The sequence below is a fragment of the Neopsephotus bourkii genome, unplaced genomic scaffold, assembly GCF_033783945.1.
Source record: "Neopsephotus bourkii isolate Nb327-2 ecotype Australia unplaced genomic scaffold, CSIRO-AGI_Nbou_v1 NB_739, whole genome shotgun sequence".
Classification (NCBI taxonomy): domain Eukaryota; kingdom Metazoa; phylum Chordata; class Aves; order Psittaciformes; family Psittacidae; genus Neopsephotus; species Neopsephotus bourkii.
Window position 1 is genome coordinate 514596 of NW_026901237.1, and position 68067 is coordinate 582662.

The 68067-nt window shown below is 43.6% G+C and overlaps 5 protein-coding genes across 8 annotated transcripts in view; 3 read left to right on the forward strand and 2 right to left on the reverse strand.

The window, feature by feature from the left end:
• Positions 1 to 2191: 2191 nt before the first annotated feature.
• Positions 2192 to 3820, reverse strand: CEP19 (centrosomal protein 19). The gene is made up of 2 exons (XM_061354408.1): positions 3342 to 3820; positions 2192 to 3065 (listed from the first exon to the last, which is right to left on the reverse strand). The coding sequence occupies exons 1-2, from the start codon at positions 3529 to 3531 to the stop codon at positions 2704 to 2706; spliced, it is 552 nt and encodes a 183-aa protein (XP_061210392.1). The 5' UTR covers positions 3532 to 3820; the 3' UTR covers positions 2192 to 2703.
• A 1942-nt stretch (positions 3821 to 5762) lies between these two features.
• On the forward strand, positions 5763 to 10708 carry PIGX (phosphatidylinositol glycan anchor biosynthesis class X). 2 transcript variants are annotated; one of them, XM_061354409.1, is made up of 6 exons: positions 5763 to 5852; positions 6212 to 6275; positions 6741 to 6882; positions 7796 to 8009; positions 9265 to 9365; positions 10313 to 10708. In XM_061354409.1, the coding sequence occupies exons 1-6, from the start codon at positions 5780 to 5782 to the stop codon at positions 10469 to 10471; spliced, it is 753 nt and encodes a 250-aa protein (XP_061210393.1). In that variant the 5' UTR covers positions 5763 to 5779; the 3' UTR covers positions 10472 to 10708. The 2 variants fall into 2 exon arrangements, with proteins under 2 accessions (XP_061210393.1, XP_061210394.1); XM_061354410.1 differs by having other exon boundaries at positions 7796 to 8110; positions 10313 to 10435.
• Positions 10709 to 13487: 2779 nt separating this feature from the next.
• On the forward strand, positions 13488 to 56748 carry PAK2 (p21 (RAC1) activated kinase 2). 3 transcript variants are annotated; one of them, XM_061354412.1, is made up of 15 exons: positions 13488 to 13627; positions 33248 to 33458; positions 39440 to 39540; positions 40053 to 40203; positions 41094 to 41125; positions 41455 to 41559; positions 42514 to 42646; positions 43283 to 43346; positions 44250 to 44298; positions 45992 to 46104; positions 46626 to 46743; positions 48616 to 48715; positions 51231 to 51427; positions 51874 to 52011; positions 52827 to 56748. In XM_061354412.1, the coding sequence occupies exons 2-15, from the start codon at positions 33272 to 33274 to the stop codon at positions 52911 to 52913; spliced, it is 1575 nt and encodes a 524-aa protein (XP_061210396.1). In that variant the 5' UTR covers positions 13488 to 13627; positions 33248 to 33271; the 3' UTR covers positions 52914 to 56748. The 3 variants fall into 3 exon arrangements, with proteins under 3 accessions (XP_061210396.1, XP_061210398.1, XP_061210397.1); XM_061354414.1 differs by lacking the exon at positions 13488 to 13627 and adding an exon at positions 22488 to 22605; XM_061354413.1 differs by lacking the exon at positions 13488 to 13627 and adding an exon at positions 25386 to 25469.
• A 3706-nt stretch (positions 56749 to 60454) lies between these two features.
• Positions 60455 to 62817, forward strand: LOC133212717 (aquaporin-12-like). The gene is made up of 3 exons (XM_061354415.1): positions 60455 to 61244; positions 61658 to 61774; positions 62392 to 62817. The coding sequence occupies exons 1-3, from the start codon at positions 60503 to 60505 to the stop codon at positions 62571 to 62573; spliced, it is 1041 nt and encodes a 346-aa protein (XP_061210399.1). The 5' UTR covers positions 60455 to 60502; the 3' UTR covers positions 62574 to 62817.
• Positions 62818 to 64169: 1352 nt separating this feature from the next.
• The window catches only part of LOC133212775 (uncharacterized), a 5777-nt gene continuing 1879 nt past the window's right edge, over positions 64170 to 68067 (reverse strand). The window contains exons 3-4 of the mRNA XM_061354563.1: positions 66968 to 68045; positions 64170 to 66413 (exon numbers count right to left, since the gene is read on the reverse strand). Coding sequence (XP_061210547.1) covers positions 65556 to 66413; positions 66968 to 68045 — 1936 coding nt within the window. The 3' untranslated portion in view covers positions 64170 to 65555. The remainder of the gene's footprint in view (positions 66414 to 66967; positions 68046 to 68067) is intronic.

Consider the following 68067-nt stretch of genomic DNA (forward strand, 5'->3'; position numbering starts at 1 on the left):
ATGCTGCCTCTTCTGTGTTGTAGTGACAAACTGCAGTGGGAGGGAGATGTTGGGCTTTCCAGATGAGCCAGGACCATGTGGTTGACTTCAATGTATACGTAGTTTGTAGCCCCGTTAATCAAAAATCTGCAAAGATGATCTGAGGTGGTGTTCTAAAAAAGTCCAGGCCTGGTAACAGAGCTGAGCTCTTTAATGTCAGTTGCAGGATATTTACATATCTGTATGGAGCAGGCTGTTAGTTAAATATTGATTTAGCAGAGGAGCTGTATTCTCTTCCTGTTTGAGCTGACTGCAGACACCATGCTGCAGGTGGTAGGGACAGGCTTGTTGAGTTTTCCTTTAATTTAGAAGTAGTTTAGTATGAAGGGCAAGGAACAATATTTAAACTTCAAGAAACAAAATACTGTTTTTCAAACCAAGTGCTATCTGGTGGCACCAAACCTTGCTTAAATCTGACCAAATCTTCAAGCAAAGTGGTAAAAGTGTGTGATGGAAGAGATCCTGGATGTAGAAAAATTGAAGGGGCATATTTTCAACACTGCCTAAACCCAATTTGCAGTGTTTATTTCAGGATGCAGGATGCTCATGCTGCTCCTGTTTCATATTTGGCTTCACTGTTTCATCGTGATGAAGCAGAGCCCCGAGGCTGGTTATTGCTTGTCACCCAAAGATCCTCCCTGCCTGCAAATCCCCTTGTCTCAGCTGCGTTTTGCGCTTTAGTGTCTACTGTGACCATACGGACATTTGTTTGACAGGAGCCTGTGACCCTCAAACAGATTGGTGAGTCATGGAAAGAGTGAACTCACCCGTATAGAGTTTAATCTGTCCTCTGATAAAGCTGATTTCTGCTTGACAGGCTCTGCTCAGTTTCATGGTGTCTGACCTGGCTATTGAAACCAAGCGAACAGCAGAACACGGCTTGCAAAAGAGCCGTCTCTGAGAATGGAGGGGGAACATGAACATTCATGAGCTGTTACTCGTTTAGGCTGGTAAATACTAGAACTTCTGTATATCACTGTTCAATCTCTCTCAAGAATAATTGCCTTTTGACAGAGATGGGCATACTCAACAGCTACAGTGTGCTTGGTAAAGCTGACTGTTCTAAATAATGCTGATTTCTTTAAGGGAAGAATGTATTTTATTTGTTTTGATTTTCTGTTTGCAAGCATTTGCCTGGCTTAAGTAACAATCATTTTCTAATCAGATGATGGCAAGTAGAAGTGGTTCAATGTGCAAAGTTTGAAGGGTTTAGGAATAGTGTAGTCATATCTATGCTTCTGGTTCAGTAGCCCCTGAAATCTGTTATTTATAGTCTCCCCCTTAGTGTATCAACGTATGGATTCAGCAGAGATGCAAGGGGCTGCCCTATCATTTAAGTGAGGTAAGTAATAGAAGACCTTATAGCTTGGTGAATATTTATTGTGGTTACATTTAAAGGAACAGAACCAGGTTGCTGTTGTTAAGGGAGCACTGATGTTGACTGCATAAGCTGTAGCATTATATGATGCTTTTTGAGCATTGTGGCATTCTCTTTAGAACAGGTCCTCTTGTAGCAGTGATGGCCACCTCTATTCCCTGCTTTGACTACACATGCTATCTGGGGAAACAATTGTTTGTGTAAGTTATAGTGGTTAGAATAAAGCTGGCTAATGACGAAATCCTCTTTAGTGTAAAAAATACCTTTGTTCCTATGCTTTGTAAGTTGCAATGGCTCATTGATTTGTAGGAGCAATTCAGGGTCTGGTTTTGATCTTCAAACCCCTCAGGTTAGAGCAGAGCCTTTGCATGAGACATTTTTCCTTCCATCTCCTGTGTGACTGTGATTGCTGTGGTCACCTGAGGTACACATGTGCCTGCATGCCTCCCCTTCTCCCTTCAACAGCAGCTTGGGGACATGGGGCTCCAGAAGTCCTTAGGTGAGCATTCTTTGCTCTGAAGTGCTTTCTGAGCCCGTATCTCTACAGCAGGAAATGTTCTAGTTGTCTCACAGAAACCACAAACAAACAAACAAAAAAAAAAAAACAAACCAAAACCTCCAAATCAAAACAAACAAAAAATCCAACAAAACACCCCCCCCCAAAAGAAAACCCAACCAAAAAAACCACTTACTGTTTATCCTTCCATTTCTTAAATATAACGATTTATAATTGCATAAGCTGGAAATTTAAGCATTGCCCAGGAAATGCGAGAGTAATATTCTGAATGCAATGTTGACTTACCCAGAAAGACTAATACCCACTTAACACTCCAGCAGATAATAATAAATACCATACTTATACAATAAAGCTTTAACACTGCTTTCAAGACATAAGTATTTAACACTTCATTTTCAGCCAATGCAGAATAGAAATGGCAGCAAGGCAAGCTGGTGATGAGGTTTTCAGCCAAAGCTGACTGAAATATAAACAAGTGGAAGATTAAATAACTTAAAATTATTTTGGACATTTATACATAGGAAAAGATTAAAACCATCCAGTAAATTCAGCTGTCCAATTTCCATTTCATCAGGTCTGGCTTCTTAAACAAAGTTCACTTAAACCTGGAACTGCTATAGCTCCTTAGGGTTTGGGTTTTCCGTAGCCAGTGTCACCTGCATCAACTACATGAGCTGAAAACAATGTGACTGTGTACACTGACATCGTTCTCTGTTAGGACTCCAGGATTTGTCTCTGAGCTGTCCATCCAACACATCTTTGTCCAGAATCAGATTTCTTCACCTGACTCCATGTCCCAGCTACAGGATTCCAGCTGCTCATCCTTTGGAAACTCAACCTCAATGTTGTAGATGAAATCTGGGTCATCCTTCTTCTTTCTGTTCTTTTCAAAGAGCTCATCCATGATCCTCTTTCTTTTGTCTAGCTCCCTGTCGTCCAGTTTGTTCATATCCTCTTCTGGGTCAATGGGCTTTTCCTGTTGAAACTTTTCCAAGCTCTCAGCCAGGCTCTCTCCTCTCAAATGACCCTTCAGCAAACTGTACAGCTTCTGCAGCTGACACAGTGAGACTCCTTCCAGGTAAGCCTTGTGCCGAGAGTTATTCTTCAGCTGCTCAGCAGCCATGCTGCAGTCTAAAGAGAAAGCCACCGTTAAGACTTACAGGTATCCTCTTCTCCCAAACCCCCACGAGTGAGATGTCCAGACTTAGCAGAGCCATTACTGAGGTTAAGACATAGCCCTGGGCTTCTCAGGGGAGACAGCGTTACCCCAGACCAACCTCTCTTTGCACTCCCTGAACTCTGGTAAGAAGCTACCCATTGGCCACTAAAAATGCTATTACCAACTAGCTGTTGCTCTCACTGTGTCTGGAGGGGAAAAGGGGAATGCTACAAGTAAACACACCACACCTGAGAACATGGAGAAATTCCTGACGGGCATGATCCGCTGGCGAGTCTTATCCTTGCTGGCTTCTGTGTAGATCAAGATAATGGATGGAGGCTCAAAGCAGACGCCACACTTCTTTGCAACGTAAGTCATTCCAGTTCTTCCTGCTGGCTGAAGTGTGTTCAGTTTTATGAGAGATGTCCTCAGCAACATCCAAACTCACTGAAAAACAGGGAAAGAAAAAAGGGACAGAAAGTGTGACTGTCTCCTAGTACTGTTACTTTTATCAAGATCAGAGTGGTACAGATTCAGAAAAACAATGCAGCCAAGGTCTAAGTCTCCCCAGTTTCAGTGGAAGCTGAGCATGTCCCTGTGTGCTCTGTAGCCCAGTAGCAGGATGCAGAGTGATTCCCAACTGCTGGTTAAGACTTCTGTCACTGCTTGGCCAGGATTACCTTTTAGTCTAACAGCTAAGTAAAGTACTACACAATTGAATGTTAACTAAAATATGGTTGGGTTTTTTTTTTAATACTTATTCCTTTTTTTCAAGTGAAAAGTGTCATAAGATAGTAAATCAACATATTACAGTTTCTTCACAAGCAGTATTTGCTGCATGTTATATCCACTGCTCTGGAAAGCCAGGAATCGCTTACCTACCAAATCCTTTGCTGCTCTAACCACCAGGCTTTTAACTTTGCATTGCCTTGTAGTTCACATGGAAGCTCCATGTGTGACACAGGGAGAATCTGACTTTTCAGTGATGATATAACAATACAGTTTTGCTGTCAGGATATTTGAGCATGTTTGAAAAATATATCTTTAGAAAAATGCAGATAACACAAACATTGGAAATATCTTGGAACCCCACTGAAAGAGTTCCCACAAAACTAATCTGAATGTTGCAGGAGATGCAACAAAGGTAAAATCCTATGATACATACTTGTATTTGCTTTGAAAAGATACAAACTGACTGATATGTTTAAGTATCCTTTACGTGTCTTTGTCACAGACCTGGGGATATCATACTCCTTATTTCACATGGTAAGGGAGAACCTATCAGTGCATCGGTCATCTATAACATGAAGAAGGTTAGGAAGTTAATCCATAATCATCCTTTTTACTGTTATCTGAAGTATTCTGTCTTGCAGCAGGAGAGAGGAATGTTTGACTGGCAGCAGCAGCTTCTCTTTTTATGTCTTACTGCATTTTCCTGTACCCAAAATGCTCTTGAGAACAACTCGGCGTCAGCTCTGCTCTTGGCTTTATCCCCGTGTTGAGTCAGATAAAATGTTACAGAAGACTTAAGGATCTAAATTTGCTGCAGATCCTTCTTACCCAGTGTAGGGCACCAAATGTGTTATTTTTCTTTTGGTTTTAAATAAGTGAAAATATTCCAAATGTGAAGGTTATCTCCTCCGACTGCCCTACAGACTGCAGTAATAAGAAATTTTACCACCCCCCCCCAAATAATGTATGTCTCCACATCAAGAAAAATTGCATTATTCTTCAAAAGCTACTTCAAAGTTGAGTAATAACTCTTCTTTGTCAAAAAGAATATAAGAAAGAGTTCAATTTTGCAATAATGTTGTCAATACTGAAAATTTACTGCAGCTGCTTCAACCTTTTCAATTGTTCTGAGCCAGGCAGAAAAGCAGAATTCTCTCAAGAGCCACTTTTACCATCTGAAAATGAAAAATGATGCTTCAAACTGAGCTGAAACAGCTTTTTGAAGGGTCACTGGCAGTCATTAGAGTGGGCCTCCACCTCTGAAATGGGAAAGAAATCCTTAGACAAGAAGAAGCTGTTTGGATCCACGTAAAAGAGGAGAAAGAGGTTTCATATCACTAGGTAAGGCAAGCAGTATACCTCTGCTACCAGGCGTGAAACACTGGCTTCAGGAGCTCTGAAACACAGTCAGGTGAGTGGTTTTGACTTGCCAGTTTCTGTGCTGCGGAAAACTACATTTGCCGTTAAAACCCCACTTTTCTATCGCGTGTTTCTGCCAGGTAAGTAATCCCTCGCGGTGAAAGCCTAAACGTTGAGGGAGAGGAGCTAAGTGGGAAAAGATCGGGTTTGCCCTTCCCGCCTCTCGCCCCCTCCCCTCACCTCGGGCAGGAAAGCGTTCCGCAGGGGACGAGAAGCGGCGGCCAGGGCGGGCCTCATATCCACGGTCTACCCGCTGTGGTTGCCATGGTCACGGCTGCGCCGCCGGCCCCTGGCGCAGAAGGCCCCTTCTGGGCTGCCCTAGTAGCGCCTGCGGGACGGCTTGGGGCTCGGCTGGCCCCTACCGCTGCGAATCCCCGCACCAGGTGGGGACAGCGGCGGAACTGAACCGCCGCGGCAGTATTTAGCGGTGAGTCCCGCTGTCGCCGCGTAGCGAGGGGCAGATATGTCCTCCGGAGTCAGGCGGGCTCCGTGGGCGCTCGGAACGGGAGCCAGGCAGTGTGGAGCTGGCCCCGCAATGGCGGGCGGCCTGCGGTGGTGGGGAGAGGTGCTGCTCAGTGCCGGGCTGGCCGTGTTCCTCTGCGCCCTCCGTAAGAGCCGGCCTGGTTTGGGCGCGGGGCAGCAGCTCCCCGTTGTCCCGGCCGAGGGTCGGGGGTAAGGCGGGACCATGGCAAGCTCCTTCCTCTTCCTGCTGCTGCGGGTGCTGGGGCTGAGGCAGCCGGCCGGGCAGCCCCGGGCCAGTGCTGAAGTGGAGGAGGCCCGTCGAGCAGTGACCTAATAAACTTCGGCTGCTAGTCTCAGTGAATTGCAGTTGCCCTTCTCTGTGAGAGATTCTGCAGATAGTGTGCTCATAGTTTATATGTACATATATTTTGCTTGTTAAAGTTGTTTGTCCGTGTGATAATGATGTGTGCTTACGCTGCTATTTGTTCATTCTGTGCTCTTTCAGGTGTGCAGGCTGTTTGTGAGGGTGCCACTGTCATACAGGAGCTTTTGAAAGAGGGGTTTCACAGGTAAGGTGTGAAAGCTGCATCGGAATAATGTTCAGGGTAATTTTACCTGTGAAGAAGCTTCTCTTAATTCATGCATAGTTGTATCCATGAACTGAGGTGTTGATACGTAGGCATGGTTAGGCACTAGAATATATTAGCATGACCAAGTAACTGACAATTACAAGCTATAATGGAGGAGTAGGAGGCTCTTTTCTGAGAACTGTGTGGAAGCTTTTGGTAGTACTGAGACATTAACAAAGAAGCAAAACTTCATTTTGGTTATGGATGTGGAGTTAGGGTGAGCTACATCATCCTAACTAGAGAAGCACAGCATGGCTTGAGAGGGATCCATTTATTAATTGGTTGCACGTAGTAAGAGCTGCAGCTCATTTTTGCACATTTGAGAGTATGTCCCTTGTGCAGGGAAAGAGTTATCATCTTTTGAAGCATGGGTGTAAATGTTTTGCTTTTGTTGCTTGTTTTAAGGGACCTGCTATTGAAGGTAGAGCTTGGTGTATTGGGGAAGCATGCAGGAGGATGCACAGTGGCAGCTAGAACTCATCTTCCACCAGGAATCTACGTGGATCCCTATGAGCTGGCATCACTACAGCAGCACAATTTAACAAAGGTAACAACCCCAAAGCTAAGACATCTGGCAGGTACTCAGATAAGGATGTAATCTCTGGTCATCTGGCTTGTTGAAACAAGATCACGAACTCCTTTTCCTGGAAGGAGGTGCCACACAGTATCATCTTCATGACATCTCATTGTATCTCTTGGCTTGATCAGCATCACCTGGTGTGCGGGGTATTTTGTGTTGTGAGAAAACTCATGGGTTGAGATAAAGACAGTTTAACAGGTAAAGCAAAAGGCTAAACAAAGCAAAGCTAAACAAAGAATTCATTCGCTATTTCCCATGGTCAGGCAGGTGTTCAGCCATCTCCAGGACAGCAGGTCTCCATGACATGTAACTCACTTGGGAATACAAACACCATCACTCTGAATAGGGGACATTCAGTCCTCTTCTTTCTTCCCCAGTTTCATATGCTGAGCATGATACCATATGGTATGGAATATCCCTTCGGTCAGTTGGGGTCAGCTGTCCTGGCTGTGTCCGCTCCCAACTCCTTGTGCACCCTAGCCTGCTCGCTGGTGGGGTAGTGTGAGGAGCAGAAAAGGCCTTGACTCTGTGTAGGTGCTGCTCAGCAGTAATGAAATGTCCCCATGTTATCAACCAGTTTTCAGCACAAATCTAAAACATAGCCCCATACAGCTACTGTGAAGAAAATTAACTCTACCCCAGCCAAAATCAGCACAGGACAGAATTTTCTTCCTGACCATGAAATAAAGCCCAATGTTAGAAAATAGAATAAGGAACATACTTTTTCCTTCTGTCACTGCAAATAGGTCAGCACAGCAGACAGTGGTGTTTTAAATCCCCAAATCATGCACAAAATGTGCATATGTTATTTTTTTATCCCACATCACTCCCTTGCGTAGAGTCTGATCACCACCACATCTGTATCTTTCTTCACTTGCAGGCAGTGCTAATTCCTGATGTTGCTGACGTGGAGGCTCCTGAGTACTTAGCCACAGATCTTCTAGTTCTGCTGTACCTGGAACCCGACCCTTGGTGTTCTCACTGCTTTACAGCTACCTTGCCTGTGCATGGCCGGTACCACCGGCCGGCAGAAGACAGTGAGGAAGTGTTGGTTATTCTGAAGAGCCCAGAAGTACTGGTCTGCTGCTGTGACAGTGAGATTCTTACCTGTTCTATTGGGGAGAGAGGAGTAAAAGTGGGCAATACGGATGTTGGAATCTGGTTCTGTATTTGTCTTCTGCAGTTGGAGCTCTCTGTAGTCATGTGAACATGAAGGGAAGATAGTGGCCCTGATAAAAACCCCCATTCTTCCTCTTAGAATGCTGCTGCTGTCTGACCAAAGGCGGATTAATTGTTAATACACTTCTTGGTGGTGTGCTGCTGCTGTTGTACCATTGTGCTGTAGTGGGCGGCACTGGCAGTTGATCTCTTTGTCACAGTCCTTGGCTTGTAAGGAGTTGGGTGCTCATATGGCTTTTTCAGTGTTTCTCTTGGCAGCTGAAGCCATGCAGGGCATATTTAATATTCACTGTCACATATTTAGAGTAATCAGAGTATTCTGATGGTTTGTAACACTTCCTGCATTCCCTGCATGGTAAGGGGGGGTTGTAGAAAACTGTGCCTGAAGGTTAGAATGGTTGGAGTCTCAGACTCGTGTGAAACAAGAACCTGATAATCCAGTGACAGTATTTCAAATTACATGAATAATGAAATCCTAGGTATTTGCTACAAATTGTATTTCCTTTCACAAAATCATTCTTGCTTGCTTCCAAGTTAAATATGCTAATGATTCTCAGCTACTTTTATCATCATTTGCACATTATCTGAGCAATCATTTTCTAGGATAGACTTAAGGGCAGGGAAGACTGCCTGGTCAACTAAAAAGGGTATGAAGTCTTCCCATTTTTCTGCCACATTTACTACTTATGTAAATAGTAAATAATAAAAAATAAATAAACCATATTTATTTTTCATATGAAAGTGTTTGAAGTATTGGAGGAGAGTTCCTGCATGTACCAGCACGAGGCCAGCAAGAAATGAAAGAATGACTTCGTTTTGGGGGAAGAGAAATAATAACTGTACGGCTGAAGTTGAGGGGTCTACAGGCTAATGACGAATTCTTTGCCCTGTTCAGGATGGAAGGGCCAAGATACCACCCAAGTGAAATTGTTTCTTGGGTACCTACTGTACTGGAAAGAGTTACAAAGTACACGAAAAGGACTGCCCCGTACCACTTTGACTGTGCAGATTAGTTGGCACATTTCTGTCAGTGCTGTTTCACCTGGTGGCTTTCAGGGAGTAGATTCTGTCAAGCTGTTGTGGAGGAAGGATACCTCATTTGGAAAAGCCTTGCAGACTATATTGCTTCATCCCACGTGGATCCTGCTGATGCATTAACATCTTCCGCAGATCGCCTGCCAGCAGAGTGTTGGAAGCCTGCTAAAGTGGAAGCTGCCTGCTCAGGCAAAAATGCTGGCCCCTGTCAGTGGTACAGTGTAACACACAAGTCTGTGAGTTCTTATTTCTGTGGGAATTCTTTCTTCTCTTCTAACAATTGCTGCCTTTTCTTTTTTCTTGTGAATAACAACTTCCATAGCACAGGAACTAATCAGTAAAAGACTAGTTGTGCAATTGCCTCTTAAGGAAGCTCCTTTCTTCCTTTCTGATTGGCTTTTAGTGGGGGTTGTCCTGCCCTTCTGACATACTTGTAGTAACTGTGCTCTTCTGGTCTTTATGATGAGCACATCCTCACCTTTTTTTTTTTTTTTTTCCTTTTATTTTTTACTTGGAATTCTAGGGTACAAATTTACTTGGAATTCTAGGATATAATTTGCACTGGTCAAACTAAGAAAAGTCTTTACAACATAGGTGCTTGGGAAGAGTAGTGAAGTGGAAAACTACTTTATACCCAAACTAAAGGAGGAGTAAAACTGCAGAGATTGACAGAATAGCATCTTAAAAAAAAAATCACTTCTATTTGATTGGTTGTTATCTGATTGGCTGAGTATCTACGAAAACACATAGTCTCTTTATTCTAAGTCAAAACCAAGGAAAGTGGGATCTTTAGTGTTGTCAGCAACTGCGTTTGATACTCAAAAGGGTTGCAGTAGTGACGAGATTCAGAAATAAGACTCATTTGGCTCATAATAAATTTCTTGGTTTTGTAACAACACATCACACATCAAAAAGAGAAACCAAATAGTTATTCATCTTGGAGAAAATTGGCTTCTTGGTGATCAGTGAAATGCTCATAAATTGATTTTTGAGCAGGTAAATTTATTGTGCTTTGTACTGCAGGAGCAGCTGGGGCTCCATTTCCTGTAAACAGTTTTGATTTTGAGTCCAGGAAGAAGAAGCCTTAGCAAAGGGCTAATTAAACATATTTATTAATTATCTAAGTTCCAGTAAAAAATAAATAGCTTGTTAAATGTGTGTCATCCATTTATTTTCTTTTTAGGCACATGAGGAATCCATTCTGCAGGTTCCAGTGGGGCTCAGGCAACATAGTTCCATGGTGTGTGCCGTGACTCTTCTTGCCACAGTGCTCTGTTCCAGTCTGATTCTCACAGCCGTGTGCAAATATGGACAATTCTCTGAGGTGACCTGCTCAGAATAAAGAAATATGGAATGACTGACCTACGTCCAGCAAAACTTGCAGTATTACATCTGCTTCCTAAATGAATATTTCACTGTTACTTCAATATAAGTAATGTGCGAGGGTCCCATAATGGGTTATAATCGTTTGGCCCAATTCTTATGAACACCTTTAACACACCAGAACCTGTGGTGTGTTCATACACATAGCCTGTGGGTGTGAGAAACATCAACTAGTCATTAAATTTCTGAATTTTAAGCTTGTCCAGATGTGTTATGTATGAATTCGTGAAGAGACATCCTGTGCTTGCAGGAGAAGGCTTAAATAATCTCTCTCATCCTAATAACTGGGAGGGATTAGTTACTCTTGCATTGAGCTGTAAGAACAGCTGATAAATACAAGGCAATGGGAAGGAAAATACTTGGAAACCCCGAGTTGCTCTTGATTGACAGAAGGGGTCGGCTGCTGTTTCTTCTCCTTGTCAGTAGGTGGCATTATGAGTTTACAGTAACTCCTGGGACTCTTGGAGAAAATACAAGGGGATGAATGAAAATTCTGGTTTCCAAATTCTGTCCTCTTTTGAGGGCTCAGTGTGTAGCCAAGGCTTCTCATCATCAGAATCGGCCTTTCATCACTGTCCAGCTGTAGCTTCAGGATCCCTCGGGTATCTTTCTTCTGCTTCTGCTGAATTCAGTAGAGAGCTTGTCTTGTGACCTCGCCCATGACAGGTTGGCAAGTGCTCTGACACTGGGCTCTTGTTTTCCCTCGACTGTGCTGAATGATGGTGGCTGCGCCAGTCCTTCATCCGCTACCTCAGAGGAGTCATGCTCTGCATCTGCTTGGGGGAAGGGAGACACTGAACTGAACAATTGCAGTGAGATTTGGCTGCCTGTTTAACCACATCACAGCAGGGCTGTGGACCAGTGTGGTAATGCTTGTCTCTGAGTGGGATTTTTAATTCCCTGAGTTGAGTTCTTATGCTCTCTGTTACAAAGGTAAATCATTCTGTGTTGCAATCTGACTCTTGGAAAGGCACCATCTCAGGCTGTCACCCAGCTCTGGCAGGTCTCTTATCACCTGAAAGCTCATGGTTTGTTTGTTTTGGGGTTTTTAACATCAGATAGTACCAGTTGAGTATCACAGGTTGAATTCTTTAGCTATAACAAGCTGCCTGGTATCACAGCCTTGTAAAAGAAAATGGTAATATCCTTTGGACAAATGAGAGAAAATATAGTAAGTGGATAACTTGGGAATCGGTACAAGTGAAGATGTGAGAATGGAAACTCACATTAGTGGTAAGATGCCATAAGAGAAACTGAGGCAGGAGGGGCTTGAATTACAGGAGGCTTGGCACTGTCAATACTAAACAAATAGTTGACTTAAGGGTTTAAAAGTGCACTAATAATTTTGGTTGGCATGTGGCTCAGTGTGTCTAAAATACATGAAGATCCCATCAATAAGCTTTTCAACTTGAATAATTCTTATTCTGATCAATATAAACTATGAGAGAAATCACAGAACTTCTCAATGGATGTTGGTTTTATGTCTGTAGCCATTTGTATTGTAGTAGACAATTTTTTGGGGTGGGTTTTGGGTGTTTGTTTTTGTTGGTTTTTTTTGTTTGTTATTTTGGGATTTTTGTAGTTTGGTTTGGCTTTTTTTTTTTCCCCAAAGCTGTCAATAAATCTAATAACTCTTGTAAGCGTTCAGTATGAAGGAACTTGCCAGTTAAGCTTTCTTTCCGATACTGAAATTTGCAGTCATTTAGCAAGCCCTGCATTTAGCAAGAATGCCCTCATGGTGTGCCAGACACTGGAGGATGCAGGTGCCAGTTCTTCGGGGATCACTTCCAGACACAGAGGATGAGCTGCAAAGCAGTTGTTGCCCTTTGGAAAATTCCTGGCAACTTTGGAGACAAAGGAGTGAATTCTCAGCAAGAGAACATAGAGGGGATGTACACAAACATTATCATTAATGTATGTAAGGCCTGAATCAGAGCAGTGTAAGAAAAGGGGTAGGTAGGGGTGTTAAAGACTGTGCTAGGAGTTAAGATTTTCTGAATCACAAAGCAACCCTCCTAGCTGGTTTAAAAGGATGTGCCTGGGGAGGGAGACAGAAGACTGGAAGGGGGGAAAGGATTCTGAGTGGTTTGTAGTGGCAGCTGACTGGGCTTAGGGGTACAAGGCTGAAGCAGCAATAAATAGGGAGACCTTATAGGGAAGGGAAGTAGAGCTGAGGGAAGTGTGAAGTTCAGAAACCTGCTGTGGTTTGTCGAGAGGTACATGCAGAGATGAATTAGCAAAAACTTGATCCTGGGAAGATCAACTATGGAACTGAGTCAGAATGGGAAAGTGACAGCAGCATGCAAAGAGGAGAGAAGATGTTGTCTTTGCCTGTGGCAGGAAGCAGACCAAAGCAGTCTATACCAGCTTATAGCAGGGTCACTGTGGTGTACTGCTCTTGAAAGAGGGGGGGTGAAATAAGGCAGGTCTGTAGGGGTGAGTCTTCTGTGACCATTGGCTCTGCAGTAATTCTGCCACCAGCCCTGTTCTCTTAGTAAGCCAGGGCACACCCCTAGGAGCCACTGACACACAGATGACACCTCTGTGCTGTGCAAAACCAGTTTTCCTCTCACAAAATGCAGCACTGAGTTAATAATCTCAAGTTTAAAAGCCAGAAGATGGAAAAAAGGGTGAAGAAGAACCAGTTTAGAAGTGCTCTGCCTCTGTTTTTCTGGTTTGGTGGGTCTCTGCCCTGCAGCTGGCTATACCCCCAAGCAAAAGAAGTTGTGTATGTAAAGCTTAATGACGTGATCCCAAAACAACGCTGCCTGCCTCGGGCTTCCGAGGGCGGAAGCGGCCCTCGATCAGCGGTGCCGTGACCCCTCCTGCTCCCGTCCGTCAGCCGTGAGGCGGAGCAGCGGGACCCGGCCGCGGCAACCCGCTTCCGGCGCAGGCGCGGTGCCCGCCGGGAGTTGTAGTCACCTGAGCGTCGCCCCGCCCCCGCCCGCCCTCGCGGGCTGTGGCCACGCGCGGCGGTTCCGCTTCCCCTCCGGCTCCTGCCGCCGCCGCCGCCTCGGTGGGTCTCGACGCCGCCGCCATTGCAGACGCGCCGAGTGGCGGCCGCGCCCCGCTCAGCCCGTCCGTCCTCCGAGGCGGCAGGCGCCGCCCCAGCCCGGTGAGTCCGCTCCCACCTGCCGGCCGCGCCTTCCGGCCTTTGTGGAGCCCGTCGGGCCGGGCCTGAGGCGGGCGGCGAACTCGGGGCGGCGGCTTCTCTCCCTCTTCCCCCACTCCCCCCCTCCCCGCCCCGCTCCCGCTTCACGGCGCTTCCGGTAGCTCGGGGCCGCTGTCCTTGCCGCGCCAGGCACCGAGGGCGGCCGGGCCGAGAGCGCCTCGCCTGGTCTGGCTTCAGCAGGGCGGCGGTGCGGGACCGGAGATCGGCCCCAGCTTCCCGCGAACCGTGGTGGGCCCCGCCTCGGCCCCCCGCCCCCGGGAGCCCGCCCTGAGGGGACTCGCCGCCTGGGGGGTGCTGTTCGTGCTTGTGGGGAAGCAGCGGTTCGGGTATCGCTGTTACAAGTTCTTACGTAAATAAATGTGTTGTTTAAGTAGGGAAGTGCAGTGCAAAGCTGTACCCGTCCCGTGCAGCGAGTGCAGGCGATGCGGGCAGTGCAGGTTGTTGGGTGGATCGCTTGTCTTTGCTCTGGTACCTGGATTGACATTAGGCCACGTCTTTTCGTGCCAGTTACAAAGCTGTTGTTCTTTGTGCGCCAAACTTGCTTGGTTTTTTCTCCTCTCTGTGTTTTCCGCTTTATTTTTGTTACCGCTTTTGACATTTATTCAGTCAAAGCCATGCAGGATGGTTTAGTTGTTTAATGGGAGGCTCTTCGGGGAGCAGCTTCAATCAAATAAAGTTGATTTTAGCCTGGTACGTGGGAGCAGCTGCCTAAAGGTTTGTCTGGGAGTAGAGAGTTCACCAGCTGGCTTTCAAGGAGCCGTCTTGCACTTTGCTTGTAGCCAAAACAAACCGGTTGGTTCATCTGCTGCCTTACGGTGAGTGAAGACAGTCCAGATACTGCAGCATTTTAATATTCGTTATTTTGGAGGTCTTGCAATAATAGCAATGTTAGGTGCAATTGAAACACAGCATATTGTGGGGTTTTTAATTTTTCTTATTACCATCTTTCTCTGGTTTTGTCATTTTTTATGCTTGAAAAAAGGGAGCTGCTCTTGTGGAAGTTTAGGACCCACCTTGCAGTATGAAGTGTCCTCACAATGTGAATTCTGGAATGGTACCCCCATAAAAAGAATGGGGACTATCTCCTTCATTTAGGAGATCAAAGTGATTTAACTTGCAGAGACACTGTGAAGGCAGGCTAAGAAATACCCGTGTGTAGCCAAATGAGCTGTTACAGTTTTAATGTTACTAGAGAACTGATGAATCAGTAATTTCGTTCTTACGGACTAATGGGCTGAAATAGAAGCAACATAGAAATGTAAAAAGGCGAAGCCTTTGTGTTATGAGTTTTTGAGTAGAATCTTTAAAATAATAGCATTTAAAAAAATTGGCTGAGTAATATTTTAGAGGAAGGAAAAGCCTTGCTCTGAACTTCACTGATTGGATATTTCAGTTCTTGAGGCAGGAACAAAAATGCTTGAGAACAAGTAACAAATCTGTGTTGTTAAAGTTGGATGTGCTGACATAGTTGTTACAACAAAACTGATGGGCTGTTAAATGGGGAATAATGCCTCTGTGGATATATCTTGCACTTTTTAGCACAGTACAATGTATTTTGGTAGATCTGAGATGTGTGACAAGCATGGCAGCATGTCACAGGCTGATTTACTGGGATGAAGCTTGTGCAGTTAGATATTGGACCTTTGGCCAACTGTGGGGAGCTTCTTTCCCGAGGCACCTGCTTGTGTTCCCTCTCTGGGATGGATGCTGGAATCGATGGGTGAAGACTTTGCCTGTATATGGTAGGTTGCATCCTGTGCTTGTTTTAAAATGTACCCTTTTAAAAACTCGTGTGCTTGTGGTGTTTAACTGAACCTTTCAGTTGTGTTTAAGGAAAAAAGTTACTCAAGCACCTTTGGTTTCTCAGCAACTTCAGGATAAGTGTTAAGGGTATTGATGCTGCAGATTTTTGTTCTTGTGGGTGATGTGAAAAGCTGTGGGGAATCCGAATCTAGGTCTGTGTGTTTTATTAACAGAAGATGCTTCTGCTTCAGAGTCATTGCATCAGTCGTTTGGTTTTGGTTGTTGGTTGGGTTTTGGTTGTTTCTTGTTTTGTTTTGTTTTTTTTCCTCATTTGCTATATGGGTTTTTTTTCCATTTACATTTTATCTGTTTTCTGTATTTGGAGGTTTCTAAGGCACTGGAAGCTTCCCTGTGAGTTTTGTGCCAGTATATTCTTGTTTCTTACAACGCGCACATCTATTGACATGTCTGTGTAGCAGTTACAACGAAGAAAAAGCTATTTGTTCTGAAAACAGCCCCTTAGTTACAGTGATGGCCAGGCCCGGTGATAATACCAGCAGAGATGCAAGTCCTCAGGTCAGAAATTGGAATGCAGGTAGAAAGCTTTGAAAGTGAGTTGACTCACCAAAACATCCAGGAGTAGGTAGCAGAGGCAAGGTGAGCAAGGGGAAGGAAAGGTCTGCAGCAGCCAGGCACCATTTATTAGTGTGCATCTTAATGTGTTTGTGCTGGCAGTTGGGAAAAGGCAGCTGAGTTGCCAGAAGAAGGTGGTTGTGGAGCTTTCCCTTCCTTTTCTAGAAGTGTAGTTGCCAGGATCAGTTCTGCTGTGTTCTTGTGAAACCAGGGGCACTCTCTTGGACTAGGGTGAGATTTGGAAAGGCTGCATCAAGCTCAATATTTAGTTTTCCAAGAAGGCACCTCCTTCCTTAAATCTAAAATTTGTCTGTCTAGCTCAAAACTTGGAGAGAGCTTTGTGATTGCACAATGTTGTCTTGAGGAGATTTCTGTACCTGCTGTGGTAGTAACAGTACATTTTCAGTTAAGTTTTAATGTGATAAACTCTGAGGTTATCACTTGCTATGTGAAGTGCAGTGCTGCTAAAGGTAACGAATCGCACCCAGCACTTGGATACCAGGCTGAGCTACTAGGTCCATTCTCAGAAACAATACAGTCCTCTTAATGCAGTGCTTGACTGGGTGCTGTGTTGATTCTGCCTCTTGGCAAGGTCAGTTTGACCATGGAGGAGGCTGCATCTTCTGCAAGCTTTCAGTATTTGCAGGGCTTTGTTAGGCAAAAATCATCATTTTCGCCAACTTTCTGGTAGAGCAAGGACATAGGGGAAGGAGTACATAAGTGTGTGTGAGCAAGAGGGGAGCTCTGGACTCTTGGTGTGGTGTGAGGGCAGCCATGCTTGTGCAGGAGGATGGTAGGCAGTAGGTGGGAGGAGGAAAGGAGTCCAGGGTACTTGCCTTGTGGCAAAGGGCAAGAAACCCTTAGGCAAGGTACTGATTTTGAAGGCCTTTTAGCAAGGAAACACTGCAGCGTTCCCAGAAGACCTGAGGATTCTTACTGTGCATTGCTGTTAGGAATTATGGTGTCTTGAGGTTGTGATCTTGTAAGATTTTTAGAAAGCTCTTATTTGCATTTAAATGCAGGTGGTAAAAGGAGATGTGTTTTCAGGTGAGAATAAGAGATCTACTGACCTACCTAGCTGGAGCCCATGTTGCAAGTTGTAGATAGAGCTCTGTTAATGCAAGTCTTCAAGCCTGCACCACTCAAGGTTTGCCCGATCTCAGAGTATGGTTTTACCTGAAGTTGTGCTTTACTTCATTAGGACAATACGCACATTAGTGCTGGTTATTTTGACTGATTAAGTGAATGGTGTCTGCCACTAAGAGCTGGAAGCACTGGATTTGGTCTCAATTCTGTATCTGACTTGCTGCGGTTTTTTTAAGTTGATCATACTATTTTCTCAGCTTCTATTTTCTCAGCTGGGAATGGGGATTAATCAGGCTTTGAAAGTGTCTCACGCGGCAGGTCAGGCAGAGATGTACATGTTAGGAACATGCCTTAAAATTGACAGGAGTTTTATTTGTGCTGTTAAATTTTGGGTGATAAAACACGATCTGTGAATTCAAAAGGAATTCTTCGTGCTTTTGAAAGGCTGAGGTTAAGTATATTAAACCACTTCAGAAATTGCTGATGCTTCTTTTTATTTCTTTTTATTTTATTTTGTCACATGGATGTATCTAACATGTTCATGAATTTCAAAATGCTTTTAAAAATCTTCACTTCAGCTGCTAATAATTTACTGGTGCTTAGAATTGTTTTAATTGAACACACCTTATTAGGGAAATATAATATTTTTAAGACTCCTAGAAAATGTTGGGTGCTTTATATAATAGATGTCATTGTTTCCCAAAAGAAGTTAAGCCCAGCCTTGGTGTTGGTGTAGCTCTGGCAATAACAAGTTTGCACAAAGTTGAATGCTTGAAAAGCAGGAGTTTGCTACTGAAATACTTCATGTTGTCCTGGAAGACACGTGGTTACCTGTTGGCAACAAGTGTATATATTTGACTCTTTGGTCAGGGCTGTTTTCTCTGCCAATTAGCAAAAGTCATTTCCTATCTCTAAATTACAGTTATTTCTGTAAGACAGATCTAATTCTTTCTAATTCTGTAGTTTCATTTCAAAGAAAAGGAGCTGTAGGAAAGAACCAATGTGTTAGGGCAGCGGTGAGTGTGATTTAGAAGTGGTGTACTGTGTCAAGAAAGGGATTCAACATAATGTGAACCAGAATGGGAGCAGCTGGCAGGTGCGTTAAGGAATGGAAATACACCAAAAAGTTTCTAAGTCAACCTTTTGTCTTTCTTTTTCAAGTTTTCTGCTTCCTGTTTAGGTGCTGGATGTTTGGCTCAATGTGTACCCACATGAAGTATGTAACTGTCAGCATATGTAGGCTTTCCCCTTGCTTCTCTAATGAGTGAAGTTGGACTTTTATCCAACAGCATGAGGTTTATTTTAGAAACAAATGTAATACTTTATAGTCTAAGTTGTATTCTTTATTTGCAGTCCTTCTAGAACTATGTTATCTGACAGGTATCTTTTGGACTGCCTGTCTACTGCAAAAGGCCCATCCTCATTTATGAGGGTCTTCTGGGAATTTGGGCTTCAGAGAGAAGCTGGCTGGGCAGTTTCTTGTGGAAATAGCTCATTGGAAGGGACTGAACTGGAAATACACTTCCGTTTGGGTATTATCTGCTTTAGGATGTAAAATAATGCTTTATTTTTAATAAATGCATTAAATAATAAATAAATAATAAAAGATGTAATTAATGCTTTAAAGTGAACAATTTTTAAAATTTCAAAGCATTGCTGAAAAGGTAAAAGGAGAAAAAAGTGTCTTTCAAATTTTAAGTCTGTTTTAAACTGTTTGACAGATCAGGAATTTATAAGACAATGAATTAAGTATTGTTGACCTTTTTGCCAGGATTCAGCACGTCAGAATTGAGGAAAAACAATTTCTGGCCCAATTCCAGGTGCTGCTGAAAAGGGCCTCTTTGGAAGTTAGAAGGTCATGGAAAGGATCTCCTTCTCTTGCTACAGGCAGGTCACATCCGTCTGACAGCCTAGATCCGGGCTGCCTAAAATGCAAATAGCAAACACTCCCTGAAGGTGCTGGAGAAGGGGCCAAGTGGTGAGAACAGTCATCAGTGCAGAGTCTCAGCACGTCTGTAAGTGCTCTTTTTGGCCATGGAAACGTTATTCTAAATGCGCATGTGGCGTAAAGGAGGTGATTTTAGTCTTCAGGTTCTGTAGTTCAGGGATACGGAATGTAGCAACGGGGTTAGCGATCAGCTTGGGCAACTTCAGAACATTTGGATCTTAGCTGAATCTTCTTCTGAACCTGATTGACTTCCTGCATGATCTCAGGTGGCTGTTATACTGTGTTTGCTTACGTTAGGTCAATAGGCTGATTGCTCATGAGATAGTGTTTTATACTAGTGTTAAGTAAGCTGAGTGGTTGACATTAAGTCCACCTGACTGCAACTAATTTAGACCAGAAATAGGGGTGCTGTTTGATTTGACACCAAGGTAAACATGAGAACAGCCATTTGGGTTAGAGGGGGAAAGGAGAGGGTATTGTTCTCCCAAGCCCCAGACCAGTTGTTTCTACTCACTCTGGTAAGCTGGCACTGCTGCATCCCTGAGTGTGGTGATCTGGGTTATGAAACAAAATTGGTGGGAAAGGAATCACTGATGTTAAACATGACTTGAAAATTCTGCTCAGTGATCTGACACTAATGGCCCAGTTTGTAGTAGCTGGAGGGTTGTGTGTTTGACTTTGTGTCTTTCATGTATGTTTCTGAGCTTTTGGGAATGTTACTTAAGATCAAACCCAAAAGTGAACAAATGAGTGTTTATTTGTACATCTCGTCACAAAATCCTAGCATCATTTTCTATCACACAGAAAATAGGTTTCTAATGTTCCCCCTCCATGTATGAAATACTCGCTGTCACTATTACAGACATGAGTTATGTGAAATGTGTGATTTTCAGAGTTGGGACAGCATCACCAAGTGTGAAATACTTAGTCTTTTATGCTGTTGTCTTGCTTTTTCTAATCAAGGGTGCAAGTGAAGTTCAGGATTTTCAAAGATGTCTAGCAACAGGAACAGTTAATTTTAATCTGGTGTTAACAAGCTAAGACTCTGTTATATTAATGTCCAAGCTTACAAATTAATTCTTAGTGGTAAAGAGGGCCTTGACAGACGCACTCAGGAAATTGATGCAAGTAACTCCTCCCGATTTTTGTTGCTGTTATGTTGCAAAGTAAATGTCAGAGCAGTGGGATGAGGATTATTTCACAGGAACCAACCTATGTCTTGGCAGTGCTGTGACTCACTGCTTTTGTGAATGCCACTTTTTTTTCTAGCCCTTCTAGACCTATTTGCAGTGATTTTATATGTGTGGTACAGTACTGGTTTTGTGCTTTGGGTTTTTTTTAAGACTGGATTAGTGTTGGGATTTTTTTAATGTAGATTATTTTTCCATGTATCTGTTGGAAATGGAAAATAAAAATTCAGAATAGCTCAGTATGGCTAATTTGGATGCTCTCTTCACAAGCAGGGCTGTGTATTATAGTGACTGGTTGTCTTTTATATATTAATATTTATTGCCTTGTGAAATATTTTACTTCTGAGAGGCATAATTCTCATTCTTCTTGGCTTGTGTATATGATGGGCAGTCTTACAGTCTTTTTGCATCACAAGCAGACGTACTCATGCTTGGTAAAACTAGATTGAGTATTACTTGTCAAAGAAGTTAAGATATGTGATAAACCTAAATGATAACACATCCACAGCAGTACTCCTAGAGCTTGGAGCTCTAGTACTTTGACAATACTTTTCTCTCAGGTCTTATTTGGTGAAGTGACGGGTGATGGTTGTACTTTACTTCCTTACTCTTTCAAAGCCTATGGGCTGCAATGAGATGCCAGCTTTCTAAATTTAAGATTGCATCTGAACTGGAGAAATCTCTTTATTTCAAGGATCTTGGTCAAGATTGAAAACAGATGTAACTCTTGTTCCATGTCACTCTGATTAATGATTGTGTTTCCTATGCTGCTGAAAGAGCTTTCTCTTCCTGACCCTTAAAGTTTTTGTCATTTTGTCAAATAACTTGTCAGTAAACCTCAGTGTTTGAGGTCTTAATTGTCCCTTTCTCTTGTTCATGTTTTTAATTTCCTAAACGAGGTACTGGTAGTATCAGTTCTTTCTCCTGGGCTTCACATTTGCTGCCTATGTGCTCATACGTACCTGATCAATGGTAGATGATAGGCCATTTTCCATATTAGCTAGTAGTATTGTAAATTAAAAAGAGGAAGCCTTGGTAGGTACAAAATTGTTGTTCTGGGTCAGGTTGTCTGTGTTTCGCCCAAGGTTCTGGCTGCAGTCTCAGTGGTTATCTGTTTCAGTGTAAGACTCTCTTAAATGGCTTTTTGAAGGTGAAATGACTTGCTTCAACTGCTGTCTGCAATTGCCTGGTTTTGCAGTAGCTCCAGATGAAGGAGTAGATTATCACAGAGTAATGTTTTACTGATACATCTTTCATTTTCTGTGATTTAAGGCTCAGCTAGTGCTGAAGATTAATGTAGTTCTGTAATGCAGGTCTTCAGTTCTTGTGTTGGCAGCACAGCATGAGAGACCTCTGTGGGTTTCTTTTTTTCCATAGATGATTATCATGCATCCCTTGAAATGGAATTAGAGACCCTCAGATAAGTGGGATATCTCTTATTTCTATTACAGTAAATAGCTTTAATTTTTTGTTGGAGTGGTAGTCATGTTAATGAGGACCTTGTGGATGCAAACTTTCATTTCATGGGTGAGTTTTTGTGTGAACTTGCCTGATGCAGAAATGGGGTGCTGCATGGAACTCTTCTCATGTAGGAGTCTGAGTATTTGAAGAAGTCATTGTACTTGTGTCACATGGCACAAATGGAATGTAATTCTGCCAGGAGAAATTATCTCTAATTGTCTGCATGGTTTTTGGTTGGTTTTTGAATGACATGTTGCCATGCTTATAGTCTCTTTCTGGGTGAATTTGTGTTCAGTGTGGGTATGAAGAAGTAAGCATCTTGAGCTTGGGTCTGTTCACTGGTAAACTGTTCCAAGTGGTTATCATCATCCAGACGGCAGAATGCTGTACTGGTGTCCGCTGGTGCACAATGTGGCTGGGAAAAGTGACTTGGAAGAGGCAGAATTTCCCATTGTGGCATTCTGTGCTAGGCTAGCGCTGTTTGACAGTGCGGCAGTAAGCTGAGGGTTTGGCCTGCAGGGCTGTTGAGCTAAGCTGAAGTTACTGCTATCTGCTAGCGTTAAGTGCAGTTGAAGCAAGCCTTGGCCAGCCACTGGAGAGAAACAAAGAGCTCTATTCTGTGTGCATATGAAAAAGATAGCTCCTCCCTCCAGGAAAAAAAAACTATTTTTCTCTCCTTTTCCCTTTGTCTTTTCACTAAGTATTCATCTTTTCTGTAGCTGACATTTGACAGCTCTACCAGTGTGATGGGGAACGGATGGATCCCTTGCTCTTGGATTCTTCCTTTTTCTGCTATCCTGGTATACAATGTGTGTTGTTTCTTCTCTTTCCAGTTGGCCCTGCATCTTTACTCTGGATGGGTAAGCTATGGCCTTGTCTTACTGTTGCCTATAGTATTTCCAGAGGTTAAAAAAATGTCTTTGCTTTCAGTTAAAGTTACTGCTGATCTCTGCACAGCACCAGTAGCCTGAACAGTTTTTTCATCATTATCATTGCTCTGTTGGGTGGTGATTGTGTAGGTTAAACAGCTGTGAATGCTGTTAGAAGTAAGTGCACCAAACTATATAAGTAACTTGTGCAGGGTAGCCTTTATTCAAATAACTTTTGCTCTGGAATGTGTGATCCCTCCCTGTCTGTAAATGCCAGCTTTAATTAAGAGAGAATCTCAGCAATGAGATGCAGACTTCATTTTTGTTTTTCTTCTTGTAAACTTTCCCTACTTTCCCTTTTCCCCATTCTCCTTTGATCTTTATAAAACCTCAGCTCATGAAAATAAAGGCTGAAAAGTATCTTCTAGTTAGTGAAAAATGAGTAAGCAACCAACACCTTGAATCATGGATTTGCATGCAGTGTGCATGCTGCAGGCTCTCATCTGTCTTTAGTTAACTCAGGTTTTTAGGTAAGTATAGCAGGGGTAAGTAATTTTCTTGTTGAATAGGCTTTTTCAAACACCTTCGAGTACATGTTATCATTATGCAGCATTGCACAATAGTTCGTTGAAGGAAAACTGTGGCTGTGGGCTGTATAAAATGAAGCGTGGACTGAATTCAGCTGGTAGGCGGTAACTAACCCAACCCTGCGGCAGAGGGTGGAAATGGGTCCCTCTTGGTTTAATTCCTCCTCCACTCTACCGCAAAAGGGCTGCTTCTTGGAGCAAGGTGGAATGGGTGTCCATGGCTCTCAGCTCAGCAGTCTGCCTCATTTCATAGAATCACAGACTGGTTTGAGTTGGAAGGGACTTAAAGCTCATCCAGTTCTAACCCCCTGACACAGGCAGGGACACCTTCCACTAGAGCAGGTTGCTCCAAGCCCCATCCAGCCTGGCCTTGAATTGTTGTGTGTGTAATCAGCTGGTGATAATGACATTGTAGCCTTGCCGAGTGAGTTTTCCTGACAAACTTGGAAAGTGGGAAATAAGGGTAGTTGGGAAATCACTTCTGAGGCCCATCTGGTACTGTTGCCTGTGTTTGAGCTGTTTCAGAGGTTCTAAAGCAGAGAAGGGATTTCTAGTTCAGTGGTGATAAGATACATCACCACAGTTCAGAAGTGCCCAGTTCATTTTGTGAAGCAGAAATGACGCTTTGGGTGGGAGTTGATTGCCATGCATGGTTTAAAGGGAGAAAGTGGTATCACAAGACTCAGAGATGGCCACAGTATACAGTGAAATCAAGTATCATTAATTTGCTTAAATTTTCTGTGCACTAATGGTTTTTTACCGTGACTCTTGCACAGCTTTAGTCTTTTCTTATTTTTCCTGTTGATGTCATCTTCAGTCACAAACTGTAGCTGATAATTAAGAAATTACACACACAGAGTTTAAAAAAAGTCAAAAATTGAAAATATGTGAGGAAAGAAAACCTTACCAAGGTTTCTGTTACTGCTGGTTTGCTTGGTTTTTTTTTTTTTCTGTATGTATACCAGCTTTGTGAATCTGCTCTTCCAGTTTGGAAGGCTGCCAGCATCTTAGCAGTGCAATCTGCTTCACTTGTCTTCATCAGTGATGGTATGAAAATTGTTCTTTATCATGCTTGTACCACAGGGTGAGGATGACTTAGCTGTAGGCATTGGATGGTGAAGAAGTTATAGCTAAAATATCCTTGTTTGGGTTGGCTGTCAATGGGATGAGAAGGTGATGTCCACCACTGGTCACTTCTTAGAAGATGACTGGGATTGGGTTTTATTTTGAAAGAGACATTTTCACAGACCAGTTGTTTGTTTTCAGTGCAAGACTTTGCTCATCTGCTAAGTGCCTTAAGGAGTAAATAATGGCTTTAGGTTGTAATGTACTTTGGCAATGGCTTCGAGGAATATTTTTCTTTAGAAGCCTTAGTAACCTTTTCAAATACCCCATGAATATGGTATTTGTCTTCTGTAACTTGGTTCATGGTAGGCGCATCTTATTACAGTTGTGGAGAGACTATTCCTTCTTCTGAACAAAAGATAGTTTGCTTTCTGCTTGTTACTCTTCTTCGCTTGTCAATTAAATGGCAGATACTTTTCTCTGTACTGTGTTTTCCCATGTATTTGTGTGATTTTTCTGTGCTGTGTTTTCCCTTCTGTTGTGTGACTCAGCAAAAATCACAAGGAAACTGAGGCGTCAGGAAAAGGCAAATTGGAAATAATTTAGCTGGGTATGTTCTGTGTGTCATCCAGTCTTGATTCTGCAAGAGACTGAGGTTCTATGCTGTCACTAGAGTGGGAGTATTATGCCTTGTCTCTGTCACATGTAGCAGTAAAGGGAAGACAGCAAGAAAGGACTTGTTGATAAACTTTATGTTGTAACCTTGCTCATTGAAGGAGGTATATTGGTGCTTATGGCTATTAGTCTTGGGGGGAAAAAAAGATGCTGGCCATTTATTGGCTCCATCACTGGGTTGACCTTGCTGAGCAGTTGGTTAATGTGCATCCCTTTGTAAGTCCTAATGAAAAATTCATGTTTGACAGGCTCAGATATTTTTATTTCTATTTTTCAGCTGTTTTCTCAACTGCATCATTTGAAGGGGGTATCTTGTTTGTGCTTGTAAATGAGGGAGAACCGTACTTGTTTGGAGTATCTTAGGTTAGTCTAGTTTTCTCTCCCTTCCCCATAAAGGAAAGTTAAATAAAAATATCTGTTCGTTTTTGCAAGCATGTGGTTTGGCATTGACTGAACACTGAGACCTGCTAAAGCTGGAAAGAGACATTGCAGCAAGTCCAGTGGAGTTTGGTGCCTGCCTTCCTAGAGGTGGGAAGGCTTTGAGAACTGCGTGTTGCGTTACAGCTTCTGCACGTGTTTTTAATAACTGTAGGTGGAACAGATTATCCTCCTGGCTTTTACTGGCCATTATCAAGGTTACTCTTGTTCCTGCTTTTGCACAAGTCTTCTCTTGGCAGGCAGAAGATACGTGACTGCATTTGCCAAGTCTGTGAGAAAGTAATTCTTTGTCTGCCACTGCTGGGTTATTTTCTTGTGCACAATTTTTCTGAGTTGAAATGATAAGTATTTTCAGCCCCTAAAGGTAGTCTCAAACTGTTCCAGAAAACTCCTTTTTGGATCCGATTAAATAAACCTTATGGATCCAAATGCTTTAAATTGGAAACCAAAATATCCCAAAAGGATTTCTTTTGCTTATCATGGAGAAGACAGTCTGAGATTTACTGGTTCAGTGAATTTTTGTGCAGTGGTGAAATGATTTCAAGTTGATGAGCTGCTGAATTAACGTGCTGTTAGTGCTGGTGCAGGAAGTGAACTGTGGCTAGGTAGCACCATCTGAATAAAAACTTGTCAGAAAGCTGCTTTTAGCTAATCCCTGGGAGGAAGTGAGCTATAATCAGTACTAAGTGAGCTAATCACAGGAAATCTATTGCTCAACAGGAGCCTCAGAGAAAAAAGAAATGGGTGTGGGGTGGGAGAAAGGAGGAAAGAAAAATACCTATGGAGATGTTCGTTCTGCTTTTGGGCTCCAAAACCTGCTTGATCCGAGAAAAGGGAATATCTGGTGAAATGAGAAGCCCTCTGATTTTAAAAACTGCGTGGTGTATGTGTTTGTCCTCATTTCCAGAATAATCATAGGATAGTTAGGGTTGGAAAGGACCTTGAGATCATCTAGTTCCAACCCCCTTGCCATGGGCAGAGACACCTCGCTCTAAACCATGTCACCCAGGGCTCTTCCCAACTTGGCCTTGAACACTGCCAGGGATGGAGCATTTATCACTTCTTTGGGCAACCTGTTCCAGTGCCTCACCACCCTCACAGTAATGAACTTCTTTATATCTAATGAATCTCTTATGTCTAATGAAGCATCAAGACTCATCTCCTCCAATAAGGTGGTTTTTTTCAGGAATTAAAAGGTGGTGGTGTGGAGTGGCTGAGATAAGCCAGCTGCTAAAACCACTGGAGTCTTGGGGTCAATGTGCTGGGAATCATGGAATCATAGAATCATAGAATAGTTAGGGTTGGAAAGGACATTAAGGTCATCTAGTTCCAACCCTCCAGACACTTTCAACAAGGATTATTATAAACCAAGAGTGGGATGTGACCATCTTTAATTTGTCTTGTTACATGGGTCTTGTCTTGGAGCATTGCATGCTAGCTCTGTTATTGTATTGTTTCTTAATTACTCTGTGCTTCTGTGCACTTGATTTCTGCCGTGGGATTTGTTTGTGAGACACATCTACTTTGCTATTTTCCTCCGCTCTGGACCTGGCTATCCCGGATGCCGCTCTTTGTGTGTGACAAATGTTGCCAGTAAGCACCCTATAAGGCTCTGCAGGAAGACAGCAAATGACAGCCACCAGCATGCAGATTGCTGTGAGGATAACTCACTTTACTCGACCTTTGTGCCCTCTCATAGAGCGGGGACAGGGAATTGTGTTTACCATCAGAGCTTTTTTCACTTTCAGTCTGTTCTTTCCTTCCATTCCTTCTGCCAGACAACAAATGGTTTTAGAATCGTAGAACGATAGAATCGTTTGTGTTGGAAGCGACCTTAAAACTCATCCAGTTCCAACCCCTGCTGTGGGCAGGGACACCTTCCACTAGATCAGGTTACTCCAAGCCCCGTCCAGCCTGGCCTTGAACACTGCCAGGGATGAGGCAGCCACAGCTTCTCTGGGCACCCTGTGCCAGGGCCTCAGCACCCTCACAGAGAACAAATTTTCTCTAATATTTAATCCAAATCTCCCTTCTTTCAGCTTAAAGCCATTTTGCCCTTTTCCTGTTGCTACTTGCCTTTGTCAAAAGCCTCTCTCCAGATTTCTTGTAGCCCCTTTAGGCAGTGGAAACTGCTTCCACGTCTCTCCACAGCTTTCTGTTCTCCAGGTTCTGTTGGTTTCAAGCACTGTGTCTGCTGTTTCTGTCTGTGGCCCAAATGATCTGCAGTTCTCCTTGCAGCAGTAGACACAGTGTCTTAATAAGGTCCTGCAGCCGCAGTGGTGTATCAAGTATTATGGTTTCAAAACCCAGGTGGTTATGTTTCTTAATGCGTTAGTGTTAGCCTGAAATCTGTTACTTCTGCTTTTTGGTCAGCCCTGCAAAAGAGGCTTAAATTTGATGTGCGTGTGCCTCCTTCTGTGTTATATTGCTGATGGTAAATGAGTTGAGTGATTTTTACCTGCAGTAAGCAGAACCGAGTTCAATTTGCAGCTCTGTGAGCCTCTTGTCAGGGTATGTACACACAGAGGATTAGATTTATCTCACTGACTTAGTTCTGGCTCCTCAGAGATCTGTTGCTTAAAAAGTGTAAAGCCCTCTGAGCTTGATTTCTTTTTTTTTTTCTTTTTTTTTTGGGAGGGGGGCTGTTTGCTTTGTGTTGTTCTGTTTTCCAAGCAGTAGTCCAATTTACTTCTGCATAAGATCCCAAACAGTGAAATACAGATGCAGCCTCAACTCCTCAAATACATTTATTTCAACATCTTAAGAAGACAAATGCAACTTACGATATGAGAACTTTCTAGACAGTCTGTTGCATTTGATAGATGGTACCATCTTCTTACCTCTGCTTGGGGCCTTGCTGCATTGCAAGACTGATGTGTATGCACGTATAATGAATATTTAAAACTTCATCTGTTCAAGTGCTGGACGAAAAGTGTGACTCTGCACTGTAGCAGATTGGAAAATGATTGTCTTCAATTTCGTTTTATTTTCCTTTAGTCATTCTGAAAACAAACTCGAGAGGAGAAATGTTTGTCCATTTTTAGAAGTCAGAGGAGCTAAATAGCAGTGCTGTGGTGCAGAGGGGCCTCGGTGGCAGAGCCTGCTGCCGAGCAAGCGCTCTGCTTCAGCGGGGATGGGAGTGCCTGTCAGCCGTGATACCGATCACGAGGGAGGCTTCGGGAGCCAGAACGGCTCAAGAGCTGTACTTAGGAAGTTCTTCAGGAAGCAGCCCAGCTTTGTGCTCACGCAGGGGGGAATTGAGGGGGGAAAAAAACCCCAAAACTCAAAAAAAACCCCAAAACCAAATCAAAGCCAGGGCATCCAAACTAATATGCTGAAGCGGTGTGTGTTCATCAGCATTTCTGAAAATGCTGCCAAATTCTCACTTTCCAGCTTTTACTTACCGTCAGGGTTATGTTTCTGGGTGTTTTCCCACCAGTGACAGTAGCAGGAACTGATGTTTGCCTTCTGTGACCTTGGCATGCCATAGGCTATAGGACCCTTTTCTTCCCCAAAACAAAGCAAGCTAGTGAGCAACAGAACTGACTCCTAGAACGTTGCGGTAAAAATGAATCTCTGTAGGTCTCTTCAGAGGCTGAGAGGAAGAGGGTGGGTTAGGCTATACAAGGAGCTTCCCTGTGCTTGTCTTGCCTCACCCTCAGTGGGCAGAGGTGGAAAGAGAAGTGTTGCACTTCTGAGCAACCTGGCTTCAGGTTTCCCAGGGGTGGTGGTGAATTATTGTAGGATGTCACTTGCTACTGCCTCTGCAGCAGAGGAGAGGATGCTGCTGCTGCAGTTCATGTTATGGTGGTGGCTCAGGCTGCTGAAGATGAAGAGAGTATTTCCATTTCTGCTGCATCAGTGCAGGGCAAGAAACCTTTGTCAAAAGGGAGGGGACAGCTATTGAGAGTAGTGTCATATACTGGAGATGAGGACTGAGATTTGGAGCATTATGGTCTATAGTGGTGATACCTGTGAGTGTATTGTGGAGTAATCAGCAGAGCTGTTGGGAGAAAAGCTTTTAGCTGGTTTTGTGACTCCTTTTTTGTGAGTGTAATGAGTTGCAGCACTATCCTGTGGAGGGAATGAATCTGCCTGAAGTCCATAGTTTTGTTTGCAGCTTCACAGCTTGTCTCTGTGGTTCATTCCAGTGCTTTCTAGCTCTTGTAATTAAATGTAGCATAATCAGTGATTGTGGGGGAGTTGCTGATGTGCTTGAATGCGTTATTATTACTGGCATTATCTTCACTGGCAAGACGAAAGTGAACCCTTTCCCCTTATCCCTATTATTCCCATCTTCCGTATGTTACCTTTGTCGCTTCTGTCCTCTTTCTTCATGATTCAGCATATCTTACGAGGTTGCTCAAAGTTAGTTTAACCACTTTAGTAAATGTCTTTCAATCGAGCTAAAGAAACCCCCAAAACACCCCACTATTGTATAGTCTGATTCTGTCAGAGAAACATGAACCTGACATCTGCTTTGCCGCTGTACAGACTCCTGGCAGGCTCTGGAAAAAAAGGAAAATTCCCCATGTCTTTCCAATTCCCTGTGCAAGCCGTGATTCAGCAAGGCAGCCACGAGGATGATGGTGCAAGAGAGATTATGCCTAGTGCTGTTAAATAAACAGCCTCCTTTTTCTCTTTGTGGGAGAGAGCAGAAAAGGAGCTTTAGGGAGTATTTGCACTCTTCTTTCTTTTTCTTTTTCCCCTTCTTTAATCCCGCCTCCAGTCATTGGCCATAATGCCAAACCTCCACAGCAATTTCAAAAGTACTTCCTGATGCTGTGGAAACTTTCCCTGCATAATGAAGACAGGGAAGGGATAAAGGAGAGGGGAACTGCTCTTTTCTTCTCCGCTCAGCTGTCAGAAAGAGACTAGCTTGTTTGTATTAGAACCTGAACAAAATGATTGATTTTTAACTTCTGAGGATGACTGAAGGATCAGACTTTTGTTTCTTTAAGGGATTTGTTGTGACTGAAGCTGGATTAGTGTATTTAAACTATGAATTCTAAGCTGCTGTGCATTGAAATGGTCCTTCGTGCAAAACAGTTTTGGATCTAGCACTTTGTTTTTATTTGTATGTCTTCGAAACAGCTACTCATAAGTTATAGTACCTTGAGTTAGTAGATCAGTCACATCTCTGAAGTTTTTCTGAAAAGCTGAGGTTTTATTAAACCACAGATTTAATGATTTTGAAGGATTTGGTTGGACTGCAGTTGATGGAGACAGTCCCTTAGGGAGAAGCTGGTGCCCGAGCATTTTCTGCCACTCCAGTCTGCTTTACCAGCCCTGCAGCTTCTCTTCCTCCTGGGCTCTTCAGGGAATTGTTACGGGCTTGGAGGGCCAAGTCTGTTCTTGTCTGGTTTCAGATGCAGGTTGGTTGTTTATCCTTGTATCCTGCTCCTGCTAATATCAGGTAGTACAAAAGTACAGAGAAAATAATAGGGCTTATTTTAGAAAGATAAAAAACGCTATGCATGGTGTCGCTTTCTTCACATAGCATAACATTCTGGTGTTAAAGTTATGTGATATGCTTATTTACCTACGATTTATTTAGCTGCCTGATTTAATGTCTTTGTTTAAAAGGAGAAGTGCTTTCTTTTAAATATTTGTTCCCCATCTGGATGAGTAAGTACCCGTATCCTGCTTTTTTTGTGACATTACGGCAACTAAGATGATTAAGGGAGTGGAGCATCTCCCTTATGAGGAAAGACTGAGGGAGCTGGGTCTCTATAGTTTGGAGAAGAGGAGATTGAGGGGTGACCTTATTAGTGTATGTAAATATATAAAGGGGGAGTGTCACAAGGATGGAGCCAGGCTCTTCTCAGTGGCAAACAATGATAGGACAAGGGGCAATGGGTACAAACTGAAACACAAGAGGTTCCACTTAAACTTGAGAAGAAACTTCTTCTCAGTGAGGGTGACGGAACACTGGAACTGGCTGCCCAGGGAGGTTGTGGAGTCTCCTTCTCTGGAGACATTCAAAACCCGCCTGGACACGTTCCTGTGTAAACTTACCTAGGTGTTCCTGCTCCGGCAGGGGGATTGGACTAGATGATCTTTTGAGGTCCCTTCCAATCTCTAGCATACTGTGATACTGTGATTAGCATAAGCCCAACTTTAATATGACCATATATCTCATTTGGTGGTTCAGATGAGAAATTTGTATGTCTCAGATAAGTTGCATGCATTTTGTCTAAACAACATGTAATATTAGGGAAGCATTTGGAGTTAAAATCCCTGTGCTGAGACCAGCTGTTAGATTGCAGGGTTCTTAATTTTTTTCCCATATTGCAGTGTAGGTACTGGAAAATCCAGAAGATCCTGTAGATAACTTGCAACATCTGAAAGAACCATCAAGTGAGTGAACTAGGAATATTGTTGGAGGATGGGAATCACAGTCTGATTCATAACAGCATACCTTGCAGATAGGTTTGAATGTTGCAGGTCTATTTATCGCTCTATCATCAGGCAGAGGGCTCGAAGGCACATTTGTCTAGGTGGGTGCTGCACAGCTTTAACTGCTGGTCCCCACTGGTCCTTTTAAGTAGATGGGAAAACCAGCACATGTTCAGTTTTTAGTTCCACTGCCAGAACTTTATGCTGCTTGTGCCTCTGAAGGTATTTGTGCAGAAATTATGTTTTTATGTGTGTTTATGTTAATAATTTTAATTGTTCTTGAGCTTCATGACATAAACCTCTTGCTTTGTGTCATGTGGGGCCTCCAACACAAGAGGGACATGGAGCTGTTGGAGCAAGTCCAGAGGACACCACGGGGGATGCTCTGAGGACTGGAGCAGCTCTGTTCTGAAACGGGCTGAGAGAGCTGGGCTTGTTCAGCCTGGACAAGGCTCCAGGGAGACTGTAGAGTAGCTTCCAGTGCCTAAAGGGGCTACAAGAAGCCTGGAGAGATGCTTTGGACAAGGACCTTTAGGGACAGACAGGACAAAGGGGAATGGCTTTAACCTGACAGAGGTGAGATTTGGATTAAATATTAGAGAAAAATTGTTCCCTGTGAGGGTGCTGAGGCGCTGGCACAGGGTGCCCAGAGAAGCTGTGGCTGCCCCATCCCTGGCAGTGTTCAAGGCCAGGTTGAATGGAGCTTGGAGCAACCTGGTCTAGTGGAAGGTGTCCCTGCCCATGGCAGGAGTTTTGGACTGAATGAGCTTTAAGTCCCTTCCAGCCCAAACCAACCTGTGATTCTATGATTCTCTGTTTTTATTAAGGAAAGGTAATTGTGGTAATAGTATATATTCTCTTTACAATGGAGAAAGTATAGCACAAAGTAGCAAAGCAATGCAAATCCTCATTCACAAATGGAATGTACCCAGTGGATCCAGATCTCATGCTCTTTAATGTATGCTACATAATCTGATATATTCTTAATATGACTTGATGCAGAGAGTGTGCTGAAATAACATGCTTACAAACATAACCTATTCTTTTCTCCTCAAGATCTTGTCTGATAAATGATATGAAGGAAATAATCTAAGGCTTTTAAAGCTGTTGGAGCATGAAGCCCTTTGGGGTAAAGCTGTCAACAAAAGCTGTTGTACTTATGCCCTTATGTGTACTATCCTTGGGTGAACAGATAACAACTGGGTTTTCTTTTTGACTGGGTTAGTTTTATCACTGGAAAAGTCTGTCGCCTCATTCCACAAATGCTGCTGCTGGCACAAATGAATGGGTGTGGGAGTGAAGAAGAGATCCGCTTCCTTTGGCAGAGACATCAGTGTCTGCCAGTGCAGTGCTTACTGAGTTCTTCAGAGTTCAATTATACCTCCTTTCCCTGTTGTCCAGCAGAAGAAATTATACATTTATGTATTCTATGTTCTCTTCTTAAGTTAAAACAAATATTTCTCTTTCAGTGCTTTCACTAGCTGTTGAGAACCATGTCTGTCAACGGAGAAGTGGAAGACAAGCCACCAGCTCCTCCTGTCCGGATGAGCAGTGCTATCGTCACCGCAGGGGGTAAAGACCAGTTGTCTGCCAACCACAGTTTGAAACCCCTGCCCTCTGTACCAGAAGAGAGAAAACCTAGGAATAAAATCATCTCCATATTCTTCATCACTGAAAAAGGTGAGATTCCTCTATTTTTCAAGGTTACTAGTTGTATTCCTTTACGCTTCTTGTAAGTTTTGGTTCAGACATTTGAATCCAGCCTGGCCCAAGTGCAGGGGAGTGGAGGAAGGGTTCAAAGTTGTATATGTGTGTTCTATGAACTGAGGTGTTTTTTCCTGAAGATGAAATGTTAATTAAGAAAAATAGTTCATGAAGGAAAACCACCACCTATTGCTTCTCATGCTTGCTGCCCAGTTTAAAGTAATGCATTTCTAAACAACCCTGATAAATGTTTGTGATTCCTGGGTGTCAGATCGCTTATCATTTTGCTACACTAAATACAGGTTTTTAGTTTAAATTATTTGGGAAGTTGCTTCATGTTGATGACTATTTATGTGGTACCTTGAGGAGAAAAAACGGTAATAAAGAAATAGTGGGGAGGGTGCACTGTGTTTGAAGGAGAATTGACAAATTAAGCCCTTTGTCTCTGTCACTGTACCATTAGGAATAATTACTAATGGAAAAATCTGGAATGCTGTAAGCAAGGATTATTTCTGAGAAAAAATGACTGTGGCGAAACTGGACTGTATTTGTGCTTTGTTTCTGTCCTCTTTTCTGTATGATGAATGTATATACAGCATTAGAGTCCTGATCCTGTTTCTCCAGGATGTCTGTATCCATGTAGAACAAAACAGTGAATAGATAGAAGTATCTTTTCACATCTGGTATGGTAAAACTGTTGCAGGGATGTACAAGCCTGATGTTGCTGATGTGCTGGGCAGGACTGGTTCAGTCATGCTAGCACAGGTTTGACTGTTTCAGGAGACTCTGCTCCTCTGGTTATGTATTCTCGTGGCTCAGTATTTTCCCAAGGGCTGGAATTGACTCTTGCTCAGCTGTATGAGCAGTTCCTCTGCAGCCATGCCTCACCCGGGAGACAAATGCTGGAGGCTTCCCTGTATTCAGAAGGTCAGGCTTTTCATGATCTGGCAGAGTTTCTGCTTTTGACAGCGGGTGTGCTTTCCTTTTTGGAGGATGGAAGGATTTGACCAGTGTAGTTTTTGGAAGCAGAATAGTTATTTCACAAGGTCACTTACTGTGAAATAACTGTTGGTGGCTGGATTTCAGCAATAGAAATAGTGGTGTTTTTACTGACATGGGTAAAACCTTAAGGAGGTAAATCTGTAAGGAGAACATGAGAAGCTACTACAGGTTGGTGGAAGCACCCCAAGAGAGAGACTCCAGGCCCCTGTGGCTGGTAAAGGTGATGAATCTGGGTGCTGTCAGCTTGGTGTAGTGCCATGTGTCTGGACCAGGTTCTGACTTAGCCCTTCAATACTGCAGAAACTGGTGTTTTATCATTATGTCACTGGTCATGGGAGGAAGTGCCTTGAAATTCTCATGGTGAGTGCTGCAAGAAAATCTTGTGGAAGGATCACATCTGCCATCATAAGGCTAGGAGAACAGCTTATGAACTGATCTGACACTTGTCATTAGGCTGTTGGATTGATTATTCATCAGACCGTTTGTAACCCCGTTTTTACGGTTGGGGATATGATGAAGTGGAACATAAACCCCATGTAAAGGAAGGTTTTCCTTGCTCTGAATTAGTAATACTATGTAAGGCTTGTTTGTGTTGTGAAATGAATTATGAATTCAAGTGGCTATAGCGCAGTTGGAGAGCTCTGTGACATTTCACAGTGTCTTTACTTCTCCTTGCACGTTTCCTCTTTCCATCTTGAGGGTGGGTTTGTTCATTGCTGAAATGGCAAGGGAGGCGATTGAAGACTTGTCTGAGGTTGTATTGGCTCATCTGAAATTGCTTTGCTAAAGTGCTTTATTAAAGCTTATCCAGACCAGTCTTGTAAATACTGACATGTATCAAAGTTACAGATGTTGATCTGCATACTTGTTTAGCGGGTGTCTGTGTCCTACTTATATTTAGTGATGTGCACTAAAAATGGAGAAAATAAATTCTGCAGAGTAAAACACTTTTTAGAGAAAATAGTGTCAGTTTATGTTTTCTGAATGTTAAAAAAGTATTTAAAGTAACGTCCTTTACATTAAAGGCAGGTTGGAAAAAGGCAGGTTTTACTGCATGGCAGTAGTGGTTAGGAAAAATGGTAATTTAATTACTTAGTTTAAAGAAACTATCTGAAAGTGGCATTTTTTAAATCCGGAATAAACATGGTGGATTGGGTGACCTGCTGCAGGGGTAATGGAAGCATTTAAAGAAATGGTTTTGTCTCTCAAGACTGCAAAACTGGCAGCCAAATGTAAGCAGAATGGAAATGGGCACAGTGATTTTCTGGCATTAAAACAGCAGTCAGAAGTTAGTTGTTCTGTTCATTAGCACAGCTGAGCACCCTTACCAGAAATGCCCATTTAAATACATTTGAGGAAAAAAAATTCTGTTGCTGGGAAGCTTTAGAATGTGTGATTCTTTACAGAAATGCTAACTTACTGCTTGGATTTTAAAAATATGTTGGAACTGTATGCAAAATAATCTGTCAACCTGAGACAAATTTTTTCATGGGAAAAATTTCTCCAGCCATGTGAATGTTAACAAATTCCTATCAGAATGGTAAATTCTCCATTTCAGAATGTGAAGGGATGATTTACCAGGAGACGCACAATGCCACCACAAACAGACCTGTTGCTGGATAATGTTTGGCTTTGTTCTGTAGATCTGTCTGTATGATTTTGCAAGGTCCCTCCTGGCCAGCTCTGGCCCTCTCTGTCCTCTCTTGGCAGGTTTCTCTAGCTTAGGAGGTGGCACTGGGGAGTCAGTGGTCTTAGGGGACAACTCACTCACTGCAGGTGGTGAGGTTGAGCAAATGCACAGCCTCAGGTGTGAGCTAGTTCTGTGCTAAAGCGAGTCCAGAGGAGGTCACAAAGATGCTGTGAGGGCTGGAGCACCTCTGCTATGGAGACAGGCTGAGAGAGCTCCAGGCTGGTTCAGCCTGGAGAAGAGAAGGCTCCAGGGAGACCTTAGAGCAGCTCCAGTGCATAAAGGGTCTGCGAGAAAGCTGGAGAGGGGCTTTTGACAAGGGCCTGTAGGGACAGGACAAGGGGAAGTGGCTTTAAACTGACAGAGGGGAGGTTCAGGTTTGATTAGGAAGAAGTTCTTCCCTGAGAGGGTGGTGAGGCACTGCACAGGGTGCCCAGAGAAGCTGTGGCAATCCCATCCCTGGCAGTGTTTGAGGCCAGGTTAGACGGGGCTTGAAGCAACCTGGTCTAGTGGAAGGTTTCCCCGCCTGTGGTAGGGGGTTGGAACTGGATGAGCTTTAGGGTCCCTTCCAACCCAAGTCAGTCTGGGGTTCTTTGAAATAATAAGAGTTTGAAGGGATTAATTAATGACCTAGTCATGGAGGGGTTTTCCCCCTAGTTTCACTTCTTAAGAAAATGGAGTGATAGTCATCTTTTACTAGAGTACTTAATTGCCATTAATTTGCCAGTCAAATGAACTTGTTTGTGTTTGAAAAGCTTTAAAATAGTCCCCTAAACCAAGAAATGCTTGTCTTCAAGCAGAACTTACTAAAGGAGGTGCTGTGGGGCATTACCCCAGGACCAAGGATCATGCATGGAACACGCTCTGTCCTGCTGGCACAGGGCAATTTTTGTTGTGATTTCAGCTGCAGCTCAGTAACTCAAAGTGTACATTGGGAGTCATCTAACTACTACAACCAGGCTGTTGAGAAACACCTGTGTTTTCTGCTTTGTGTACGAAGGGTGACTGGTGGGATGTGAGGTGTACTTGAAGGATGGGTTTGTGATGTAGGAGGGTGTGTGAAGTACCTCGGGTGATGCCATGCAGAGCACCTGTTGCTTCAGTTGGGGAAAAGTCCAGTTTGAGATACTTCATCAGAGCAGTTCTCCAATTTGCTGAATCCTTATGAAGGACCTGTGTCTCCCCACTCCCAGGAACAGAGGGACTTCATTCTGCTGTCTCTGCACAGCTGAGGGACCACATCTTAGATTCACTTGCCATTTGAAACTAGTGTTGCCCTGTAATAACAGGATTCCCATTTAAGTACATAACTGTGTTGCAGATATAATCAGAGATTCAAAAGCAATATGGCCTCATGGTGGCCTTGTTCACAGAGCCCTTGAGTGTGTTCTGCCAACTCATGACTCCAGGGACTTGCCTCTTGATTGAAGCTCACTGCTTATGTGCATTTGAAATGCTGCTCTGCTGTTCCTCTGGGCAGAGGAGTGAATTTTGTTCTCCTTGCCTAGGTTACCAGTAAGATCTATGTGTTTTTAGAGGGAGTGGGTTTATTTGCACAGCACTTCTGAAGGTCTGAACACCAGCTCCTGTTCCCTACATGTCAAGTGCTCCTTAACAGGAATCTTCTGGGGGATATCCCATCTTCCTTGTTTTCACATAAACAAATGCAAAAGAACAGGGAGAAACAGTACTTTCCTTAAAGGTTTTCACATAAGCAAGTTTATTCTGTCCTATGGTGGCTTAACAATGTTAATGGGAACATTTGACAGTCCATTTGCTTTTTGGCTCTGACCTGTGCAGCCATATTAAAGATATCCTGTTTATAATAGCAGTGTCTTTCCACTGCATTGTTCAGCTGGAGATAGCCCACATGGCTTTTCATTTGTACGTATTGTGTTCTGTTCCTTGTCCTTCCCCTCCCGCCAACGTGAGGGAATTTCAGACAGATTCTCTGGCTCTGAGCAGCACCATCTATGCTTGCCCCATGTTTTGGGGCTGGACTAGATGAGAGGTCACTTTCAACCCTGACAGTTCTGTGATTCTGTGATATTCTGCAATATGCAGGAACTTTTTACCATGTTGTAACAGAGGGTGCTGGTTTAGCTGCACTTTCTGTGCCAAAACCATGTTACTTTCGTTTTGAAGGTGAATGTAAAAACAAAGCAAAAAAACCCTTTTAGGCTGCAAAATAGTGTGCTGCTTTCCTTTGGGGAGCAGTATGGCATTCCTGCTGGCTTCATGCACACTAGAATAAACACAGCTGATTCAGCTATATGTTTTGCAAGCCCACAGGCATTCCCGGGATTACACAGTTTTCCTGATATCAGGTTAGACATGCTGTAGAGCTCACTGCCAGAGCTCTGCCTTTCAGCAGAGGACTGTGAGATGAGGCCCTGAGCATCATCTTTCTACCTGGAAACAGCAAGTATACTTCTCTGCTCTGGCAGAGAAAGCAAGCAGGGCTCGGGCTTTTTTGCCAGAACAATAAAACATATTCCTGAAACCTCCCAACTTAACTCCAAATCCCTTTTGAGTAAAGGGAACAGAATGGTGTATTTTACATTTAGAGTTAACTGCAAATTGTCTTTCAGTTTTATTTATTTTCTCTTTGTCGGGGAAAAAAAAATAAAGCCCCAACCAAGCCCCAGGCATTACAAAACATTTTATGAATTTAATTGAATCTAGGTTGGATTGAGCACATGGTCCTTCTCATTATCTGTTCCTGCTTCTGGTACTTAGTATGCTTGCTCCCCCCTGCCTCCTTTAATTGAAATTAGGTAATTGCTCTGAGGCTATAAATTCTTATCTTCATCACAGGAAGTCCTAGTTTGCATTAATTACCTTGAATTGCAGCAGTGAGGCAACTGAGTTTTAACTGTCTTTAGGGTGAACTTGAGGTTGAACTGAAGTTGTCTTCAGTGGTGTTTGTAATCCATATTAAAATATTCTCTTTTGCATTGTAAACATTTCATATGTTTAAATTTCATATGCTCAACAGAGCTCTTTGCACTCTGGTGCTCTTAATCTCTTTTATTTCCTTGCTACTGTGTTATAACTTACTTGAATGGAACAAGATGATGTTGATTCTTACATGAAGTCTGTATCCACTTGAAAACACTAATTGTGCTGCATCTTTAAACACCTCCATCCATTAAAAAGAATAATGTTACATTCATCCTAATTGTTGTAATGCTTGGATTGATTATATTAAGTGGAGACAATAGTACTTTAAGTCTTTGCTCAGTAGATCTTTGAATATCTTTTTCAGGAAGCAAGAAAAAGGAAAAGGAAAGGCCAGAAATCTCCCCACCGTCAGATTTTGAGCACACCATCCATGTTGGTTTTGATGCTGTTACTGGAGAGTTCACGGTAAGTATACCTGCCTTGGAGTTGCTCAGAAAACAGCTGAGTCAGGGCTGTAGTGAAGCCATTGTGATGTTTTAAAATAAAGTCTGCTTTTATAAAAAAAATAATTTTACTGTGTATTTGTACAGCATGCGGAGTAAAGAGTCTATGTTCTGTTAATCCTTCTGCAGTGTAAATGTCATATCTGATGTGTTGGGTCACCTGGGAGAGCCTTCCCTGAGAAACCCTTTTGAGCCCACTTTCATTAGTGGGCAACACTTGTTCTGTTGAGTGCTTTTGTGTTCCTGTTCCTCACATCTGGCTTCATACACCTGAAAGAGGTGTCATCATGTTGACATAGTGTTTTGTGTTGTGTCACCTATGGACATATGTGCTCCCATTAAAACCCCATCCTACTTGTTCAGGTGTTTAAGGCTCAATGTGTTACGGTTTTTATAGAGGAAAAAAATTGTTCTACTTCTGAAAAATCTTTAAAATGTTAGAAGTATGCTTCAAATAGCCTCTTTTTTTTTCAGGGAATGCCAGAGCAATGGGCTCGGTTGCTTCAGACCTCAAATATCACAAAGCTAGAACAGAAGAAAAACCCCCAGGCGGTACTAGATGTGCTGAAATTCTATGACTCCAAAGACACAGCAAAACAGAAATACCTGAGTTTTTCTGCTCCAGGTGAGATCCAAGTGTGTGCAAGACATATTGAAGAGCAGTACAGGAGTAATAAATCGAATTTAAACACTGAAAGAGCAAACTGTTCAATGAGGAAAAAATACTTGAAGACAGATTTAAAACTCACTTGAACTGGTTTTGTCCAGTTGTTTTCCTGGTTTGAGTGGAGAAGGAAAGAAATGGAACTAGATAATGCAAAACAGCAGCCAAAATTAACTTGAACAGGCTGTGTTTATAAAGCTATAATCTCTGAGGCTGAGATTAACTGATTTCATGCTGGTGACCTTGCTCCTCCTGTCTACGGTGAAAACAGCTATCTGTGAACTTGATGTCACCATTTTGTGACATCAAAGAAGCAAAATAAGTTGTGGCTTCTAGGCCAACAGCTATGGGGCGTGGGGAGGCTGAGACAGAGACAGTATTACCTAGTTTTCTTCCAAATTATTTCAGAAAATAACTTAGTAATGAGGCTTTGTAATATTCTTACCCTTGATTCAAGAGACTGCGAAGGGAACAGAAACATCCCTTTGGTGGTGATTTCACATCTCAGTAAGACAGAACACAGTAAGTGTGACAAGCAGCGCTCAATTGGAGAACTGTGTGTGGGTACTCATGTGGGTGAAGAGCATGTTGGGAAATGAATGGGTTTCCCTGCTTTTAGGGAGAATTTTAGAAATGTACAGCTTCTTTCTGCATGGTCTTTAGTGCAATACTGGTTTCTGATTTGTGATCATAAAATTTTGCTTTTTGAAAGATGGGAAAAAGAAATCTCCAAAGCAGTCTGTGTTCTGTACTCTTCACTTTTTAAATTCAAAGTTCACTTTGAATTTAAAGCTCACTTTTAAAATCACTATTCTGATGATTTTATGTATTCTGCTATTTGTCCTATTTAGAAAAAGATGGTTTCCCTTCAGGATCACCAACGGTGAGTGTCTTTACTATGCTTCGTAAATTCTTAAGCATGTAAAAATTCAGGTCTTTTGTATTTGTTACATAATGAATCTTGCAGTATAAACTAAAATGAGAATTTGTTTTGTGGAATAAAAACATAAATTGGGGGATCAACAGAGCATATTTCACTGGAGCAATGGTATTTTAGCCTCATAATAAAAATATTTTCTTTTGATATCTGTAAGAATTCTTTTATCTTTATGTGGGGAGAAGAGCTGTAGTCTATAACACTGTGGGGGAGACAATTTTGTTTAGTTTGTTTTGGTTGGTTTTGTTTTGTTTTTTACTTTGGTAAAAATGCAGACCCATGCCAAAGGAGAACCATCAGCAGCTGTGGCAGATGATGATGAAGATGATGAAGAAGCTCCTCCTCCTGTTATTGCTCCACGGCCAGATCACACAAAATCGGTGAGCAGCTGTAAAGTTTATGGATCAGACCTGCATTTCTCAGTATTTTCTACTTCTGTTTTCTAGCAAAGTGTTACATTTGTGAAATGAGCTGTTGTAAGTTTTTTATTTGAGTTTGCTAAGGAAATGCCTAATGTCTGAATATCAGTTGGAACAGAAATCCTGTCATTCCAGTTTGTTTGTTGGTTTGCATTGAAGCTCTACAGTTATGTGTATCCTTCAGTTCAACATGTGAGGAGGAGGCTTTCTTCACTCCTAGAAACTATAGCTTGTGTCTGTAACTTTGCATAGTACAGTGGGGCAATGTAGTGTACTTGATTTTCTTTCTTTTATTTGCTCCAGCTCATTCTTTTGGCTGCGGTAGGTGTACATTTTGCTGCTCTGCCCTCTTATTCTTGCTCCAGGAGTGCAAATGTGAATTGTGTTTATTTGTCAAGTGATAGTGTCCCTGGGTTACATAGTCATATAAACTACAACGGATCTACAGTTTGCTCTTGAGTAGCTATGTGTATGTGAACAGCTCAGGAGGAAGTGAAATAAAGCTCCAAGAAAATTTCCTAAACTTGGGACAACTGGAAAATTTCTGGGAGTCTTATGCTTCTTTTCATGGCAAAGCATGAATCTTTTTCCTTTAGATCTTTGTAGTAATTGATCTCACTATTAAATAGTGATTTCTGTTCTATGAACTAGCATGGGTAATAAAGAATAAGCAGGTAGAAAACCTCTAGAACGTCTGTCTCCTCATATTCACTCTGTTCAGGAGGTGCCTGGGGCTTTCTGTCAGAGGTTGCCAGCATCTTGGTTTACTGGACTTTAGTGTTTCTCAGGTCTGGTTTCTGCCTCCAACTTGTCGTATAAAATGGTGCTTAGGGATCTTTGAAGAACTGTGATTGTTTTCAGCTAAAAGTCAATGATTGCAAGGAAAATGCTCAGGTAAATGGTCTCTCTTAACAGATTTATACACGGTCTGTAATTGACCCCATCCCTGCACCAGCCGGTGACACTTCTGTTGACAGTGCAGCAAAATCAGGTGATAAGCAGAAAAAGAAGACCAAAATGTCAGATGAAGACATCATGGAAAAACTACGTAGGTGGTTTTTATTTCAGATAAACAAAGGCTTTAGGACTGGGGGAGGAATATTAAGTTTTTGCCCTCATTTTTGTGTCAGGGTTACTGCGCTTAATTGGGTGCGTATCAGTGGCTGCGAGAGCTGCATTCAGAAGTTTTGCCAATTTATATGCTTCAGAGCCCTATTGGATAAAAAAAACCTGTAGAACAGTTGTTTTGGATTGAAGTTCAGTTGTGATAACATCATCTGTGCATATAATACAATCATAATAACATAAAATAGTTTCTGTGGCTGCTTGTTCAGAATCATCTTGAAGATAATTTTGCACTCTGTTAAACTTCCTGTGCTTAAGTTGAGATTTGTCATAACCTCATATGGGGTTTTGCTACACAGAAGATTATAATAAAATGGAGATATGAGAGGAAACATTATAACCTGTCTCATGAAGAGTATAACATAGCAAAATGATTGCCTGAAGCTGGGCTATTCGCAGCTGGAACTGAATCAGGAAGCTTTGGCTGTTCATGCATAAGCCTATACTATTTGGGCTTGACCTATCTTGGAAGTATCTTGGAAGTATCAGTCCTACTAAAAGGGGATAGTGGGATTGACTTTTTTGGTCATTGTTGTTTGTTTGTATTGGTTCTTTTTAGGCACTATTGTGAGCATAGGAGATCCCAAGAAAAAATACAACAGATATGAGAAAATTGGGCAGGGGTAAGTGTTCACCCCAACTTCGGTTCCCTGTGAGTCAGTGTTTGAAAGGGGTGTTCTGTTCCCTGTTTGATACTGTCATGTAGCCACCACTTACTGAAGCAGGCAGAAATGGCTGTATTAAGCCATGCTAAACAGGTGGTTGAAGGCTTTACACAGTGAAGGAAGCTTTGCATTGTGTCTCTTAATGCAAAAGCATAGCTCTGCAACTTCTCTGTGGGTGTATCTAGTGCTCTCCTCTCCCAGTAAGGTGCGTTCATCCAACTTTGTAATATGGCTGCAGAATGGCATAAGGGCATGTCAGGAAGCTGTCTGTGTGCTAAGCTAACAATATTGCCATGGTTAAGTTACTCATCTAGCGGTCCTTTGAATCCTTCTGTTATTAAAAAAAAAAAAAAGTATGTACATGTTCTAACTTTTTCACCTTCAATATGCCTAACTTCTGCTGTATACTTTCCAAATAGATCTGTGTGTGTTTGTGGACAAGAGTCCCCTGGGGGAAAAGTATTATCTACTACAGAAAGGGCTACCCAGCTTATCTCAACATAGGGAACAGACAAATTCTGGAGAGTCTTGGGTGACATGGTCTGGTATGAGCCATCCCTACCCATGGTAGAGGGTTGGAATTTGATAATCTTAAGGCTCTTTCCAGCCCTAACTAGTCTATGATAGTATTGTTCTATAACTTTGTCTCCTGTATTCAAGATGTCTAAGCTGGTGTCAGAGTATATTTGTAATTGTTTTGTTTTGTGTGACCTGACTGGCATTTCTGTGATGCCACTTTTAATAGCCTTCTTTCTTGATGCAACTGTTGCAGCATCGAGAGCTGACACGATTTTTTGTCTGTGATTTGTCTGTTCACGTGCGTGTTTGTTACACTTGTTTTAATGTTGTTCTTCTTCACAGGGCTTCAGGTACAGTTTTCACAGCTATTGACGTGGCAACAGGGCAGGAGGTAAGATTTCTGTGTTCACTGCAGTGAAATATAATGAATATAAATGCTCTTCTATAGGTGGCTGAGATGATTTGATTAGGCTCTTCTCTGTGGTTGCCAACTCTGCTGTCACCTCTCAGAATATTGTTTGCCCTAGTGATTTGTAACAGCATGTGCCCTGTTCTATGGCAATCAGATGGTGAAAGCTAAACATAGTTTTCTTTCTTTCCAGTGAAAAGCAGAAGGTGTGAGGTGTTCCAAAAATGGGTTTTGAAAATAGTTTCATGGGGTTTGAAAACCCTTCAAGAACTGGGCAGTGGTGCCCTGCATTTTCAAAAATATAACTTTGTGTAGTTTTTACCCACTTGTTCTTTAGTCTTGTGTCAGGAAAGGGGATGGATGTGCCTGTGTGCAAACAGCTTGCCGCATGTGATTTTCGTTGTATTTAGAATGCCTTTTCCACATCCTGCTCCTTGCTTTTACTGTTTGGTGTCTCCAAACCGGCTTGATGAAATTGATGGTTCCTGGGACTAAAATTTTAGGAATTACTTGCTTCTCTTTAAATTTGGATTTCCTTAACTAAGCCTCCTCTGCATCTTCTTAGGCAGGTGGGCTATTGGGTTGATTGTTTGCAGTGTTTGTGCATTAAATAGATGCAGTACGTTGCTTGCTCAGTGCTTGATGTCTGAGGATAGAGTCAGGTCTTTTTATTGGTAGATAAGAAGAAAACCCCCAAGGAGAATTTTATTGCCATTTTCAGCACTCTAATGAGAAGGTGTAGAGAATATGGAGATGGACTCCTCTTAGAGCTACAGAGTGATAAGTCAAGATATAACAGACATAAAGTGACATAAGGGAAATTCTGGTTAGGAATTAGAATATTCTTTTTTCCATCATAGTGAGGATGATAAAACACAGGACAGAGGACCCAAAGAGGTTGTGGAATATCTGCTTATTGAGATCTCTGTTCCAAATGCAGTTACACAAGACCCTCAACAACTTGTTCCACGTTGGCTGTGCTTTAAGCAAGGGATTGGGCTGGATGACCTCCAGAGGCCCCCTCCAATCTTTGTTATTTTGTGATTCTGTGCCACAAGTTCTCTTAATGCTCTTGGGCATGTGATAATGATTGTGTCTACAAGATTATAGTGGTTCTTGTGTTTGGTTTTGGACTCGTGGGTTGGTTAACTTGTAAAGCTTTGAACTGCTGCCTGAAAGTGTTGTAGCTAACGTAGCTGGGACAAGTCTCCATTTTAAAGTCTGGAATACTTGTCCTGATTACCTTATTTCCTGGGTAAGATAGGTCTTTATCTTTCCTTGTCTCTCTCTCTCTCTCTCTCTCTCTCTCTCTCTCTCTCTCTCTCTGGGATAGTTCATTGGCTTAACTTCTTTGAGAGGAATTCCTTCTGCCTCCCAGCATTCCTTATACCCAAACAGTAATTTGAATAGAATATAGAAAAACTTTGCTTGCATTGGAAGGTTTATATTTCTTCTCTTAGTTGCTACACGATTCTCTTCTGCTTTAGGCTTGTTGTGTGCTCATCAGGTTGCATTCTTTTGTGTGCTAATAAATAAATCACTTACCAGCTGCAAGCTGTGCTCAACTCCTTTAATCCTGTTAAAGAATTTCTTCTAAATATTCACTGTATTAAGAATTATCAAAATGTTTTGATACTCAGGTTTGAGTGACTGCTCTTACTTTTTTCCTGTTCAGGTTGCTATTAAACAGATAAACCTGCAGAAACAGCCCAAGAAGGAGTTGATTATTAATGAGATCTTGGTAATGAAGGAGCTGAAGAACCCCAACATAGTCAATTTCCTGGACAGGTAAATGCAGACAGCTGCTGATTCCTTCATCCCTCAGGGTTTCAAGGGGTTATAACATGACATACTTACACAGACCCAGACTTCTTGTACCTAAGGGTCTTATAAGCAAATGAGATGGTTTTGCTGTCATCTAAAAAAAAAAGGGGGGGGGGGGGCAGGGAAAGGAGTAATCTGTTGTAAGGAATGGTCTTCATTCAGTAGGAAGGCTTCTTCTGTCATGAATGCAATGCTGTATGTAGTTGGGGATCGGTGGTAGACAAGAGCATAGCTGGAGGAGTGCTTACGTTGTACATGATTGTGTGTGGGACATGTAGGGCGTTATCCTCCCTGTTTAGGTAATAAGAAGCAGTCAGCTTTTATTGTCAGCATGTACATTTCTGGCGTCCTTCCAGAGATTAACTTTCTTTACTCTTGTCTTTGAGCATTTATGAATCACTTCATTGACTGGTTCTTATCAGTCATTTTTCAGGTTCTCAATCTCTTAATGGTGAACAGACATGCTTTTTGTTTTATGTTTGTAGTTACCTAGTAGGAGATGAATTGTTTGTGGTGATGGAGTATCTGGCTGGAGGCTCGCTAACAGATGTGGTCACAGAAACTTGTATGGATGAAGCACAGATAGCTGCTGTTTGCAGAGAGGTGAGTTTTATAGTTGGTGGACAGAGGAACAAAGGTGCGCTCTATTCCCCTAGGTTTTATAGTACAGATAGGTTAGGACTAATGGCAGCAATTGCTGTTGGAGCCATTGAGCTATAACGAATGATAGTGAGAGCAGAAATCAAAATTACAGAAAATAGCAAAATTAGTTTAACTCAGAAAATTGGGAGTTCGCAAGTTGTAACACAAAAGAGCCATGGCAGTTTTTGAGCTAGGTTTTGGGAATATTAGGTGATGGAGCAAATAAAGATTTTGGGTTTGGTACCTGGGTTACCTTGTCCTGAGTGTGTTAACAGAAACAGAACTGAAGTTCAAGGAAGAGCAACAAACAAGTTTAGCAGCTGGAAGCAGTGTCTTTTTTAGCTTTGAGTAGCAAAGAGTTCAGAAGCAGCAGAAAGAGAACTGAGTATTCATATGTAGGTAGTGTAGAAAGTAGAGGTGTGAATATAATAAAAAAAAAAACAACCCAAACAAAAAAAAAAAGAGGAAAAGAAAAAAGACTGAAAGCTTTGCAGTGTTTTTCAGAAGGAAGAAGGTTAACTGCATAGAATGTGAAAGTGGATGTGATGAAACCAGGATACTTAAGGAGCATCTACTAAAATAAAGATGAACTTGATGCATATTTTCCCTTTTCATTTTAGTACTTTTTATAGGGTGTGAAATCCATGGTCCTGTGACATGATTTCTCACAAAAAGAATTCTCTAGAAGATTGTAGGTGAAATAATGTGTAGATTGCATGAAGTTTTCAAATGGAAGAGTTAAAAATTGCTGATATCACAACTTATCAGTGGTTTCTGCCCTGAGTCAGAGTGCTGGCATCCAGATCAGGCTTCATTTTTTATGGCAGAAGTAGTTGCATTATCTGCTGTGCAGGAGAAACTTAGGCTTTTAGAACTCCCATTTGACTACATCACCATGACATCTGCTTTTGATGATTCACCCAAAGGGAGAGGATGGAAAGCAAACTTGTACATTAACATGTATGGACAAGTAATGATTTCCAGGGAAACTGCAGCTGGAAGCAGAGAACTGAAAGTAACTATTTACTGTAACAGTAATTCACTTTTCTGAAGAAAAAAAAATCTACTATTGTTGAACTATTGTACTATCAAAACTCTGCTGCTTGGCATGTTAGATGTGCTTCATTCTGTAAATCAGTGCCATTTTGCTAAAGTGAATGAAGACATGGAAAACCCCACTGGGCACTGCATCCATGTCAAGTTGCAAATGGTAAATGTTTTGCTTATATTAAAAGAGAAAAATCTCACAATTACATTCTTTCCCTTTTATTCTCAAAGAGCAAAAGTAAATTCCGTTATGTTTTTAGGCAGAAACTAAGCGTGAAGGGTTTTTATCTAAGAAAACGCTAACCCAATATTAGTGACTTGAATCATGAACATGTCTTACAGCCTTTACTGTAAGAGAATTTGAATGAATGTTAAGAAAGAAGTCTCACCAGTTCCTCCCGTTGAGACTTCAGGCTAAAAAGCACTCACATGATCCCTTATGGTTCCTTTGTAGAATTCATAAAATGTGCCAAAATTAACATCTAGGATTTCTGAGACTCTCTTTGATGATTATGAGTTTAATTTATGGGGTTTTGTTAAACTATCAGAGAAACTCCATGTTTAAATGGTTTTTGACTTCATGAGACCTGCAGAGTATTTTTTAGCGCAAGAGCTTCCTCTGCTGGTTATTTAAAATAATAACTGTTGTATTTTTGTACTCTGCACTGGCTAAGGGTATAAGCACTGCTTTTGAATTCATGTTCACATACACAAATTGTGCTTCCATTTTCTGAGTATACTTTTTGGTTTGGTTTTGTTTTCCTTTTTCTTTTTTCTCCCATCCAGTGCTTGCAAGCGCTTGAGTTCCTACATGCCAACCAGGTCATCCACAGAGACATTAAGAGTGACAACGTGCTGTTAGGAATGGATGGATCTGTTAAACTAAGTGAGTACCAGAAAATGGAAAAAAGCGTCTGTTTTCCCTTTCCCAGTAAACTTGGACTGACAGAGTATAAATTGGTAGGAGAGCTGGCAGGGAAATCTGAGTGAATTTTTATTGACTATGAGCAATAGAAATTCATTCAGTGCTATAAAATGTGTAACTCCCAAATAGCAGGCTGTGAACATATTTGACCGGAAGGATGTTGAAGCAAACTTGTTGCCACATGAATACATTGGTAAATGTGAAATAACTGGCACCACAGAGTGAAGCAAAGATTTCAAGAGAAAAGTTGCAGCCAACTTTTGTTAGTCTCTTCAGGTTGTAATGACTCGCTTTTAATGTTTTGCCCTTTTCATTAGAAGGTCACTAACAAGAAAATTGTACATTATTAACCATTTATATTGCAGTCTAGTCCTAATGCTCTGCCAGTTCTGGGTCTCTTTTTTTTTTGACTGAAAGTGTAACACACTTTCATTAATATAATCACAAAATGACAAAAGAAACTGCTTGCTTTTCAAGTAATTGTTATGCATGCATGGACTTGTGTATAGTGAGTCAATTTCTGGTATGTGTAAACGTGTGTGTGACAATAAAAAAAATGTGAAAGCACTTGAAGAAGCTGTCAGGATTGTTGAGAGAGAGGTACTTTATCTTATTTCTTGGTATGTAGGAATGTGCAAAGCATGAAGTGACCAAAGAGTTAAGGGATGGTGTTTTTACAGTTGGATAGGTGTTTGAAATGCCATGAAAATGTATCTCAGTAATATTTCTTAGTCTAGTTTGTTTGCAGGCTCATATTTATGAGATGGAGTGTGAGGAAAGATTTGGAGCAACTTGATTTGCTTACCAGCATTGTTGGATGCACCGCTCACCTGCGTAGGTTTTATGTTTTTTTAAAGGTGCGATGTACCTGTGCATAAACTGTGTAGATTCAGAAGCTCAAGTGAATAGTTATGGTAGAGGATGTAGCTGAGAAGAGTTAGCTAGAGAAGGCTCAAAAATGTAAGAGCTATCAAGTCAAATCAGAGTGGCAAAAGGACAAGGTTAGCAGCCTATGTAAAGAAGCATCAGCTCCAGGAGACTGGGGGAAGATGAAGAGGAAGGAGAGACAGGAGAAAATGTGAGTCAGCTGTAAAAATGTCCTATATGAAGGGGAGGTACTGTAATCACTGTTGAGACTAGCTCTTCTTTGGCTGTGTGATTGTATTGCTTATAGCAGTTGTTTAGGGTGGAGGGTGGAAGAAGTTGCACCTTCTTTTCAAGCTCTTCCTATTCTGTGGGAGAGCCTGGCTTCTGAGAGACTAGAAGAGATACCAGGCTGCCTGTCACTAGTGCATACCAACACACGATGCTGGTTAGGGAAACTGTGTTCTGCATCTTGCCTGTCTTTGCTGGTGGCATCGTGCTGAAGACCTGGTTGGTAGGTCAGGAGGTGTATACTGCTGCTGCTTCTCCTCTGGTGTGTTCATTGAAATAAGGTGTGCTTTGTGTGGAGTATGACACCTTGAGAAAGGCCAAGATGGAACTCGGCAACTCCTATAGGTTTTATTTATGTTTTTGTTTTATTTGAGGCAGCATTTTGACAATCAGGGTGGGGGTAGTTCTTTGTTAAATTGTCCTCTTGGTACAACTTAGTACTCTCTTGACCATGGCTCTTTTGTTAGCACTGCTTGGCATAACACTTTCAAAATCTTAAATTCTCTCTCTCTCTTTTTCTCTCTCTCTCAAACTTAGTGTCAATGATAAGGTAATATCTGTCTCCTGCCTTAACTGTGTTCTTATTGATGCTTTACATGCCTGGGAAGTGGGAGTGCTGCAGCTGGATAAAGTAACATGATGGAACATGCATTGCTGCTGCACCTGAAGGCTATAGGAATAGGTGACTTTTCTTGTTTTCTTGAGTGTGGTTGTTCTCTTTGGTAGTTAACCTTGTGAAAAGGTTTGTTTGTCCAGGTTCCTTCTGCTGAGTGGGCTAGCACTTCACTTATCTGAAGCCTTGTTTCTATGTCTCTGTCAGCTGTAGTACCTGTATTTGGTGGCCTATTGTGTGAAATGTTGAACTCAATAGCTGCACAAATAAAATCTGTTTAGCAGGGCAGAAGCCATGGTTTGTGGATTTGTTTTTTTTTTCTAGTTCGGGCTGTATAACATACCATGTGCAGAACACTTGCCTTCTGAGATCTGCTTGATTACTTTTTCTGGCTATTGCCAGTCTAAGATCCTGAATGAAGGACTGGGCAAAATACTGTTCTTCTGCAGAGTAATACTTGTGTGCCTGCTCCAGAGAACAAAAAGCTTTATCTTCATTCCATGGAATTCTACCCTGCTTAAACACCTTCAGGTTTTGTATCTACCTTGTATGAGATTTTGTAATATGGAGAATGTAGTGGGGAGACACCCCCCAAACCCTGCTCAAGTGTAGAGGAGTAAAATGTATGTGTAGTATCGGGGAAATCTTCTAGGAAGCCACTTATTCGGGATGCACCAATTTAACTTTTACAATTCTGTTACCTTGCAGCCGACTTCGGTTTCTGTGCTCAGATCACCCCAGAGCAGAGCAAGCGGAGCACTATGGTTGGAACTCCTTACTGGATGGCTCCTGAAGTGGTCACACGGAAAGCATATGGCCCTAAAGTGGACATCTGGTCACTGGGCATCATGGCTATTGAGATGGTAGAAGGAGAACCCCCGTACCTCAACGAAAACCCCCTGAGGGTAAGAAGCCTGGATGTTCCTATAACTGTTTGCAGGTGTTTACCATATGAATGGTTTCAGTAATTGTTCAGTAATAGTATCTACATTAAAAAGAAAATTAATCGAATAAAACAAGCTTCAGCAGGGCTAGAAAATTCCTCCACAAGGAAGATGGCTGTCTTGAATTTGCAGTCAGCCCTACCCTGCATTTGTCTATTTAGAAGATGAGTACCTGCTTGTAACTTAAACCCTGGTCTTTGAACTCAATCTTCTGTGATAGTTTAGGGAAAATAAATCCATTAGGTTATGAAAAATGCTGCTTGTGTCAGAATCTGATGTTTTCTTTGCAAAGGTAAGTATCTGTTGCCAAAAGATTTGGAACATTATTATGTTACTAGCAAGAACAGGTGATGACTTAGTGTCTTGTATAACCAAGCCAAATCTTTACAATATTCCCCATTTTACAGGCTTTATATTTGATAGCAACAAATGGCACACCAGAGCTGCAGAATCCTGAGAAACTGTCACCAATATTCCGGGATTTCTTGAACCGATGTTTGGAGATGGATGTCGAGAGAAGAGGATCAGCCAAAGAATTGCTACAGGTGAGGGTCAGCTTCTTCTCACAGTCTTAGAAACAGAAACCACGAGTAAGGTCATCCTGTGATAAACCACGGTGCAGACTGGTGCCCTCCTTTTCTGTATCTTCCTCTGAGTACTCTGATGGATAGCAGTTGGTAGGAGCTACAGTCATGAAAGATTGTACTGTGTACTTTGAAGTCTGTCCATCAATAATGTGTCTTCATTCTGCCACTACTAAAGCATCCAGAAATTTACGAGCTTGCTGTAATAGAGCCATTGAAGTGAGCAGAATGGGACTGAGAGATGTTTTGGTCAGGAAACCTCTTTGTAGTGAATTACTGGAAAAGGAAAGGCCTAGGCTCTTTTGAGAATCATAGTATCATAGTATTGTTAGGGTTGGAAGGGGCCTTAAAAGCTCATCTAATTCTAACCCCCAGTCATGGGCAGGGACACCTTCCACCAAATCAGGATGCTCCAAGCACCATCCACCCTGGCCTTGAACACTGCCAGGGATGGGGCAGCCACAGCTTCTCTGGGCAGCCTTTGCCAGCGCCTCAGCGCTCGCAGGGGGAAGAATTTTTTTTCCTAATACCTAATATAAATCTCCCCTCTGTCAGTTTAAAGCCATTCCCCCTTGTCCTGTCACTACCCAGCCTTGTAAAAAGGCCCTCTCCAGGCTCAAGGAGCTCTGAATTTGTCCCTTCAAGAGCTGTGCAGTGGCAGCATTTGCATTGCTTTTCATATCTCGGAATGAAAAGGGCTGTGTAGATACATGGCTTTTACTGGCATTTTAAACCGTGTCTTTCAGTAGTTCACTGTGTTTCTCTGTTCCTGGCAGCATCCCTTCTTGAAACTGGCCAAACCTCTGTCTAGCTTGACGCCATTGATCCTGGCAGCCAAAGAAGCAATGAAGAGTAACCGCTAACATTACTGCCACAGCCTTCATTCTTTTTTCGTTTGTATTTTACAAATCTTTATAATATATGAAATTTTTACACTTCTGGGGGAGGGAAGGGATTGGAGGGGGGTACATGGGACAACACGCGTCTGCGAAAGGGAAGAAATTCTCATCCAGAAGATGCCCAAAATAAACTATGGTGACTCCAACAATCCCTGTCTGGGGTCCAGAAGGAATTGAGGACTGAATCACTGGCCTTTCTTTTTTTTTTTTTTTTTTTTTTTTCTTATTTCCCCCCAGACAGCTTAGAAATGCCACTTACTGTGCCCAGGGTTTTAAGGGTTTTTAACGACTTCGCTGTAACAGCTCCCATTCATTGTACCCCATTGTCTGGGTACTTTCAATACTTGAATGACAGATTCAAGCTTTCAGAGAGCAGTAGTAATTTTACCTGCTGCTCTCTTTGACACTTCTCTTCCTCCCCTCTACCTGTTTATTTTTAAATCACTCTAGTAAAGCTTCCATATGACAAGATGCACAGTGAGTGTGACAAATGTGAATGTGCGTCTTGCCTGTCATTTCATTTATGGATTAGTTGTCAGAGTACTGTAGGATTGGCAGTTCGGCTACTTAAAACATGGTAATGTATTGAAACATTTTTCACTTCTAAGATGAATATGGAGAGAGGAGGAAGACAAGTATTCAGCTGTTTCTTATGTGCCTGTGCTCTGTGGACTTTTCATCAAAGATGTGGCCTCTTTGTAGAAACTTAATGATTGGTCAAGTCTTTGGATGTTGGTTTATGGATATGTAGTTAGGGGTCAGATACTTTATTTATGATCAAATGATCAGCTATAGTCAGGGCAAGAAAAAAAATTCCAGCTGTCTTCCTGTCTGCTCTTTTTTTTCCCCATTAGAATTGTTGGCTGGAAGCTTAAGGGATAATGTGCTTAGTGCGGTGGATGGTTCAAAAATGTATTGTATCTGTGCTCTGACTTGGGCTTTGGAAGTTATGCTGGTGCCTTTGACTTTTTTATTTTACATTTCTTTTCTTTGTATCAAATACATTTTTGTATATGTTGTATTTTTCCCCCCAAGCAAATAATGCATCAACTTATGGAGCTGTCAGAGTTTAAGTATTAGGGCTATTTTCCCCAGTTTTTTATGTGCTCCATTTGTACTAATGAAATCAGAAGAACAAGTAATCAGATCTGAGGACACTGAAGATACAGGATTTTTAAATAGGATTCAAGTGGAAGATTATGAACACCTGGAGTTGCCAAAGTGCTGTTCTGAGAAGACAAAAGCTGCGACGGGAGAACAGTGCTGTCAGATGTTCATGGGGCTTATTCGACCAGCTAGTTCGAGGCTGAGGAGATGCGATATGTCGCACTGACCCTTTCTCACCTAAAGACATTATACCAGCTAGAATGGCTGAAGTCAAACATTCAATGCAAGAAAATGTGCCTCCCTCTGAAGGACAGTGAGCGACTTAAGCAGTTGAATTCTTGAGGTGTTACCAGGGTCAAGTATAGAAAAGCCTGTGCCTGTGGCTGCTTCTAGTACTACAGTCTATGCATTTCAACTTCTCCAACAGTTTAACAAAGAGCTAACTGTAGTAACAAAGTGCCAAATGATTCTGTGAAAGAACAACCATTATTTTAGTGGGGTTTTATTGCATTCCCAGTAGGGCAGGACCTGGAACAGGTAAGGTTACAGCTGGGTATGAGGGAAGGACCCTGAATAAAAATTATTTGCACACTTTTACAAATGTTGCTGGCAGAAGATAGAGGTCATTTCAGATAATTTCAGTATTTGTATCGTAATAGAGAGAACTCTGTTTTGGGAACTGGTAGCCAAGGTATGACAGAACCACCTTCCAGCTGAGAGCAGTTGGAGGCTGTTTATGTTGATGATGGAGGGGAAGCAGGGCATTGGTGTGGTATCAACAAGATGCCTTTGTTATGCAGGGCACTGCAGTATCACAGTTCAGCGTGTGTTCTGCCCAGGCATGGTAGTAAACTTCTAAGTCGGGTAAGTTATGTTACTTGTTCCATCACAGGAATGAATCCCTGTAGCTATAAGCCTAAGAAGAGAGTTCTGGGTTTAAACTCAAGTATCTTATTCCAGGCAAGGAAATCGAGATGCATTTCCCAGGCAAAATGTATTGTGAGCCATAGACACTGTGAACACTGTAGTGCCGATGCCCCTGGTTTGAGTGTGTCTGGCTCCCTGATAAAATGAAGTAGTGAAGAGGCTTGGCTGAGAGAAAAACCCTGCCATACCAATGATTCCCTCTTTGTCCATTGCTGGCAATGGACTTTGTGAAACTCCTTGTGCCAGAGTTAAACTGGGAACTTTTATTTCTTATTTCTTTTTTCCTTTTTTCTTTTGATGGCACAATCTAGACAGTAAAATAACTTGTGGTAAATTTAGGGTTTGTTGTTTGTTGTTTTTTTTATGAAATCAAAATAAAAAAATCGTAAGTAATTTTACCTTATTAGTTCACTTCTATTGCTGAATGAGAATGGTTTAAAATATGTTACAAAAATTGTCCAATTTAGTCTACTTAAGAGATGATTTCCGAACTTTCAGCCATTTTGGCACCCAAAACTTGGCCCAGTCCAGCACTTACCAGAACTTATCTTGGCCCTTGCTGTGTGACCTGCAGAGGTGTTAAGCTCTGAGGTTGAGAAGTGTCCCCATTTCTCCTTCCCCACGCAGCAGCTTTGTCGTTACGTGGTAAGGTTTCTTACCCCCATGCTGCCAGAAATCAGGGTCAGAGATGGAGCTGGCAGGAGAGGAGAGCCACAAGAAAGTTGAGCTTTTCTGTCTTAGTGGATTGGGCATTGCTTTTCTAAGGATATCAGCTGGATGTGTCTGCAAGACTGGAAAAATGCAAACTCTGAGGTTTTTGCCCTGATGGGAGCAGATTTATGTCCCTAAGACTTGGCTGCAGAGCTGTTCAACTCTGCTGTATCACTAGGGTAGACAGGTAGAGACCAGACAGAGTTCGAGTAGATGATGATAAGGGAAGAATTGCATCTGAATGCAGGCCTGGATTTCCCATACATCTCACTATCAGGTGCCCATGTAAGATCCTGAGTCAGAATCAGATACACATGTGATACGTATGAAGTGTAATATACAGTGGGGTGGCTAGTTGGGTATATGGAGCTGGGCAGCTAATGGCTGAGATGCACATATACAGGCAATGTGTGACTCCTGAGGTTTTCTTGTTACCATGGAATAAACTGCTTCTCATTAAAAGCAGCCATGGTACTGGGAATGTGCACTTTGACCTGCCTTAGGTGTTAATGAGACTAATTGTAGGCTTTCCCCTGACTGTCTGGTGCAGGGAAGTGCAAAGGGGTGGTTAGAGCAGATGGGGGAGCCTAGGTCCCTTTGTCAGAGGGGATAGTGGGTGGGCTGGGGAGGGCACAAGAAAGTTGTTAAAGGTCTCTCTAGTGAGAGTTGAATAAAATAATTGTCTCTGGTCTGTTTTTCCTTTGTTCTTCATGCTGTCAATGGAAATGGAAGTAGGTGCAAGCTTTCTTTTTATTTTTTTAACTGTCTTCAGATTTTAATGTTGCCTTTTATGTAATTTAATCCCATTATGTTATTTAATTGTTACTGCAATATTAACTACTGTATTTGTTGACTTTGTTTAATAACTGTTCTTTCAGGGCTAGAAATAAACTTTTAAAAAACATTTGGGTCTTCCCCATCATGAGTTTATACCTTTTAAGACAAGAGTAGCTGAAAGAGTACATGTTTAGATGTCTTAATGAGATTAACAGAATGTATTTGTAATTAAACTTCTTATGAATGTTTTAATGATGACGGATATAAGTTTATGCTATACTAGTCTGCCCTGTTTCTTTTAAAACTGTTACTTGTCAGAGTCTGTACCAACCTTGGAATAACTGCAAGCTCTCCTTGCTGCCACTGCTGGTGGAATGTTATGCTTCACACAAAGCGTTCCAGGTTGCTGGTGGAAGGAGAGCAGCTCTGAAACACCCTTTTCATCCACTGTGGAAAGAGGTCCCTTGCCCTGCTTGCAAAGGGAGCAATGCAAAGCCCAGCCTAGTTTGTCACAGTCGCATCTCCACCATCCATTTGCTGTAAGGTAGCCTTTTGGTAGTGACTGGAGTGGGACTCATGGGCCAGTCACAACCATGATTGTGGTAATGTGGTGATACTGGGGAATTAATCTGAGCAAAACTGCTTTATTGCACCATGACTGTCATCCATTATCCTGTGTATAAACATTACAGCACAGGAAACGGGGGGACTGAACTGTCCTGGTGCCGGCTTGGAAGACATAGCTCCTGGGTCTGTACTGTCACTGCTGATCAGCGTTTGAGCCATAGAGCCTAATGGGGTGAGGATACTGGGTATCGACAGCTCACCTAGGACTCGGAAGGAGAGCAATGGTGCCTTTTTAGGCTGTGGAGAGTTGTTTCTGTTTTCCATTGAAACAACAAGAGTGCTGTGGTGTGTTGGCATAGCAGTCTAGCTAAAAGAAAAGGACGTCTAAATGCATTTACTTTGGGGTTGAGAATGTCAAGGACTCATCATGTGTGTTTCCTGTGTGCTATTGGGAAATTGTCTCTTCCCCTTTCTTGCATGTTGTACAAGCTTTGTTCATACCACTGACAAAGGGAAATGAAGAAACCACTCGTCTTAGAAGCCTTTTCAACCAGCCATGAGAATGTTGTTTTACACAAAGCACTGTCTCTTCAGGTTAATTTGTTGTAAGATATTTGTCTTTATATATAATTGATACATTTAAACTGATGTTCTCTAACACTGCATTTAAGTGATTTTGCATTTAATTTGTTGGGGGAAAATGTTGACAAGAGGAGGGAGAAGGTGCCTAGGTGGAACTCACTGATTATCTGTGTATTTGTCCTTGTGCTGCTTGAAGGAGAGCAGGGTCTTTGCTCAGTGTGGTTTACACAAGTTGAAAGTTGCTAGTCTTTGCTTGCTTGATAAATTGTGTTAAATCTTGTGTGAGCTTGCTCATCCCTTGCATGTAGCGGGCCTAGACTAAAACCAAGAGCAGCCCCAACTTTTTTGATCCATTTATTGAAGATGGGTATTTAAAGCATTGTTCTTTAAGATAGTGAAGATGGGGGGCAACGATTTCTCCTTTTTGGGACTATTTGGCTGCTGTGAGTTGAACACAATTATTTGGACTGTGCCAGCAGCACTGGTTAAAACCAGGACGGCTGAAACTGAGGATCTTAATTTCTAATTCATGTTTTCACAGCAGTGCCTCGGGGAGGGTGGTTGTGTTTCAGCGCAAGTCTTGTGGCTCACATGTGAGCACAGCGGTTGCCTGCAAACACCTGCTCCCAGGGACTTGTACAGCTGCATTTTCTGTATTTTTATAACTTGCATTTCGCTCTGAAGATTGTTTTTCATAAAAACAGCCATCCTGAGTGATGTGAGAAAGATATGTGCAATTTTGCTGAGCTCAGCTCCATTCTTGATGCTGCTTTCCAGATGTGTGGAGGAAGCAGGTTTTTCCAAGGGATTTTTCCCCCTACTTTGAACTCCAGCCAAAGGAAGGATTTTCTTTTTTTTTTCTTGAGGCAGCGGAGTTGCCGAGAAATGAGAACAATGAACCTGACTGTAATTTCTCTACCTGTGCTCTGTTACAAGGGAGGAGGGCAGTGCTGATGCAGCTTCTCATGCTGGTGTTCCATTAGTTCAGTGGTGATGCTGCTTTTTCCTGTTCCTGTCCACCAGTGAGCAGGGGGGAATATCTTCCAGCACATTGTAACTTCATTTCAAATCCCATTTACTTATTGACCTGATTATTGGAACAGCAAGTAGGGAGTGATTGTTATTATTTTGTTTATTTTGGGGTTTAGTGGGATTTGCCCATTGGGAAGTTAATGATTGCTCATTCTCTTTTGGACACTAAAAGGCCACCAGATTTCTGCTTTGGAGAAAATGTATTAGGTCAGAAGCAAGGAGGGTGGGACTGGAACAACAGGCAGTATGTGTTAATGCACAATTGTGTCTCAGTGCACTGATGTTTCCGAAGGTGCAGATTCCAGTTTCTGGTGTTTTCCTGAAGGATTTGTGATAATGAATCCAGCTTGGTTTAAATGTGGATCAACGTAGAAGGTTCTGATGTGACTCCAAGCGTCTCCACAGAATGTTCTCGAGGGGGAACAGCTACATGCTTTTTATTCCCCATACCAGGTTCAGGGGAGACCTTCCCAGGGTCAGATGTGTCCCTTGGATTCCAGGTATCTATAGCCAAGGATGATGATTCTTTATTGCCTCTCAGTGCACGCTTGTTCCATGGATTCAGGCTTTTTCATGAAGCACAATTAACTTGTGCTTCTCCTTTAGCCGTTTTCATCTGGCTGCCTGTGGGAGGAAACCTGCTGCTGGGTTTCCACAGTAGCTGATAACAGGTGGCTGCTTTTGGAAAGCTCTCGTCCACTCCCCTGCACGGTAAAACTCTCCTTAAATAACCTTACAGCTCTATTCAGCTGTGGCTGTTAGCTCTGTGGCTGAAGACTGGGGTGGGAGGAAGCCAGTGTGGTTCTGTTCAACTTTTGTTACCCTCCAGTGTTTCTGGAGAGTGTGTGTTTACTGACCTGTGGAAATGCCAGCTTGTTCCTACCCCTTTAAAATACTTGTGTTTTAAGCTGTTGTAGTTTTTGACAGCCCTGAAAGCAGTTTGGTTCAGAAAAGACACTGATGTTCCAGCCATGGAACAGTGGTTTTAGGTGGCAGTATCTGAGTTTTTAGACAGTCGTTTCTGGAGGAGCAGCTGTGCGAAGCTACATGGACTCTTGAAGGGGTTTTGCCTTTGCAGTGCTCCACAGCAGAGCTTGCAGCATCCCCCCTTCTGCTGTCAGCACTGAAGCGAGATAGGAAATGAGCTGCTTGTGTATCTGTCATAGGTATTATTTAATCCCATAAAATTACCCTCATAAGCAACAGCTTCCAGCTCCTCTCTGCAGCCTGGGATAAGCGTCCCACAATGGCAGGATGTGCCGTGGGCAGAATTACAGGCAATGGACAGGAAATAGTTTTTTGAAGACCTCTGAACATTTACTTCCTGAGGTCCAACTCTTAGAATGCTTGAAAAGGAGAAGGGAAAAAAACCTGTCGGAAGGAAGAGATGGTGGGCTTTTTCTCTTTTCCCCAGTTTTACCATGGATGCCACAATGTTTTCCATGTCACAGCTGTGTTTGGAGGAAGGGAATGGGAATGTACTTTCCATCATAAAACTAGGTGATCCTTAAGGTCCCTTCCAACCCAAACTATTCCATGGTTCTTCGTGCTTCAGTCCTGTGTCTCCTGACAGTTTATTCTATAAATGGCTAGGTGTTGGAAATAAAACAGCATTAATAGAAGCTGTTGTTCCCTTGCCTGTGGTGGGGCAGTGAGAGGGGCCTGTGTAACCTGCCAGCACTGCTGGTGGCCAAGAAGATACATACTGAATGGTTTATGCTCTGTTAACTGGGAGTGCCTGATAACATGACATTTCCCACACCATCCCACCCTTCTTGGGACACTTGTGGCTGGTCCAGCTGTGGTGAGTCCCTCAGCTCCCTGTGGCAGCAGGCGCTGCCCTGGGCAGCATGTGCAGTACTTCCCAAGCCTGTCAGGCTGTGCCACGTTCACTTACATGTGGCTTTATAAAGAGGAGGTGCAGAAGCTTTCCCTGCTCCCTCCTGGGGTTTGGTCCAGTCTTTTCCCCCAGATCAGCCTTTGCTATGGCTGGCCTGAATGTCTCCATTGCTTTCTTTTTCCTGGTGGTTGGGGTGTGCCAGGTGCTCAGGCAGCTTTCCAAGAGGCTTCTGTCTCCTGGAGCATATGGCTGCCTTGCCAGAGAACTTGCTGGCTCGTTACAGCTGTGCATGAGCTTCCTTGAGCTGAGGATGCTGGTGGAGATCGGCCCATGGGGTGGTGGCTTTGGTCCAGACGTGGTCCTTACACTGCTCTTCCTCCTCTTTGCTGTTCATGGCGCCTCTTTTGATGGAGCATCTGCCAACCCGACCGTCTCTCTTCAGGAGTTCCTTCTCCTCGAGTCCAGCCTAGCAGCAACTGCTACCAAGATGCTGGCCCAGGGTGCAGGCATGGGCATGGGCTTGGCTGTCACCAAGCTCTACTGGTCCTGGGAGCTGACGCAATTCCACCTCATCCAGAACCTGATAGCACCAGAGTGCAGCTCCTCCATCCGCACCGCTCTGCACCACGCTGCCTTTGTGGAAGGCAGCTGCTCTTTCCTTTTCCACCTTGTCCTTCTCAAGCTGCGACAGAATCACCCAGTGTACCAGGTCCCTGCACTGGCAGCGACTGTCACCTTCCTGAGCTACACAGGTGAGCAGCACTTGCCTTTCTAAGTCACAGATATACCTAATTTGCCAGGGAGGAGCAGTTCCTTTTTTATCCTTAGGTGAAATTGTTACCTCTCTACAGGTAGCAGTTATCAAGATGTTTGGTTTCTACTTATTTTGCAGAATATCCATTAGGCAGCAGGTGAAACACTAGCACATGAGAAGCCATAGCTTGTCCCAAGACTTTGACTGCTTTCCTCAAATGATCCTGCACTGAGCCCTTCCCACAAAGCTCTGGGTGACAAGGGTGGGATTACCCCATGTGCTGCTATTATATGGCACAAGAGATGCAGCTACTGGCAGGCAGGAGAAGTTGCAGGTCTCCTGGCCCAGCTTTGTGTCAGTCTTTAAAAACATGCTATTGAGACTGCTGGCCATGCTTCTCTTCCCATGCAGCTGGACCATACACAGGGGCCTTCTTCAACCCTGCCCTGGCCACCGCCGCCACTTTTCACTGCTCTGGGAGCAGCTTTTGGGACTACATCCAGGTGTACTGGCTGGGGCCCCTCACAGGTGAGATCTGCCGGGGAGGTGCCAAGGGGCAGGGATGGGGATCAGTGTGCAAGCCAGAAATGCAGGCATTAACACAACCTGTTCCTGGCAAAGCACTGAACTCGGGTCTTGCCATTTGCAAGTGTCCTCCTCTGTCCTCCTTCCCTGTCAGTTGAGTCATCTCTTTGCTGTCCATTTTGTAAGTTCCTACCTGGGAGACAGGAAGACTCCCCCCAAAGCCAAAGTTTTGGGGAGATGAAGCAAGGATGTTTTAGAGCAACAACAGGCTGAGCTGTGGTGTAGAGGTTGTCCACAGCTTCCAGATGACCACAGGGAGCAGGATAAGTGTTGCTTTGAATGTAGATAGCTGAGACAGAAGAGTGCTGGCATGGTTTACGGCTCTATCTTTGGGTCAAAAGAAACCTTGCTTGTTACGTTAAGGACACAGTGGTTAAATTCTTCTTCAAGTAATTTAGCAAGGGTTTCTCAGACGTTAGTGGGGACTCCAGTGGTGCTGGGCTATGTTTTGGTCATGATGAAGGTTGCAGGGAAGGACCTGAAAATCACTGCTGAGCCATGGGGAGGAGTGTGGAGGTGCTTGGTGCAGCACACAGAAGATGTCCATGCTCTTGTTTCAGGGATGCTCACTGCCCTCCTGCTATTCCAAGGAAACATCCCACGACTCTTCCAGAAAAACCTCCTTTACAGACAGAAGAGCAAATACAAGATACCCAAGGCAAAGGTGGTGGCGCACGTGGAGAGTGATGAACTGCAGAGGAAGAGGAAAGGGGAAAAGAACAACTCCAAGCCCTGTGCCTGAGCCACGCGTGGGGGCCCAAGAGGTCCCTGCAGCCCCTCTCCTGGGAGCGGGTTTCTCCTCCTGTCCATCATCCATCCTCCCGATCATTCCCTACCTCAGGGTGAGATACTCTGAAAGCATCACAAAGGAATCAGCCAAGCTGGGCTTGCAGGACATCAGAATCCCTGAGCTCCTTTGGGAATAACTTGAAAGTCTCCCCGGAGAGCCCAGAATGTTTCAAGCCTGCATGACTAGCTTGGTGGGGGGGAAAAAACCCAGTACTTTTGCACAAACTGCTGGTTGTCTTGTATGGCCAGGAAGCTTACAGGAAGTCAGGACCATCCCGTGGGTAGGCTTGAGCAACTCCTGAGTTATTGCATTGTGGAGTGCTTGAAATAACCTGACTTGCAGCCATAAAAACACAAGAGTAAGCCAGTAACTGCCTTGGAAGCTTAGGATGAGGAAGAAGTGGACTTGATCTTTCCAGTTACTAAATGTGGATATTGGTCAAAAATGGGTGTTCTTTGAGTTAAACTGAGATCATTGGATTGAACAGGTCGAATCTGACAGTTCTTAGGAATTTAAACTGCTTCAGGGCAAGGGAGTTCACTGGCCAGAGGAAACCTCGCTCCCCTGTGGACATGGTGCTTAGGCTGAGATTCATGTGCTGTAAAGCATCAAGATACAGTGCAAAAAGTGTGTGTGTGGTTAAAAATGAGACCTGGGCAGCCAGTACACACTGGTGTGGGTGAAAAAATGTCCCTGGCTCCTTTCTGTGTCCACACAGAGTATTCTTGAAGGTGAAATTACAGTTCATGGAAATTGCCATGAAAATAAATGTTGTGATTTGCATTTGGGTGAGTGATGTTGCTGCTCTGAGCAGTGTGGGGGGTGGTCGACACATCTGATACCATCTGAGACACTGCTGAGAATCACAGAATCCCAGACTGGTTTGGGTTGAAGGGACCTTAAAGCTCATCAGTTCCAACCCCCTGCCATGGGCAGGGACACCTTCCACTAGACCAGGCTGCTCCAAGCCCCGTCCAACCTGGCCTTGAACACTGCCAGGGATGGGGCAGCCACAGCTTCTCTGGGCACCCTGTGCCAGCACCTCAGCACCCTCACAGGGAACCATTTCTGCCTTATATCTAACCTAAATCTGGGCTTCTCTCCACAGGAAAGAGCTGGTCAAAAATGGCCATCTCCTGCATTTTGCAGGAAGGAGTCATTTTTGCAGGATCTCTCTGGGCAGAAAGTTCCTGAGCTTGAATGTATTCTGGGTGCATCATGGCTCTTTTGGGGAGTCTGTGGTTTTCATGGGAGCGTGCATGGTTGAGGATGCGATGCTCTTGGTTGTACAAGTGTCCCTGCCATGGGTCACCTTAGCAGGCACTCAAGCAGGGAAGATCTGCTTCTATTTACTGAGGTGCAAGCAGTGAATAGGGAAGTGGCACCTGATTAAAAGCCAGAGTGAAGGTGTGAGATGCAGGTTTGATACCTGGTGTCAGCTCTGCTCTTCCCTGCAGCCCTGCTTATGTCCTCTGTGGGTTTTGGGGGGACAGACTGGCTATGCTGACTGTGGGCTGCTCATCTCCATGGCCTGCATGTGGGATTGCCCTCTGGGGTGAACTGCAGACCACCAAGGAACCCAAAGGGGGAGTTGGGCCTCTGCAAGCCATGAGACCATACCATGTCCCAGCAGGAGAAATGAGGGAAGGGACCACAACGCAGTGATCTGTGGATATGCAGCAGACATGAAACTTTATGGAACAAGCAACACCAAAAACCCGTTTGGCAAACATCCCCAAAACAACGGCCATGCATTGTGCTGGGGTGGATGCTCAGCACTGCCCAGTCACTCCTGGGGAAGAGCAGTGGGAGCATAGTCTGTTTCTTATCCTGGTTAAGCTGTGAGCAGGAGACAAAGCATCTTTGGGTGGAAGCCAAAACCTTTGGTGCTCTGATGCTGGCCAAGGGAGAGCCTGGGATGCTCAGATCCTTCTGTAGGTTTTTACTGAACCTCTTCTGGATTGGGAAGCATGCTGAAGGTCCGGATCGTGGGCTTCTGTTTATCCCGACTCATTTGCTGGCTCTGCTTTTGATTCAAGGGTAAGTGTAGGCTGTGAAAAGTATGGCTAACAAGTCCACCACAGTCCATTCTTGTATTGTGCCCTTGGCACAGAATATTCCTACAGAATAGCGGCTCCAGAGCGGTCGGTCAGGATGTCTGGCTGCAGAGATGCTCACGAAACGTCTTCCAGAGGCAGGGGTATTTAACTCACAGTCTGACACTGCAGGGTTGGCATCAGCTCCAGGGTAGGATGCTGAGCCTATAAATGCAGTATAGGAGTGCAGCATCCGAGGGCAGTGTGAACCACAGAGCCAGGGAGAAAATGCTGATTTTTCATCTTCTTTTTCCCCGGGACATTTTCAGGTGTCTGAGGCCTGTTTCTTGGGCTGCTGGGCCAACTGGTGTAACTGCAGGGAACTCCATAGGAGTGATGGTGAGCATTGTTATTTTTAAGAAGAGGCTGCTTTTCCACAACAGTAGCATTAAGGCTCAGTGGAGGAGAGCTATGGCAGGGCAGACAAACTTGTTCCCAAGCTGTAAATCAAGCTCCACAGCTCTGATTTACAGCTTGGTTCTGCACTGCTGTGATCTCCAGAGCAGGGCTGAGAACTTGGGTTCCCCTCCTGGTTCTGCTCCTTACTGCTGGAGTGAGTGCTGTGCAGCACACTGCCCCGCATCGCCTCCTCTAAGGGCTCAGCTGCCAATGAGGGGTTTGCCCTGTTTGCTCAGGGCCTATCTGGAAGAGTTGTGTCACGTTGCACCCCTGGGATCCCCTGTTGCATCCTGTCCTGCTCTGCACCAGTGGCACCCAAGAGCTAATGCACAGCCTTGCAGAGGTGCACACAGAGGTGTGCAGGGGCTCTGGTGGGCAGGCGCCTCACTGTCCTTGGCAAAGACAGCTGGAGATCCATGCCTGGATGGGACAAGGAGGCTCAGTTTTGGGTGCGCTTCAGGTTGTTCTTCAGGGCATTGTCCTGCTGGGAGGGACCGGGCTGGTGGGTCTGGGGCTGCTTCTGGGCGAACTGCTTCTTGTAGAGGATGCTGCTGTACTGCAGCTCCGGGGTCACCAGCCGCCGACACGTGTGCTCCATCTCCTTACGCAAGCCCTGCTTGAGGTTATAGCCCAAGATCTTTGCATTGCCATGCTGCAGTGGGCGCAGGGAAGAGTCTTTGATGTCCTTTGGGGCCACGCTGCCTGTCCCTTGCAGGCAGGTCCTCGCCAGCTCTGCCTGCCTGTCCCGAAGTGCCTTTACTTCCTGCTGCATGCGTTCCCTGCCAATGTCCCTGTCAATCCTTTCCCAGAAGGTCCTGTTGAAGTAGATGTAGATTTCCCAGTCCAGCCTATTCCAGTCCTTTATCTTCTTCACAACGCTGTCTGGCAAGGGCGACTTGGTGCTGCTGTCCCTGATGTTGAGTGGGAAGGAGACAACGCTGTCCAGGTCCCAGCACAGCATCTCCTTCAGCAGCACCATGGACTCATCGAAGTACTCTGAGATGAGGAGCAAGTCAAAGGATGCCTCAATAACCTTCAGCATGAGTTGCACCCGCTCAGCAGAGACCTCTCCATCGGGGTTGAAGCCGAAGTCAAACGTCATGAGGTTCTTGGCGTAGTGGCTGTCACTGTTTGCAGGGTTGTAGTAATGGTAGGGCTGGCTGAGGAACTCTTCCAGGCTGCGGGCACGGGAGAAAGCTGACGTGCCCTTGTAGTACACAAAGGAGGACTCCATGAGCTGCACAGGGTTCCTCAGGATGGAGAAGTAGACAGCGGAGCTGGACACCACTTTCTGCACCTGCAGAGGGGAAAAGGAGGTTTTAAAGGGGGGGGCAGGGAGAAGGGTCCTGCTCGCTCACAGTCCTGTGCTCTGGAAGCAGAAACGCTTGGTGAGGTTGGGGATGAGGGGTGCTGGGGTGCAGCTCACCAAAGGAACATTTGTGCCAGTTGTGGGAGCCCCAGAAGAGGTACGCAGGGAGTGTAGGGACTAAAGCTCCCTACTACCTGCTTCCGCAGCTGGGTGGCCTGCTGGGACTTGAGTTATGTTCTAACTCCTTGTCTTTCCCCAGATCTGTGAGGTAAGACATCTCCAGCAGACAGGAACGAGATGATAGCAGCTGACTGCTATGGTTGCTATCTCCTGGCTTGTCTCAGGTCACAGCACAATGATTCATCAGACCTAATTATAGAAGCTCTCCAGAGATGCCCATAACAGGCAAGGTACAATCCTGTCTCTCTTTAGCTTCAACCCTGAGAAGCCTACATGCTCTACGGGTGTCCCACCTTGCTCCCCACCAGCTTCTCTCTCTTCCCCATTCCCCTGTCCCAAGGCATCACTGGCTTTGCCCATACCTCTGGCTGCAGGAACCGCATGTGGTGGCAGAGGATGTTGAACCGCTGAGGGCTCCCGGGGGAGAAGCCCTGCACGAAGCTGGCCAAGAAGTGGCGTGGGTAGAAGAGCTGGTTACCCCCTCCGTTGGGGAAAGCAAAGGTGAGGTTGTGCATCTCGCCGAAGCGGAAGAGGATGTTCATGACGGTGCTGCTGGCGCTCTTGTGGACCTTCAGGAAAACAATGTCAGTCTTGGGCTCACATCTCTGCCCTTGAGAGGAGACTCCTCTGCCCTGCTGGTCTCCAAGTGTCACCTCCTCAACCTTAGGGACTTTTGTCTGGCTTGGGAATAGTCCCGTCTCCGTGAGTGTTTTGTGGAAGTCCTCTGCCTGTGGAGGCTGAGCAGGATTTGGCATGGTGTATTTAAGTGAGCTGCCCCGCTGGTCTTGGGGGGAATCTATGGCTTGAGGCTGAGGCTGGCTCTGTACCACCACCTGTGTCACTTCTGGTGGTGACAGTCTCTGGTGCTCCTCTGTGGTCATCCTGTTTGCAAAGGTTATGAATTTGCTGATGACAGCACCCGCATCTCCCAACACTGTGGAGGTTCCCCCAGGAAGACCTGGAGAAGGGCCCTCCCTGGTTGCTTTTTTCAGGTCAGGAAGCTGGGATTTCAGCCTTGTGGGTGACAGCTGGGCTTTCACCTTCTTGCTGCTCTTCGCAGGCGGTGATGTCCAGTGCTCCTCTTGGCTGCCTGGGCTGGTTTCCAGTGGGGTCTCCTGGTTGAGGTATGATTGAGTCTGAAGGATGTCTTGTGTGCCCTCAGTCGAGGTGATGTCGGGCACGGGTTTTCTCTGCCAGGACAGGGAACCATCCTCCCACAGCAGGTCAGGGGTCTGGAGGGCATCCCTCAGCCGCTTCTGGCCATGGTCTGTGGTCTGCTGCAGGGCACGCTCCAGCTCGCACTGGCAGCTTCTGTAACAGGGAGGGTACAAGTCTGAGATGCAAAGGATGGAAAGAGGGCAGCTCCTCTGCAGCCCAGTGAACCCCCCTGCAGGCAGCCCAAACCGTGTTCCCCCATCTCTCTTGGGGTGGGTGTTATTGCTGGTGGGTGTAGGACTCGAGC

What these genes read in the sequence shown, in the direction of transcription:
- CEP19 (XM_061354408.1), bottom strand. Translation starts at nt 3,531, where the DNA reads ATGTTGCTGAGGACATCTCTCATAAAACTGAACACACTTCAGCCAGCA. An exon ending in GAATTTCTCCATGTTCTCAG is followed by an intron (nt 3,066 to 3,341) that starts GTGTGGTGTGTT and finishes CTTTCTCTTTAG; the next exon opens with ACTGCAGCATGGCTGCTGAG.
- PIGX (XM_061354409.1), top strand. Translation starts at nt 5,780, where the DNA reads ATGGCGGGCGGCCTGCGGTGGTGGGGAGAGGTGCTGCTCAGTGCCGGG. An exon ending in CGTGTTCCTCTGCGCCCTCC is followed by an intron (nt 5,853 to 6,211) that starts GTAAGAGCCGGC and finishes GTGCTCTTTCAG; the next exon opens with GTGTGCAGGCTGTTTGTGAG. An exon ending in ACTGGTCTGCTGCTGTGACA is followed by an intron (nt 8,010 to 9,264) that starts GTGAGATTCTTA and finishes CATCTTCCGCAG; the next exon opens with ATCGCCTGCCAGCAGAGTGT.
- PAK2 (XM_061354412.1), top strand. Translation starts at nt 33,272, where the DNA reads ATGTCTGTCAACGGAGAAGTGGAAGACAAGCCACCAGCTCCTCCTGTC. An exon ending in AGACATCATGGAAAAACTAC is followed by an intron (nt 42,647 to 43,282) that starts GTAGGTGGTTTT and finishes GGTTCTTTTTAG; the next exon opens with GCACTATTGTGAGCATAGGA. An exon ending in ACGTGGCAACAGGGCAGGAG is followed by an intron (nt 44,299 to 45,991) that starts GTAAGATTTCTG and finishes TTTCCTGTTCAG; the next exon opens with GTTGCTATTAAACAGATAAA.
- LOC133212717 (XM_061354415.1), top strand. Translation starts at nt 60,503, where the DNA reads ATGTGCAGTACTTCCCAAGCCTGTCAGGCTGTGCCACGTTCACTTACA. An exon ending in CACCTTCCTGAGCTACACAG is followed by an intron (nt 61,245 to 61,657) that starts GTGAGCAGCACT and finishes CTTCCCATGCAG; the next exon opens with CTGGACCATACACAGGGGCC. An exon ending in CTGGCTGGGGCCCCTCACAG is followed by an intron (nt 61,775 to 62,391) that starts GTGAGATCTGCC and finishes CTCTTGTTTCAG; the next exon opens with GGATGCTCACTGCCCTCCTG.